The sequence below is a fragment of the Perca flavescens genome, chromosome 10 (genome assembly GCF_004354835.1).
Source record: "Perca flavescens isolate YP-PL-M2 chromosome 10, PFLA_1.0, whole genome shotgun sequence".
NCBI lineage: Eukaryota > Metazoa > Chordata > Actinopteri > Perciformes > Percidae > Perca > Perca flavescens.
In genome coordinates, this window is record NC_041340.1 from 24,365,549 (window position 1) to 24,429,433 (window position 63,885).

General features: G+C 39.8%; 3 protein-coding genes across 9 annotated transcripts; 2 read left to right on the forward strand and 1 right to left on the reverse strand.

Moving 5' to 3' along the window:
- Positions 1-4,806: 4,806 nt before the first annotated feature.
- sncb (synuclein, beta) lies at positions 4,807-21,344 on the forward strand. 3 transcript variants are annotated; one of them, XM_028589869.1, is made up of 6 exons: positions 4,807-4,990; positions 7,462-7,595; positions 13,777-13,806; positions 14,130-14,215; positions 18,866-18,952; positions 20,519-21,344. In XM_028589869.1, exons 1-6 carry the CDS (start codon positions 4,962-4,964, stop codon positions 20,546-20,548), a joined length of 396 nt encoding a protein of 131 aa, XP_028445670.1. In that variant the 5' UTR covers positions 4,807-4,961; the 3' UTR covers positions 20,549-21,344. The 3 variants fall into 3 exon arrangements, with proteins under 3 accessions (XP_028445670.1, XP_028445671.1, XP_028445673.1); XM_028589870.1 differs by lacking the exon at positions 4,807-4,990 and adding an exon at positions 6,287-6,405 and having other exon boundaries at positions 20,519-20,985; XM_028589872.1 differs by lacking the exon at positions 4,807-4,990 and adding an exon at positions 7,193-7,312 and having other exon boundaries at positions 20,519-20,985.
- A 7,403-nt stretch (positions 21,345-28,747) lies between these two features.
- cdhr2 (cadherin related family member 2) lies at positions 28,748-43,101 on the reverse strand. Its single transcript, XM_028588814.1, has 29 exons — positions 43,047-43,101; positions 42,901-42,960; positions 42,673-42,812; positions 42,328-42,417; positions 42,062-42,151; positions 41,846-41,968; positions 40,082-40,231; positions 39,668-39,743; positions 39,469-39,578; positions 38,293-38,499; positions 38,031-38,180; positions 37,730-37,891; positions 37,564-37,625; positions 37,233-37,476; positions 36,031-36,270; positions 35,855-35,924; positions 35,188-35,772; positions 34,973-35,044; positions 34,717-34,766; positions 34,459-34,610; positions 33,504-33,600; positions 33,312-33,400; positions 33,081-33,152; positions 32,606-32,741; positions 31,564-31,685; positions 30,949-31,062; positions 30,780-30,863; positions 29,694-29,751; positions 28,748-29,610 (listed from the first exon to the last, which is right to left on the reverse strand). Exons 1-29 carry the CDS (start codon positions 43,099-43,101, stop codon positions 29,455-29,457), a joined length of 3,816 nt encoding a protein of 1,271 aa, XP_028444615.1. The 3' UTR covers positions 28,748-29,454.
- Positions 43,102-48,713: 5,612 nt separating this feature from the next.
- On the forward strand, positions 48,714-60,800 carry rnf44 (ring finger protein 44). Of its 5 annotated transcripts, XR_003693551.1 has the most exons (12): positions 50,250-50,702; positions 52,384-52,576; positions 53,295-53,517; positions 53,729-53,896; positions 54,330-54,503; positions 54,649-54,810; positions 57,160-57,275; positions 58,255-58,342; positions 58,830-58,951; positions 59,052-59,151; positions 59,270-59,862; positions 60,002-60,800. XR_003693551.1 is itself a non-coding variant. In XM_028589562.1 (11 exons), the coding sequence occupies exons 2-11, from the start codon at positions 52,470-52,472 to the stop codon at positions 59,330-59,332; spliced, it is 1,323 nt and encodes a 440-aa protein (XP_028445363.1). In that variant the 5' UTR covers positions 48,714-49,010; positions 52,384-52,469; the 3' UTR covers positions 59,333-60,800. The 5 variants fall into 5 exon arrangements, 4 of the variants coding, with proteins under 4 accessions (XP_028445363.1, XP_028445364.1, XP_028445362.1 ...); XM_028589562.1 differs by lacking the exon at positions 50,250-50,702 and adding an exon at positions 48,714-49,010 and having other exon boundaries at positions 59,270-60,800; XM_028589563.1 differs by having other exon boundaries at positions 50,246-50,323; positions 59,270-60,800.
- The last annotated feature ends 3,085 nt before the right edge of the window (positions 60,801-63,885 follow it).

Sequence of the window (63,885 nt, forward strand, 5' to 3'; positions counted from 1 at the left end):
ATTGCTATGACATAATTGTAATATTGCTTCCAGTATGTCACATTGTTAATCTGTATAGCTTGGCTTACATTCAGGTGCTGTATATCGAGTTCAACCGTTGGTGAAAGTGCTCTCACACAGATTCATTGAATTAAGCCTGCATGCATAAAGAAGATGGAGAATAGCTTTGAGCACTTTGTATGTACAATTTACATAATGCCTTTAATTTTAGTACATCCGTTATTATACCCAAAGGATAGTTCGATCAGCAGACTATAGACAAGCCCACAGTGTGTATAATGTATACAGTGGATAAAGGAACACTTAAACAAATATGTTAACAACAAGTGTTACATAAATTAACAAACATTATGAAAAGCGTTGGTGTATTCTTAAGAGATATGTAAAGGTCACAATGACATTCTTTATGACAATACAGGCGTGTGTCATAAACTAACAGAGCGAAAACCCTCCGGCACATTATTACATCCCCACTGACAGTAGGCTACGCTATGTGTAATAAAAACACATACACATTTTGCTTTTCAATCAGGATCCTAAATGTGAGATGAAAATTAATCTTGAGCCATTTTGGATGTCGATGCTAAACTTGCTGGTCTCAGACGTGCACAGAGACAGAGAGAGCTCAGACTGCTTAAGGTGATGACAGCAGCATCCTGCTACGTCTAACTACAGCCTCACTCAACCTCCGGAGGAGCGTCATATACAAGTAAATATTTCATTCTGTGCGAGTGTGGGTATACATTAAACTGAATCGATTCATGTATGTCTTGGGTTGATATGTACCCTGGTTAGTGCTGTGAATAGTAATCACTCTCCTTGAGAGGATAAACAGTCTCTGCTGCCACCTAGAGGTGTTAAGGGGCTACTTCACTTTGCTGGTTTATTCATCATTCTTAAAAACGTCAAGAATGTTTTCTACTCAGAGACCTGCAGCAAGCACTCCCCCTCCTTTTTTTTCCTACAGTTTATGGCAGACTAAAGAATATTAATGCATCCTGATACGGTAAATGTATCCAATCACTCATGATTGCTTTAAAGAGGGAGTAAAACTCAGATTTGAAGTCCCTCTCAGGCAGGGTTTTATTTTCACTCGGCTCCGGAAGGCAGATGCAGTGTGTATGCACATGCCACGGGAAAATGACTTGCAATCCAAACAGCTGTAAATTTCTGCTGTTGCTAGGCCTGACCTATGTCAAGATTTTATAACTCAGATTGATTGGAATTATATAACGCTTGCTGTGACTGACTGACTCCACTCAATGGATCTGTAAAAGGAAAAGCATCGTGCAGGAGCTCGGGTCGTAAAGACGCCATGATGGTTAAAGGCGGGCTCACTGGGGGCTGAAAGGACCACTGCCGGCTGAGAAATCTGACTGTGCTAGCGGTTTTGGAACTGCACACAGGGAACATTTTATTTCACAATTTATTTCCCAGGATAAAACGCATGGTGAAGCACCTTTATTTTTGGCCTGATGCTGGGACTGTGGAGTTTACACAGTCTACTACCCCTCATTCACACTTTAACACCAACCTGTGCAACCACAGTCTTCTGCTGTGAACCGCTGAGCATATCTTCTGCAAAAACGTGGCCGTTAAGAAGCAGTTATTATTCAGTTGCCCTGATTTTGATTTTAGCTGTGCTTTAACTTGTTTTCTTTAAAGTGCTGTGCAAGTTAATGTAGTGTAGTAACAGGGTATTTGTTAAATGGATTGGAAAACCAAGTCCTCAAAGTCTTAACACCAGACTCTTATTTAGCAAACAGCAAGCTCCTCCTATTCACATAAGGTAAACCCGCTGAGAGGAGGCTATACAAGGTGCCGTTCATTAAGAAAGCTGTTAGCTTGAAAGATTTTTTTCACCAAGGGGAGCCAATCAGGACTAAGTCCAACTATTAAATGTTTTCTGGAATTAGGTTGAGTCCCATGAATCGGAATGTTTTTTAAAGCTGCAGAAACTTTCACCATTAGAACTAAGATAAAGTTGAATTGCCTATAATTATGTCTTGTGAATGATCTATAAACAAGATGGGCAATCTCACAACAAGTAGTCAAAGAGTAGACGAACACTGTAAATTCACATAATCAATATCATGAAATCAATTGATCCTTGATGGCTAACGTATTTCATTTTTATAGCCATTTCAGAACTCTGGCATTTATTCAAATCATTATTTCATTTACGAGATTTTAACCAATGATTAGAATTAGTTCAGAAATTGTTATGATTGTGTTGACGACAAATAGAACTTGAACATGACAGACTTATCCAAGTAGGTTAATGAATAAATTGATTGTGTAAACGATGGAGGATTAACATCACAAGAATGTAACTCATGACTACTGTTAGCTTATTAGCAAGCTTTGCATAACTTTAATTTGGCACTTCCTTTTGTCCAATATTCCTAGCATGCATTGTATTTGGGTTGAAGTAACGTGATGGAGACTTGTTGTGGGTCTTTTCATGTATGTGTCTTAGCTGAGTCATGGGTGTTAGATTGTATTATCCATTTCAATACTTACTCCCACAGTCATTAGTCACCTCGACCACAAAAGTGAAATCTATCTTAATACTGGTCTGAATGTGGCTGTTCTGATCGAGGTGTGGGTGACATGATGAACTAAATCTGAAAATCCTTCTTGAGAGAATTATTGTAACTGAAAAGCAATCTGACAGGTCAGTATTACATAACAGCAGTTGGCTGAATACCTTTTATGTGTATTGAGCCTGGCATGTTATCTCGATTAGTCATTTTTAAAGTGCAGGAGAGTGAATGCTAACTGACTGAAACCCTCCATATTACATCCCAGCATGTGTCACTAGATTTGGCAACTTCTCAGACCCCTTTAGGGACTTCAAAGAAGGAGCCTGGCAACATATCTAACAACTGTATGGCTATACATTAAGTACTTTACTTTGAAGAGAGTAGCCTACTGCTCGGTGAATCTGCTGACCTCCTGCTTGCTGTGGCTGTGATTCAAAGGCGTCCTCTGATTGGGAACGAGCATCACCTGAAGTAGGCTTGCCTAGTTTTGTTTTTAGCTGAAATAATGATTTGTTTTCGTTTGTATTTTTACAGTGAAAATGTATGTTATCCCAATTGTCACTGTTTTACAGTTTCATTTCTGTTAGGATAGTTATATTATCAAGAATAGACAGAGACACTGAAGATATCTTAAGGTTCGTTTTTTACTTACGAACTCAAGGAGCCAATTTCAGCACTACAGCATAGTACAGAAAATGTCTTAACTGGTAGCCCTCTACATCGGCTTATTTATGAGTGAAATACAATCATAATACAGAGTTTGATGTCGTTGTTATCTGGTCAGAGTCGATGTTGTCTCCTCTATCTGGTCAGAGAGTGCATGTTCTTTCCTCAGCATCACACTGTGCTCAGACAAGGACACACAGTGGCTCCATGTTATAATATGGTATTTCTAATGCAAACAGTTTAATAATAACAAGAGAAAAAGTATATAAATTATAATTTAACAATTTCATATTATCAGTGAATTTGAAGTAGGTCCTTTGGTAAAATTACAATCTACTGTATTATGTATGTTTGAATGTATTCATGTAATAATACATTATATGATTAATTCATGTTTTTGCTGATCTTATTTGACTTATTTTTATTTACTTATACTGTATGTGTGTGTTTTCTGGTTTTAAGAGCTGCACTGCAGCAAATTCCCATCAGCTGTGTTGACATGGCAATACAGTATTGAAATAGAAAATTGAAATGTTCCATCAGTTGCTGACATTATGTGTAATGTTAATGACAATTTAATTACAACTGTTGCTAAAAAGTATTTTCCATCCTCTGAGCCATAGAAAAATATTAGCTTTTCTTGATAAAAAAAAAAACATTCATGGGAGAGTGGGGACAAGGGTGTCATACTTCTGAGATGTTTCAAAAACAATCAAACCGTTCCTCAGGTCCAGGCAAGAACATTTTATTTATATTTAATTTATATAGCACTTTTCATTAAAAGTGAACTGAATGTGCTTTACATCCAAATGCATGTGGAAACATCATCATCTCACTTTGTCCAGGAACTCTACCTGAATTGGGTTTAATTGAAATTAATGTTGTTGTTGTTTTAATTAATTAATTAGATGAATTTGGTAATGCTGCTTTGGATATTTTAAACAAAATATGCTAATACATAGTGCTAGGCACTACATGTTTGCTATAACAACCAATTACAAAGGTGTCTCTGTTATTATAAGAACATAATGGTGTGGTCTCATAAAACAATCCCTGCATTTAATGTTCATGTGCAATTTCAGTAAAGGATGCTGTAAATGAAAAATAATTAGCATGCTGTTATCACAAAAGACCACAAGAGGGCAGATGCGGCTTACAAATACAAACAGTTAGTGAGGAAACCAAGATACTGAATTTATCTACTGCACCTCTAGGCTAAAAGCAGCTTTGAAATACAACTTGGTTAACTGTATGTTATTATGTATTAAGTTTTCTTATAGCATTTTTAACCCCTTATATCGTGCATCCTATCCTACAGGGCTGTGGGATTTTGGCTGAAGCTGTTCAGCACCATGGACAGAGACATAGATCCATTCAGGACCCTGGACAGCGCCTGTCTCAGTGGAGGAGGAAGCTTTTTGACTTACTGCAAGCTACTACTCACAAATCACACTAATATGTAATTGATAGGAGGATTGGAAATCAAGTCACGATTGTTTACTCTATGTTGTCCTACAAAGCCATATACCAAATATGTAAAATACACATCTTCAAAGTTCATTTCCTCTCCTGGTAAAACTATTACATGGGAGGTGAATGTTGTAGTTTGGGCTGGTACAGCACATAAGGCGCTATTTTCCCTTTGTAGGACAGTATGGTGGTAATACTTTACTAGGTTACCTCCTTGCAGGACATGGCACATAATGGCCGGATGTCCACAGCCTGTCCACTCATGCTCACCGAGACCAGATGAGACGACAGGACAATTTCAAGGAGATGTAGGTATCTGGGATTTCCTCAAACTGGAGGGGGGAGTTGGGGGGAAGAAGGAGGATTTTATAATCACTCACCCACTCCTAAAGAGGATGGCGTCACTGTATGTACGTCAGACAGGGGGTAAAAAAAGGAGGGGGTGGTTCGCCGAGGCTGTAAATCCAACACATCAATGAAACTTAGGGAAACGTGTAGTATCCAGCGACAGCATTATTAGCGCAATTAGTCTTCTCCTGTTCTATTTTGGTCCGCTAGAAAGCATCGTGACCTGATGGAATGTTCGACATTCTACCATGAGTCGATCTGAGGTCATCGTCTGCACTGATTGGCTGAGGCACGTTAAGCGTGCTCGTAAATTAAGACGCGATAAAATCACAGGCTTGTGACCGCAAGCTTTGAATTTCAATGAATATGCAAAGCAGAAATCACCTTGTGACTTTATAAGGACTAATAATCAGCGTGGAAAATATACTAGCATTAAATAACCCGTCTGTTGAATTATTTAAGGTTATGAAATAATTATATTGACTGGCTTCATACGTGTTTTTCTTTTCAAAGCACCCAATAACTTCCCTAGCGGCTCAAAAAAAAAAGTCAATATAAAAGCACAGCCTTAATGCTAAATCGATCCACCCCCATCTCTTTCACAACATGGTATCACCCTCAGATCACACTCCTGTTTCATGCATGTCAGTATTGGCACACTACACAGTGGGATTATTGGTGTCAAACATCTTCCACTTCATAAGAGCCTATTGTGTTATTTTTAAGACGACTGGTATATGGCTAATTCTGGCAGCTAAAAATAAATATGCAATAAACTATTTGACATTAGGCTATATTTCATAATGAAAGGCAATACAAATGGTACCAGTTTTTAGTGCAATGTGGGGTTGCAGTAGCAAAGTAAAATCCAAAATGGAGTCCATGAGAAACCATTAGTCAAGTAGGTCAGGTAATCTAAATAAAAAGCTTGTCCTAGCATCATTTCAGTTGTGATATGTTGACAACTGAGAGCTCATAATTGCACCCAGAGTCCACAGTAATGCACTTAATGAGATTGTAGTGTCGTAGTACTCATATTGGTACTTTACAGCCATATTACATGCGTTTTCGTTATGGACACTGGGTCGAGGTGTGTCTGAGGTCATATTCCTTGCTGTACCAGTAAGGGAAGCAGTGATGGTGGAGAGAGAGCGAGAGAGAGAGAGAGAGGGGCGGGGAGTAAAGGAGGAGGGGTCGGCGGGGGGGACGTGATAGTCTCAGCCGCACCGTGAAGGGGGCCGTCCCTGTTGGAGGAAATCAGCCCGCGGTAGGCCCACCTATTGATCATTTGAAAAATATCTCCCATTTAGAGATAGTGTGAGTCGACTGTGCGACGGAATCATAAGGGGACAAGTCGACGGCTATTTGTAAATAGGTAAGGACTCGGTTTTTTTCTTGGTATTTATTTATTAGTGTTCCTTTTTTAAGCATATAGATGTCACCATTTCAGGACCATGCATGTGAGCGTCGTCACTGGAAGACACTGGTTTGCACCGTGCCTGGAACAACTTAAAGCTCCTGACCAACATTACTGCATATACATAGCCTATGTGTTAATTTTCTTGCTTTTTGTATCAGGTTATCATCAAATCGTGTCTGGAAAATAATGCAATGGCAAATACATACAGTCAGGCACGGATGCAAACGTGAGAAATGGTCGACATCGTGAAATGATATGCATGTGGCAATTGAAGGCTTGACCTGCAACACCCAGGATGGGACTCTGAAGGGTTAATGTGTAATGCAAGAATATCATTCGAGCTGTTAGTCTGCAGCCTCGTCTTTGTTTTATTTAAATGTTCCCCTGGCTGCGTGTGATCGGACAAACTCAGATTACATCCACACGATTCCACGTTAAAACCGTGATGCGTGTAGATGTGATAGTGGAGATCGTGCTCCCCTTCCCCCAGCAACGATGTGTAGTTTGTGCAATACATGCCACCTTCTAGTATAATGTGATGTACAGTCACTTAAAAAGGCCCAGGCGCAGCCCTGCCATCGCTGCCACTGAGAGTAGCATTACAGGCGAGCTATAATTAATGAGCTCCTCCACAATTAACCATTTCATTGAAACCTTTTTTTTTTTTTTTTTTTTTTTTGCCTTTGAATATTTCATGCTTTGACGAGGATGTGAAAAGGGGATTGAATGCATGAGTGAACAGAGGGGTTTTACTACAGCCTGATGGCTGGACTGCAGCTGTCAGGATCCACCACAAGAGGCGGTGCTGCATTATTTTACTACATACAACATATGGTGCTATAATACACTGATAACCATACAGGTTTGTAGAAATAGATAGAAATAATATACCAAAAGCTGCTTATTAATATGAGCTATGCACACATGAATATAAATAAGATGGAATTCACATTTGTACCCAGTGACAGCAGTGATGGTGACTGACAGCAGGTATGGTCCATCTCTCCACAGTTATTCGGCCAAGATGGATGTCTTTATGAAGGGTTTGTCTAAAGCGAAAGAGGGGATGGCTGTGGCCGCGGAGAAGACCAAGGAAGGAGTTGCGGTTGCGGCTGAAAAGACTAGAGAAGGAGTTATGTTTGTAGGTAAGACAATCACAAATCTGTCTGCAGGTGAATTTACACGGAAATCATACACAGGCCCATCGAGACTGCTAATGTTCCTCCTATCTGCAGGAGCAGCAACAAATCAGCAGAGAGGATATTTGATCATTCAGCTCCTGCAGCATCCTCATATGTCCGGAAACAATTGGTTAGATTATACAATAACGCTCTTTATTTGAATAATACATAGCATGCTTCCCTCACGAAAGAAAGCAGCAGGCTGTATGGCATGGTTTCCTCACAGTTTACGCTAAAATACACTTGTTTTATTGGTGTAAGTTATGTTACAGTGTATAGCATGATAAGTACAACTGAATACACTCCTTGAAATTTGAAAAAATTATGGCAGCGGTAATTTAATAAATAAATCAGACTGACAGTTTGTCGATATCTTTGTTTTACTTATATAGGCTGATGCAGTATTTAAATAATCAGCAATTTTACCCTTTGTACACTATCCAGTATTTACTAGTAGTTTTTAAAAAGGATGCAGTGGTATAAGGAGTTATTTTGAGATGCATGATGTGATACGAGGATCTGAATGTCCTCGTGCCCTCTCGTCTGACTTGACTGGGCTCCAGGCAGGGGATGGGAACAGGGGTGGGGGTGGGGCAGCAGGATGGTGGGAGCAGCTCTTGCCACATGTCAGTGCATTGGACGGCAGCAGATTGCAAAACAGTCTCATCCCTGCGGTCACCTCCTGGAGACAAACAGACTAAAGGCCTCATTTTGTCCTTTACAGTGCAGCTTAATTTGTAATGGACACCATTGCAGATATCTGCACAGATCAGTTCCACCGTTGCCTGATTGTAAAGTGCAATTGCCAAAAAATGTGCCCTAGATTATTGGCCTAATCAGTTTCACTTGCTTTAGATCATTATTCAAATAAACACATGTGACATGGAGGTGCGTTGACACACGCAGATGGTCAAAGGTACAATAGAAACTGACAAAAAACATTGTCTCGATCTCTTCGATCATCTTGTGATCAAAATTACATTAACATTAAAAAAAGGCCAACTTTCACAGTTGTCATATTCCAGCTTTACACTTCACTTGCAAAGGCAGTGCTATGCATTATTTAATTATCTGTCTTGCTGGGCCATAATTCATAATTTAAATCATAATTCCAAGCTCAATGAATTCAAATGTTAAACAAAATGATACCAACTATATTTTCCAGAACCATATTGGAGTTGTATATTTTGGTTGTAACATGTCTAGGTCTGCAACTCAAAACTATTTTCATTAGCACTTAATCTGAATATTAGTTTCTTGATCATACAATTGGTCATGTAGTTTATCATTAGACCTCTTTTTTTGTCCAACCAACAGTCCAAAACCAAAGACTTACTGTCTACAACGATGATTGAGAGGCTGGATCTAGACATTTTGTTTGGCATTTTTGTTGGAAAAATTACTGTAATGTTCCACACACTTAAGTGTAATAAACATCACTTGTTTTATTATATTTTATGTGATTTCACCAACTGTATATCTGTACTGACAGACCCCATGTTGTTGTTGATGAATAATTTCTACCATATTGGCCAGCTTGCAGTTGGTCTGTTGTATGTGAATGGGGAGGGCCAGATCACTCAAGAGACTCAGAGCTGGACACGGGCCCTGGAACCCACCAGTCGGTACAGATATGTATTTGGTCAGTTGCTGAGCTGTTGTCAGAGGGCCCCAAATTTTCCGTGACACACCTGCTGGTAGTTCTACAATCTCCCAGCTCGTACCATTGATTCGGTGACAGTTTAGGGTGCATTCAAGAGACTTTGGGTATTCCAGGATAAGTTGTCAGATGTGTCTGGATTTAGATGGAATCCAATTACCCTACATTTAGCACTGTGTCCCTCTCACTCATCACCAGAACCAAGCATGTCAATCTGCAGTCAAAACACGTGTAGTCTCATTTCCGTCTTCTCCATGCTGTGTCCCTTCATGCCTTTTGCCTGTGGTACACAGAAAGGCATCTCCGTGCTTCTGCGTGCTGCTTGTTGAGCATAGCGGTGCCCTAGAAAGCTGCGTATGAGTTGCTTGAAGGCCCCTCTTGGAGGAGGGGTAAGAGCGATCCGATTGGCCTGTAGCCCACCTTTTGACAGCTGCTGCAGCACGCCCACCCAGCTGAGCTGAGCAGTCAGCCTGAGTAAGGCAAGAAGGGGAGGTGGAAATGAAAAAAACCCTGCTGTACTAGATGCCATTTAATGTCACAACTAACAGCCTCATTCATAGAGCATCGCTGTACCCTACTATGGCAGTCTCAGTATATGGCAGCTCCTTTCTACAGTTATTTCTGTAACCAGCATTTGCTAGCTACAGCCTGAAACTGCATTATAAAATATTATCACTCTTAGTAATCTGTTTAAATTATATCATTATCAAATTTTAGGTGGTAATAATTTTATATATTTAAGGGAGAGTTCACATGTGAAATTAACTTAACTTAATTTGTGTGTTGGTGTATCAAGTCTTTTTGTCCTTATGTACACATTTTTTTGTCCTCAAGACACATTTGCGACAAGATTTAGTCTGGTATTTTAGAACCACCAAGGTGACTGTAATCTTTTACATCCTTTTCATTTTCACTTCACGGGCTTGAAACACATTTCCCCAAAATGATAATCAAATCATATATATATATATATATATATATATATATATATATATATATATATATATTTGTGTTCATTAAAGGAAACTGTTACAGAAAACATTTTCTCATTTGACGCTAAGGTTTTTTTCCTGCAAAATAATAAGCTTCAAAATAGCACAAGTCATTTGTAATTATTAATATTTCTAAATTCTTACCCACGACTATCATCCATTCGTGTTACTGTAGACATAGTGCGGTAGCATGCACTTCACCAGAGCAGATTCTTAAATGGATGCCCATCTTAGATGTATGTTTTGCTTTGAGGCTCGCCTTTTGTAGTGACTGTTCTATACTCATACATCATCATTTCTTCTCTCCTCTGTTGGCTTTTAAAGGCCCTCAGGGACCAATAAGGCACAGGCCTACTGCTGCACAGTAGAGAGGTTGAAAAGGCTTGAGTGATCAGGACCTGTGGGCACACTGTAGATTGCCCAAATACCTTGATGGAGTACAGTGTAGATTACGGGTGTCACGATTCTCCAAATCCTCCAAATCCTCGATTCGATTACATTTTCGATTCTATGGTCACAGTTCGATTTTTACATTTATTTATTTTTAATGCACAGGTTGCTATGCCATTTTTAGACTTTTATGCAATATACTATCTGACCTTTGTTCACAATGTACCACACTACATTGTCAGATTTAAAACATTTATTAACAACATAATGTAACAATAACTTATATCTATAACCTGCCATCTAGTTTCTCTTTTGTAACTGCAGTCTTCTTCACAGAAGATGACATTTCACAACAAAAAACAATAAAACAGCCATGTCCATAGTCTTCTCTGAACAATTAAGTGTCTTAAAGGTCCCATGGCATGAAAATGTCACTTTATGACATTTTCTTAACATAAATATGAGTTCCCCCAGCCTGTCTATGCTCCCCCAGTGGCTAGAAATGGTGATAGGTGTAAACCGAGCTCTGGGTATCCTGCTCTGCCTTTGAGAAAATGGCGGTGTAACGAGAAGCTCAAGCACATGTTAGCCAATCAGAATACCGAAAATAGCAACAACAGCAACCAATCACTTCCTCTTTCTCTCTCTTGGCTGCGTAAACCTCCGTTTATCTCAGTTTACATGCAATCGTGCAAACGAAGGTTTCAGAAATATCCACTCTGGCTGGAGTTTTTAGAAAGACTCGATTTCAGAGGCGAATTCTCCATTTGCGTGTAAACGAAGGGTACACGCAAAAATAACCATGTACGTGTAAACAGGGTCTCTGATGGGTCGAAGGGGAGGTAACCTTGCTCCTTATGACCTCCCCTTTCTCTGCTTTGCCAGCCCAGAGAATTTGGCCCACCCATGACAAAGAGAGAGAGAGACATCATAGCTTTCAAACGAGCAAAGTGGTAGTTGGTCAAGGCCACACCTCCACCTTCCTCCTTGCCCCCTCCCCCACCCCCTCTTTCCTCCTCAATAGCATTTAAAGCTACAGACACAGAAATGGCACATACTAAGGAAAGCTCATTGTGGGACTGGCTCTAGTGGCTGTAATTCTGCACCAAGGCTGAATTTCAGGAAAGAGACTTCAGATACAGTATTAGGGGACCACTAAGGTTTATATAAAAGCATCCAAAATGCAGCATGCCATAGGACCTTTAACAAACTATTTCCGAACAGTTGAACATATACCTCACAGATTAACTGCCATGTTAGTTGTGCTGCCAGTGGAAGAATATGGTACACGCACATAGCAGAGCTTGCAAACTGTGGCTTTTTTGTCGACAACGCAAATGTTGTCAACATTACTCACTGAAAATACAAAATACTTTCCACTTCAGTGAAAGAAGTGTTGATGGGTCTCCTGCATCTGCAGTTGCCATGCTATCTTTTGACTGGCTGTAGCTCAGTTAGAGGAGGTTGACTGACTTGCAGCACTTCAACACTAGTGTTGACGAACTGACCGAAGAGCCGGTTTATTAACCCGAGTAGTGTCACTGAACCGGGAGAATGAACCGACTCTCTCCTGTTTTGTTTTTTACTTCATTCGTGCCGGCAGCGATATTACGAATCCCACTATGGCCACGCCAAGACCCGCCCTTCAATAGCGTTCACACACTACTATTGGCCAGGCGTCCATGCTTACATGTACAGGTCCTATCCCCTGACCAATCCCCTAACCCTAAACTTAACCACTCGAGGTGAAATGCCTAACCCCAACCAATCGAGCTGCTTCGTAGGGCGGGTCTTGGCGTGGCCATAGTGGGATTCGTAATTTTGCGTGCCGGCAGCGCTTCGCTCAATCTTAGTGCGACCGGTGTATGCTCCGTTGTGTGTAGCTGGTCTTCTTCTGCTACTGTGTGTGTAGTAATCTAGCTCATTACCGCCTCCACTGGAGTGGTGGTAGAATCAATCAGGATCAATGGATCAATGGACTACCTCGAGCAGGCTACACGGGTTTGTTTTTTTTCCGCTTGGCAAGCCGACCGAACGTGACATGGAGGCGTGGCAGCATCGATGATTCAATTTTTTTACTGGAAATTCAAGATTGTGACTTAATTTCGGTCGATTTCAATTTAAAATTGAAATCATGACCCCCTTAGTGTAGATGGATGAGGTCTGCCAAAGGTGAGAGAATGGATTGGTAGTTTTGATTTCAGCCGACCACAAAGTTTAATAACTCCTCACAATAAAAGAACCAAGCAACCCAAGTGCTGCAGCCATGATTTCTCTCTATTGCCTCTGGAGCTGTAAAAAACTGTGAATAAAAAAGAAACTGATATGGCATCACTCATGTGAAAACCAATTTTTTGTGAGTGACAGTGTGTCATCACGTAAGCAGTGATGAACAGGACGCTGCAGTGTCTTTGAATTAATACCACTTTTCGTCATGTCTGCAAATTCAGTGGGTCATGAATCATGCTGTCAGGTAGATGGTATATTTGACCTGTCAAGGTGGCAAAGAGCAAGTATCTTAGAAATTGTGCATTTTAACTAGTGATGTTCCCATACCGATACCAGTATCTGAAAAGCCTCCGATACTGCCTACAATGCTGGTATCAGGAAGTGCTGGAGTTTATGAAGAAAATCTACCTTTTTAAGTAGTTATTTTTCCGTTATGACTCCCTGTCAAACTGAATAGTAAAAGAAAGTTCTATTGCGCTCATTGTTTGTGCTTGTTCATGTTTCACAAACAGTTTAACCTGAGCCAGGCTGTACAACAAAGGTAGAAATCATAACACACTCACACACGGTGATCGGACTGTACAGCTGTTAAGACATAATAAAATATATGACACTCTGGTATTGGATTGGTACTCGGTATCGGCCGATACACAAGATCGGGAATCGTAATCGGGAAGCAAAAAATGGTATCGGACCATCTCTAATTTTAACAAAGTTAAAGGCAGGCTAGAAACGCTGAGTAAATAGCAGTAGTGCTTTAGTGGTTGGTTTCAGGCAAGTTTAAAGTTCCCATATCTACACACATAAGATCATTAATCATGAAATGGTAATTGAAGGAACTTTTCTAACAATTTTCTTGGTTTTGTTCATTCAGGTAACAAGGCCAAAGACAGCGTGGGCACAGGTGAGTTTTCCTTCTGTTAGTCAAACCTAAACATCATTACTGTAGCAATAACACGCTCAGTTTCATTACAGTGACCAGACACTCAATTCTAAATGGGAAATGGCAAATTCATTATGGTGATGGTGGGCGGGGTGTGCGTTGCAGGGGGAATGGGTAAGTGGTCACCGTGTACTGTACAATAATCAATTAGGAAACAAAAGAGGGCGGACATCATGTGCATGCTTTTAATCTGTCTGTTGAATCAGTTGAGATATTGTTACATTGTGTGTATTTGTGTGTGTGTGTGTTGTGTGTACATGATGTTTGTGTGTCTTTACCAACAGTGGCTGAGAAGACCACTGGAGCCTACGGGAACTTTGCCGCTGCCACTGGCCTCGGGAAAAAGGACGAGTTTCCTGCTGACATGAATGTATGTACGCCATTACAGTCACCATCAGCTCCCTGCTAGCACACATAGAGATGTGTAACACACTGTTGTAGTTTCTTTAGTGTGTTCTTGTTATCAGACAAAGCATTACAGTCAGTTGGCCCTTAACTGGGAAATGACATCAAAGCTGATTGGAAAAAAATACTGCAATGCACATTCAAAAGCTTATATGATGTATGATAAGAGTATCTATATTATACGTTTCCAGAGCTCAAAATGCCATCCTGAAAGTTTTGTCTGAAACCTTAAGATATGACATTTCCAATAATATTTAACACAGAAAAAGAGCAAATCCTCACATTTAAGGAGATGGAACCTGTGAATTCTTGATAAAAACTCTATCCTCTCAAATAGTTTTACATTTTTTGTTAATTAGCTATTCAATTTTTTGAGTAATTGTTTCATTAATAGTTTGATTATGATCAGAGGGTAGGATTAGGTAATGCCGTACAAAATCATTTTTACACCTTTACCAAAACCCCGGGCCCTTACACAAAATTAATTGAATGACACCCTTTATACTTCAAATTGAAAAATGTTTTTTAAAGAGATATTCCACCAATTTAATATTTCACTTCCACTATACAGATTTAAAAGAGAATGGCCAAAATTGAAGCAGTGGTGGCTGATATTTGTTTATCAGTGTTTTAAGCCCCCAACTCTAGGATTAGGCAATGGTTATGGTTATGGTTAAGGTTAGGATTAGGTGCCTTGAAGTCAACAGTCGCAGCACTGCCTTGAAGTTGATTAGGCAATGGTTAGGGTTATGGTTAGGTGCCTTGAAGTCAACGGTGGCAGCGCTGCCTGGAAGGACACGTTGGGGCTTAAAAGACCATCGAGGCTGATATATCCTGACTTTAATCCCTAAATCACTGAATCATGCTTTTCCCAAAATGCAACCCAATAGTGTCTTTGGGGTTATTTGCAAAACTTCCTTCAGAGCCAAAAAACATATTATACAAGTGTTTTCACAGGCTGAGTAGCACTCTTCCTGACAAAGAAATTAAATATGTAAAATCAATGGAGTGCCCATTTTTAAATGCATGCATATAATGAAATGACTACAAACTGCCTTGTATATGCATGGTAAACAAACAGTTTACTGTTATTCTTGATTGAGTCTACTTATGTTTGTTCACATGTGCATGAGAAAACGTGACAGAGAAAAAGGAACCTCCGTTCCAGATCCAAGCCTCACTTACAGTTGGCAACTTGCTAAAAGTTGTGTTCATTAAAGTCTGTACAGGATTGTGGTTGTAGCAGAGCCAGATTTAGACAGCAGGGATAAACACGGGCTGATGAAGTTGCGTGTCACTTCAATATAGAGTTACTGGTCGGCATCTGTTATATGCCTCTGCTGTGCGCACAGAACTTGGCTGTATTTGAATGTCTCAAACCAGAGGAAAAATGATAACATTTTTGAGAACGAGTGTTTCCTTGAGTATTTAAGTTATAAACATGTTTCTCAGCACTTGCAAGAATAAAACTCTCCACAGCATGATTCAGCTTTCCTCAACATTTACAATGTAAAATGTAAATGGGTAAACTGCTGATTGACAGCTTTACACTTGAGGGTTCCTGAGGATGAATTGTTGTTTCACACAGGCAGCTGCCTTCACTCTTTGACATAGCTTCAGTACTCAGTCTGTTTCACTGTTCAATCTCTCTGTGGGAATATCAGCTTTCTTCAACACAATCTGACCCCTGAAGACCTCTGCTAATGGCACCACTTACTGTCTCCTCTCATATCAGTTTATACACACTTCGATCTGAGGAGAGAGGTGGAACAGATTTGACTTTCACAAACACAGAACATGGAAAAATCTACATATAGCCAAGCTTGGACATTTGAGTGATACACATTTTATTCATTGTTTTTGGCTTGTTAAATGACCTGTCCATGCCCTGTCAGCATGTTAACATTTTGTCTTTCGCTGTCAGTGACACAGGGAGGTCCAAAGCCTTCATCCCTCAGGGTTGGACCCTCTCCAGTGACTCGCTAATCTCGTAAATCTGACAGCCTACTCTAATAGGCTTCTCGCAGCCACTATCGGAGTGATAAAACTACTCATTTCAACACCCTGAAAACAGATTGTTAAACTGTTGACATTTTTAACACATGTCCTTTTTGTTCAGTTGTAGCTCAGCTTCACTAGCATGTGCTGGATGGTACATCCACTCTGTTTAACTGTATCCTGCAGATATTTTCAAGAACAAAATTGCCACTATTCTGCACATTAAAATTGCATTTACATAATCCATTTATATAATACAATATTTCACTTAGAATACTTAAAATAATCGGTTACATTTTACTTGAAGGTATCTAAATAAGAGTGACATGACACTGTCATGAACGTGTCAAACATTATAAACAAGTCACAAACATTTATGACATAATGCTTCTTTTAGTCATAACTTGTCATGACAAGTTATGGTTAGGGTTAGGGTTCATGTGTCATGACTGTGTCATGACAGTGTCATGTGTTCATGACAGTGTCATGTCACTCTTATGCAAATACCTTCAAGTCAAGTGTTACCAAATAATCTTAAAGAGAGACCTAAACAGCTTCTGTTGTGCTTGACACTCAACTGAATTCACATGTGACCTTTTCCCTTCTCTTACAATCACTTTAAGAGCCTTTTCCATGTTCACTTTTTCCCAGGCAGTGATCCATCTGATAAGGTGTGTCTTTATGGTGGTTTCCCATTGTGCAGCGTTTAAGGCCATGCTAATCGTGTTGGCGGGCTTAAAGCAATAACACCAGCTTGATACAGTCCATAGGATTATAGCCTGTTCTTCGCTGACCTAATTAACTTGATTAGTGCTGGGTTTAAAAATAAATGTGTGGTGACCCACTAGCTTTGTTTTAAGAGCTCGTAGTAGCAGGTGCAGCAATGATGGAGCGCTGTCTGCTTCAACAAGCTCTCAAAAGGAGATGCAGTTTGTTTACACCTGCTGAGGTCAAGGCTGAGTGTCAATATATCAATCAATAAATATCAGTTTCACTTTAAATATTAACGGGGAACTATGCAGTTTGTTTAGCTTACTTTACCTTAACTGAACGTCTTCGGAGTCATTGGAATGGTTATATGACTTTTTTCGAGTTGAATGGTGGTCGTCTCGCTCCCCCTTAGCGCCTGTGAGCAGAAAAAACACCCTTGCAACTTTCGGCCGGCGGCGTGATATCAGGTCTCGCGATGTAACAAATTGCTTCACGGCACTGCACACATACCCCCATTCAGGAACCGGCTAACAAGGTAGCGATGGAGTTTTTCACACTATCGTCATGGCTGAGCCGGCAAAAAAGGAGCAGAAAGCTAGGAAAGCATTGTCGGAGGAACAGAGAAAGAGCTGCCAAATATCTATTCTGAAGCTGTAGGGGGAGCTCTATAGAGAAACCTGCGATCAAAAGAATGAGAAAACAACGAAGAAATGGCCAAAACTGGATAGCACCCCTTTAAAAGATAAGGCTGGTGGTATTCTATATTTCTCTCATTGTCAATGAAACCTATACTTCTCTGTGCCTCTATTGTTGTCCAAGTCCAAAAATGCTTCAAAACATGTCATTAAGCCACACTGTTGCATTTGGTGACATGTTCCTTTATTATAATTAACACAGGCCAATAAAGTCAGTTTCAATTTAACCTACATTTTTTGGCTGCTGTAAATACATACTCTCAGAGCACCAAATGTGTTTTAGTCCACAGCTGAAAATAGTCCCAGATAAATGCACAATTTCCTCCTGCTTGAGTAATGTTGGCCGAAAACCACAGTGCCCAGCTGTTTTAGGAAACTGTTTCTCCTTTTTGGGAAATGAAATGTTATATTTGTTAGCCATTTTTAAAGATTTATGTCTTCTGTTAAAAACACTGTGCTTTGGGCAGAGTGCCACAGACTGGACAGGTGAGAGAAATGCTGAGAGACAGACTAAGGCTTTGTTAGTTTTGGGCTCTAGCCCCAGTTTTGGTCTTTTTCTTTTATCGGTTGTTTTTGTCGGTGGATGGACTGACGTGCTGCTAGCATGACTAAAAACCCACAAGGTTTTTTATCAACACTTACTGTTGTTCTGAAGATATTTCCATAATCTTCTTCTAACCATCTAGATGAAAGAATATTCTGTCCCCTGCACAATAAAAAAAAAAAAAGTTGCAAATCTGTTACCTTCTCCAAACGCTCCACGCTTCATTTCTACGATGTGAACCAGACTTTAAGAACTCTATCACTTACATTTGTGGCTATTGATGTTCCCTTCTATTATTTAATATTTTCATACAAAATAAAGCATTCATAATTGTATTGTGTTGTACAAAAAGAGCAAGGACATATTGTATGACAGGCTGCCTGGATTTGGAACTGCCCCTGCAACTAAAGAAATGGGTTAAAAAAACTTGTTTTTGTTGTGCAACAGTCTCTGAGAGTCTTTAGGGAATCTAGGGTCCAAATAAGCGGTAACTGTGTTTTGTTTTTTGTTTTTTTTAAAGATCATCAGGTATTTATTTTTCATAAAAGCTGATGCTGAGCTCTGTGACTCAAATGTAATGATGATGTACTAAGAATATGTATAGTTGCTTCTGTTACTCTTTTTTTCTTTCTTCATCGTCTCCATCTCCCTTTCTCTGTCTCCGCAGCCTGAGGAGTACGGGCAGGAGGCCATGGAGGGCCAGGGAGATGCAATGCTGCAGCCAGAAGGGGAGACATATGATGAGTCCCAGCAGGTAATCAGCCTACACGACACAAACAGCATACATGTCTGGGCTCTACAATAATGTAGCTCACATCTCGGTGTTCAAATCAAACTATTTGATTATTTAGTGAATAGCTTTTTGTATGTTTTGGGAAAAGCCTGTAAAAAAAAAACCCGGTAAAGTCGGGGTCTGCAATCACAGTAGATGGAGGTTCATCAGTGTTCATCAGCATTGTATAGCTACACATTTGAGCTGTATTGCATTTCAATAGCACTCCACACTTACCCTCCACTTCTTTCCCACTCAAACACTACAGCATACGCTGAGGTAATCATTCTTTTCTCTGGGAATGAAAACAGAGCGCTTAACAAGCCAATTGCCACATAGCGAGTACAGTAAATATAGCACCAGCTACCTACACTGAGCGTTGGGTGTGTGTCGGTGTGTGTATGTGTATGTGCACGCGTGTGTGTTTGTGGAGGAAGGATGCGAGTCTGACACAGATGGTTATTTTTGGAATTTGGCCGTCAGGGGCGAGACAAAATGTGCAGAACCTATTGCTTTGTAACCAGTTTTTAAATAGCCAAGAGTGAATAAAAATATCCCACAATGCACATAATGTTAAAAAGATAATTTTACTAGTATATATGATTTAAATACTGCGTTAGATATGTTTTTAGCCAGAAAATTGTTACATTGTCAGAGAATTTTACAATATTCTGCTTCAGTTAGAAGATTTAATGAGAGATTTTGCATGATCTCTAATAATGTTTAATTTATTTTGTGCATTTAGTTGGATTTTCTTTCCATTTCCACTTGCAGCCTCAGTCAGTGGATTATTGCATTCATCAGTTTAAAGGAATACAACTAAGAAATTCCCTAAGATGCAAATTAAAAGTGAATTTCTCAGAGGCAGTATCGCTTGTGTCATCCATGTCCTCCTCCATCTCTCTCTCCTCCGCATCGCTTTCCCCTCCCCCCACCCTTTGCTACACCAGCGATGTGCAAGCTCTGTCGGAATGGGTGTGGTGATGACGCTATATGCCTCCGTGCATTGTGGGTAATGTCAGGGTCTTCCTGCATTGCTGTGAACATGGAGTCTGAGTGCTGCAGAGTGAACCAAGCCCTCTTAGGGAGGATTTGGAGATATAAATCCATCTCATCCAGTATCACTCTTGGTTTTGTGAACACATCAGATGACCTAAGCCTATTGCACATTCCTGGAGGCCGTTTCTTTTTTTTTTTTTATTATTATCATGTGCGTGGAGGAGGCGTGTGCAGGGTTACAAGGATGCTGGGAATGTGATCACGACACGTCCTTGAAGCTGGTGTAGGATTGTGCTGCCCTCTGCAGGCTGCAGAGAGGCACTGAAGCAGCAGAGGAGCTTACAGCGGTGATGGAGTGACATCATTACCTTCAGCAGAGCGAGATCATGTGTTACAATAAGCCCTCTGTCATGTATATTCTTCTTAACCCCATAGATTTTAATGCGATTAAGTCTAAATCAAAGTCTTTCTGTTGAATTTAACCTGGAGCTTCTCTGTGCTGCAGATTTGACCCGCCTGTCTCCTAAAACCGGTTCTTCTTTTCCCCAGGAGAGCCAGGACTACGAGCCAGAAGCATAAAAGCACCAGTCCAAGCCACCAACCAACCAGCAGCACAATAATATTTCTAACAATAAAAAGGACAAATGCTGAAACCATTACAATTATACCCTGTTGCAAAAAAACACAACAAAAAGACAAGCATTCCCACTGAAAAATGTTCTTCCTTCAAGACAAATCTTTTATTATTATATATTGTAAATGTCATGTTATTAATGTAATGTGTTGGGTGTAGGTATTTATTGAGATGTAGGAGTTGTCCTCTCTGTCTCATTTCCTTGACTCCCTCCCAATGAAATGAGACCAGAGCCAGGGCTTGTGACTTTGTGCTTGTGTGTATTGTATATTGTTTGTATTTAAACAAATGTGCAATAGATGTTCATCCTCTTCCAATGAGACATTGGGAGTGGGAAAAAATAAATATGTCCGGTTGCAAGCAGATATGAAAACAATAATATCCTCCTGAGTGTCGACAATGCCTGTTTGTGGATTCTTTCCTTTTTTTCTGCATTTCTCTGGAAATTTCTTTGAACTTTTTTCAATTAAGAGTTCTTTTTTTACATTGTATCTTTATAGTTGCTCATGAAATCATTCCAGTAAATCTGTTAGAAATTGACAGAGTATACATGTTTGTGTGTGTGTGTGTGTGCGTGTGTTTGTGTGTACTGAAGATTTTAACAAGTTAAAGTCAATATATTATGTCTTGAAATCATAATGGTTGTCATATCAATATGTGCTTTAAATTGCAGGACTTGTCAGTATAAAGGTTTATGTGTTAAGCCAAACATACATTCCTCTGTAAATAAAAAGTAAAAAAAAGAAAGCATTTGTTAGTGTTGTTTGATAATTTTAAACTCGCTTTTGGCATTGATCACTTATTAGATTTTAAACCTCTTGTAACCAATTCTGTTTTTTTTGTTTTTTTTCTGCCTGTTGATCTAAGTGAGGCTCTATTATGCATCGTCCTCACATGTTTTCCTTTATGCTCACTCTTGTCTGGGGGTTTGATTACAGGATGTGTAAAATCTGCTGAGCGGGCTCTGGCAATTGGCAGGACGCTGCCATAGTTGGGATGCCAGTCTGATCGGGCCCCTTTTGGGTGGGTTTTGTCTGGGTTAATCCGGCTGGAACGTGCAGGCTCGGTGGTGTTGGGCTCAAACGGAGAGTATTAAACAGCCTCTCCCACTGCTGCCGGCTCAGACGGATGTGTGGACGCTGCAGGGACAGAGACAGGAGCCATGGCCTCGTTCAAGAAATCCTTTGAGAGCCTGAAAGGCACGAGCCACTCGGCCGCGAAGGGAGTCACAGACACTGCAGGTACAAAACTACACCGCAGGGCCGGTGTAAGGTCTGGTAGACAGAAAGGGCTTTTTCTTTTTACAACTGTTTAAAATGATCTTTTACATGACTTTGAGATTGTAGAAGAGTAAATCATTTACTATAAATCTTCCTGCTGAGGTCAGTCACTGTAAGTCCCTGTCTGTGTGTTTTCCAGTGCAGGCAGCTCAGGAAGCTGTGCAGCAGGTGGCAGACTCCTCCAAAGAAACAGCCAACACAGGTACAGTGCACACTCCTCTGTCTTTGGAGCATTATAATCATACAGATATATTACTCTGAGCAAACAAGTGGGCAGGGAATGAAAAAACTTTGCTCCCAAATGAAATGTTCATTAATCGATGTAAGATAAGCTCCTACAATGACCTCATATTTCACTTAACGTAACACTGTGTGTTAAGACAGTGACTACAAATTCACTCACCACCTTAGCATGGTTGAGTTTGGTTTCATATGCTGAATCCTCAAATTGTTACAATAAATTACATATAACATGATAACAAAAGTTTAACCCTGCACAGCTTTCTTCAGTTTGATAGTTAAGATGACATCCTAAATATTTCTCCTCTGCTTCACTCTGACTCTGAAGCTGCTCAAGAAGCTGGCAGACAGACTCAGGCAGCCATAGGGAAAGCTGCGGACAAGGCCACGGACACCATCAAGGAGTTTGGACAGAAATTGGAGACCAAATGATCCCTAAAAAATGAACAATTCTAGCTAAAGCACTGGAGCCAACTTGTCTCATCCATATTAGACAAGTAATAATGTTGGGATGAAAGTATGGTGGCATCAGAAAACCTAAAAAAAAATATAGCCTATATATATATATATATATATATATATATATATATATATATATATATATATATATATATATATATACACACACAGCTAACATTCCAAAGGAAGTCTTTATAAATTGTCTTTTTATTTCTTATTCTCCTCTCACCTTTTTCCATTTGTGTTTCTTGCTTTAATATAGATTTCATTATATGTGACTATTTTGGGAAATAAAAATTGATACCAACTTGTTTGTCAGGTTTTTAAATCATTTGATATCCTGCTAGAGATAACACTGTCAGTAGCTGTGTGTGCTGCATCCTGTTGGTGCTCACTAACGAATCATCACGGTCATTATTAGCCAACACATTGCTGAGAAGATGGCATTTGGCAAGCTGATGGGTCCTGATGAGAATACGATCAAGGCTGTCTACCTTGGCCCTCAGCAGCATACCTCCCTGCTTCACACTAAGTGGTTGCTAGGCAACAGCACTCTGTGGCGGCCGGGGATTGGTGGAGGCCTTTGAATTAATGGTGAGACTACTACTGTCAGTACATATTGTCCTGGCTAAGCTGCAACACACCGTTACAGCAGAACTCAAGAAAGGGAAGATTCTTAAAAATGAGAGAAATTTAAACATCCTCGGTCCCACACCGAGGCTCCGGAGAAATATATGTTGCAAACTGGAGAGATTTGGAGGGAGGAACGGGAATGAAAGATGTGGGGGTTTTACAAGTGTGTGCTTGTGTGGGAGGCGCAGCTCTTCTTCCTCCAGGCTCCTTAAGCTGATATCCCCCGCTGTCTTTCAAGCGCTTTCACTGTTGCAGCAGAACGCTCACATCTACTTATATTTCACAAATCTTCTGCATATAACACCTGAGTTTGAATTGCCTTTCTGGTCCAATCATAAGCATGCGATGATCTGCCTTGACAAAACACAATTTGGTTAAGTGGAAGTGCCTTTTTGATCTTTTTCGTCTTGCCTAAAAGTAGCGATCCATTATAAAGAGAAATCCCTCTTCTGCAGACTTCACCCTCCCTCCAGAAGCCCTCACATTGATCATCTGTAGTAACATGAAAGCTTTTATCTCCAAATCTTGCCTCTTAAAAAAAAAAAAGAAGAAAAAAAAAATTCCACCCAAGCCAGGTCACTAATTTAAAGGTGTATTTGTCTGCACACAGTTTGGCATTGTTGTTGCTATGAGAAGCTGGAGTTAATTACTGTGATTTACTGATGATTGGAGAGCTGAACAGAGATTTTGCCATTAAATTACCACTCACTGCCAGAACCCGACCGTGGTTTCCAGGGAAACTGGAAATTGTGAAGCTTTTCTATAGACACAGCCACAGCTAAGAAAGCGAGGATTGCCTAACACAGATTCTTCTAGGGACAAACCTGCAGCCAGTGCAATCCCTATCAATCAACAGTGGGGCTGTACGGACAGATGTGGGTCTCTGTCAACAGTGAGATTTTGCGATGTTTGTCCCATATGTGAGAGAGAGAGTTGTGAAGTGACTTCAGTCTGACTTGGACTGCTGAGGTATGTACGTTACTCGTGATTCCCTGCGATGTGTTTTATCCTGTCTGTTTTCATACAATAGTTTAAATTTGAAGTGCTCTGGGTCGTGCGTGACTGTTTCCTATGTGATTATGGATTAAAACAGAATTTGAATATGAACTACGGGGATACATTTTTAGGGTCGAAAGGTGGAATTTTATATATAATCAATACAAACAGTCAAATGTTCAAAAAAATCCAACATTTGACATGCAATGTAATCATTTGTTTGATAATATTAAATATCCCTGATTTCAGTGTCCCATGAGACAAAATCGGCATGTTGATAGTTTCTATCAAATAGTAGAAATGATGTAACTTGGTTTCATGCCTGTGTTTGCATACTTGATATCGATATCGCATGACAGTCTTTTTTTTTTTATCAACAAAAGACGAAGACTTCATTTTATCCTCTTGCTGGGGCTTGTTGTTATAGTTACTGATTACGTTCGTACAATTTGCACTAAGCAGTCAGCGCTGTGTTTGTGCCCTGCAGTTGATTCCACCACTTTAAATGCAGAGACAAAATGGGAAGTCTGAAGGACAAGATGAGAGGTCTCAGAGAGGACCGCAAGTCCTGTGAGAAGACAGACGATGGAGAGCGTCCGGGCGGCTCCGACCGCAGCGCTGCGCCTGAGGGACCTCAGACAAACACGAGTCAAGAGTCAACAACTCGTCGGCCACAACTTCACATGAACGCCGGCTACGTTGAAGAGAGAGACAGGAGTGAAAAATCCAAAGATCGAGAGCTTTCAGGAGAGGGTTGCGTTAAAGAGTCTACGCAGACTGACACCGTCCCTCTTACACAACCCACTGAAGATGATGAAACAACAACAACCACAGCTACACATAACGATACGGCGGTCTCTAATAAGTTCCCGGGTGACGGAGTTGGAGTTGGTGAAATTCAGGGGGAGACGTCTAGGGATAAACACGTGGCTCATGAAATAGAAAAAAAGACAGCCATTGAAAATATATTGGTGCCTGTGCCAGCAAGTCCAGGCCCCTCAGACCCACGATCCCCAGCTCCTTGTGGCCAGCGCCACATGCCCACACAGGTCAGCCTGGAGGTGGTCCAGTGTCGCTCTGCGGCCACCAGCCCCATGACGCCTCCCGAGGGCGGCCACTCCTTCTTCTTCCCGAGCTCTTTTGGGAAGTCCGGAGCCGTGGGTGCCGTCACTAAAGACGCTGAGCTGCAGGTGGGTCACCAGGTGGAGTTCTGCTCCGTGGCCACGTCCCCCATGACCCCAAAGACGCCCTCGACCACAGCTTTCCCAGAGCTCAGCGACAGAGAGGCGGCACAGAAGCAGAAGAATGTGAAAAAGGGTGACGCGCAGAGTTTTCCCGTGACAAAAAGTCTAAAAGAGGCCGAGCCGGAGATAACTGGAGCCTTGGAAAGTATCACGTCAAAGGAGCCGAGTGAGGGCTTCAGCTCAGATGCATCTCCAGAGAGCTCCGCCAGCTGCGCTGCTGCCGGGTTGGTAGTTTCACCTGTAACCCCGCGGGATGGCAGTCAGCCGTGTAAACAGCAGAGGATGGGGAGTATGGACCAAGACATCACAATTCTGGTGACCCACTATGGCAACAATGAGGAGGAAGAGGGAGAGAAGTCGGAATCATCTTGTTTCACCATTGAGCCAGAGATGGTCAAAATAGACGAATATGAGGAACTGAGAGAGAACAGCGGTGATGTAAAGAGGGAGGACGGGATGGGAATGATCTCCGCAGGAACGGTTGCCTCTGATGAACAGGACGCCTCAAACTCCAACTCTGAAGAATCCTCTGTGTACGCTTGGGACAAACCAAAGACAAACGTGAACGCTGAAAGTCCAGAGGCGGAAGAAACCAAAGGTGCGTGTGGAGAGTTGAGAGACGCGACAAAGCCTCCCGTCCCTGAATCTCCAGCCCCCTTCGGCTGCCACAACATCCGCACTCAGGTGAGCCTGGAGGTGGTGCAGTGTCAGTCTGCGGCCACCAGCCCTATGACCCCTCCCGAGGGCGACCAAGCCTTCTACTTCCCCAGCTCTTTGGGGATGGGTGGAGGTGGAGGTGGAGGGGTCGGCACGGAGACCAAAGACGCCGAGCTGCAGGTGGGTCAGCAGGTGGAGTTTCGCTCTGTCGCAACAGCGCCCATGACCCCGAGGACGCCCACCGTCACGGCTTTTCCTGAGATCAGGAAGGACGCAAGCATAGAGGAGAAGATAGTGGAGGAGGAAGAAGAGGAGGACACACATGCGCAGGTGGCCGAGGACAAAGAGGAGGAGAAAGTAACCGGAGAGAAAAAAGAAGAAGACACAAAGGAGGCACCGGATTGCGAGGAGCCGGTGCAGGAAGTGAGCTGGGATGAAAAGGGGATGACGTGGGAGGTGTACGGGGCGGTGGTGGAAGTGGCAGTGTTGGGCTCGGCCATCCAGAAACACCTGGAGAAACAGGTGAAGAAGCAGAAGCCCTCCATGCCTCCCCCTCCTCCGCTCAACCCCTCCGCCATGCCCCTCACTCCCGAGTGCATCCAGGGCCGGGGTTCTGGTTTTGGTTCGGGTAAGGGCCGGGCGGGGGAAAAGGGAGGGCGGGACGGGGAGGTGAGCCGACGCAGAAGAAACCCCTTCCGTCAGCTGATGGAGAACATGCAGCAGCCTCACTGCTGCTCCAGAGCTCACACCGCCGAGTGACACGAGAATCCCGTCAAGGAAACTACAGCTGGTTGGAGGAACACCTGATCACATGATAGAGTGATTTACTTCAACGAGACTTCAAAAATTGTGAGAAGCAAATCACCTCACACAAGACAGACAAAAAAAAAAGCACAAAAGTATTTAATGTCCAACTTTTATCACGGAGCATTAAGAATCAACCAGCTCATAGAAGATGGGGTATCGTTTTTTCTCTTTTTCTTGGAGTTCCATGTTCAGAAAAACGATCAGTGCCATCGTTAGCTCTTCTCCTTTAATATTTTTCACCAAGACCATTCAATTGTCCACTGAGTCATTTTTAGCTGTTGATGTTTTTTTTTTTTTAAGGCACCTCAGACAATATGAAGCCATGGCAATCCTTCTCCTGGATGCTTACAAGCTTAACACAGCTTTAACTGTGGGAGAGGAGTGACAGTGACAGCTTTTGATTGTGATTTATAATGTGATTTTGTTTCAAATGTATATTAAGTTAAAATTGGCGTGTGTGTGCGTGCGTGTGTGTCTGCGTGTGCTTGCGTGTGTGTGTGTGTGTGTGTGTGTGTGTGTGTGTGTGTGTGTGTGTGTGTGTGTGCGTGTGCTTGCGTGTGTGTGTGTGTCTCCCTACCATTAGTGCAGGCTTTTGTATTGTATTCTGCTTTTAGATTTGGCACAATGCTTTGACTTGTTTGTATTGTGAAAGTATAAAAAAATGTACAAATGGCGAGCACAATCAACACCTGATATGAGGAGGATATTTTTAGTCATTACTACTTAATGTGTTTTAATGCCTTGATTAGTGATTCCGTTGTAAAAGATGTGATGAAACCTATTTTAACTGTGTTTTAATTCAAAGGTTGTTAAAGTGCCAGTGGTGTTGGTGTTCATACATTGAGTACATAAAAGCGGGTTTAAATCCACATTTGGAGAAATTGATTTTTATTCACGTTGCACTTGTGATACATTAATTTATATGTCAGTAAACAGTGAAATACAATTTTTAATCCGCTGCTTGTAGGAAGTCACACTGCATGAGTTTTTTTTTTAAATAAGTATCTCAAACTCAAAGCAATCAATGACAAATTAAACAAGCAAAAGGTTAACCCTTTTGGCTGACATGCGTTCATAAATAAGTAATTCATTCATACTTTGATATTATGCAATATTTTCTTCTTTTTGAATTTGTTATTTCTAATAGCATCAACAGCAACAAAATTAACATTGTATGTTGACATAATGTATAATACAGTTTGTTTCAAAGCAACAGTTTTTAAACCGCCGCTTAATATACAGTATTAACAAAAATAAAGTGATCAACATGTGCAACAAACACTTGTTTTTCCTGTGCTTCTGTCCAATTTCCCTTTGTCTAGATAAGGTTAATGTGAAGACAATTTTAAAGGTCCCATGACATGCTGCTTTTTGGATGCTTTTATATAGACCTTAGTGGTCCCCTAATACATTATCTGAAGTCTTTTTCCCGAAATTCAGCCTTGGTGCAGAACTACAGCCACTAGAGCCAGTCCCACAATGAGCTTTCCTTAGGATGTGCCATTTCTGTGTCTGTAGCTTTAAATGCTATTGAGGAGGAGAGAGGGGGGAAAAGGTGGAGGTGGGGGTGTGGCTTTGACCAACTGCCATGCTTCGCTTGTTTGCAAGCCATGATGTCTCTTCCATTCTCATGGGTGGGCCAAATTCTCTGGGTGGGCAAAGCAGAGAAAGGGGAGGTAACCTTGCTCCTCATAAGGAGGAGATTCCAGATCGGCCCATCTGAGCTTTCATTTTCTCAAAGGCAGAGCAGGATACCCAGGGCTCGGTTTACACCTATCGCCATTTCTAGCCACTGGGGGACCATAGGCAGGCTGGGGGAACTCATATTAATGGCAAAAGAAAACCTCATAAAGTGAAATTTTCATGTCATGGGACCTTTAAAAGGAAGAGGTCATTTGGGGAAATCCACTTATTTGCGAGAGATTTATTTATTTATTTATAGCACTCTCATGTCTTTGCACTAAATGTGAATCCACAGCCAGCAGGCAATTAGCCTCAGCATATAAAGACTGGAAACAGCTCGCTGAGCTTTCGGGGTGCTTTTAAACTTTGAACAGAGCAAAGCTGTTCAACCCGTTTCCTATCTTAATGCTAAGCTAAGGTAACCGTCTCCTGGCTGCAGCTTTATATGACAGTAATCTTCTCATCTGAATCTCTGCAAGAGAGCAAAATAAGCATATTTCCCAAAATGTCAAACTATTCCTATAACTGTTGGAAAAACAAAACAGTTGATTCAATAACCAATTTTACAAGATCAAGACACTATGTGGTATCACCATATTGTTAATGTTTGCCATTTGGGTTTTGAATTGAATGTTTAGACAAAGAAAAGTCATCCCTTTAGATGCCATGGATCTTGTGCATAAGGCATAATACATTATTATTGATCAGAACAGAAGGCTACTTGAAGACACAAGGACTACATCCAACACCATCAATGTGTTTGACTGGAAATTTTGGTCAGCCTGATTAGAGAGAAGCGACATAACTTCCATCTGAGACCTCTGGTAAGTGTCTCTCCCTTCATTATTTCCATCACAGGTCTGTAGTGTTGAACGCAGGGTTATTAAAACCCATGGGAGCATTGTCAGAGCCTTTCTTCTGTCCTCGCTGGGCCAGTGCTGCACCCAAAGGCTCAATGTACGCCGGTAGCCGGTTGTCATACTCCTCGTCCTCCTCCTGGATCATCTGCTAAGGGGGAGCAGACACGTTTTGAAATTAGACAGTATTCTATATAAGTACACAAGAAGATGGACTTTACATTGTATACTCACCATTGATCTATCATTTTCAGGCATGGTCATGTATTGACTGTCGTCCAACGAGTCAAGGCTGTTGTGATGAAAGAAAAACAGAGTGATCAAAGCAATCTCCGTATGCACAAATAAGAGAGACTACAGGCAAAACATTATTTTAAATTTTGAGGTTTTGGGCTATTAATTTATTCATTTTAACATGTCTTCTTTCAGACTAGTGGGAAAAAAAACACATCCAAAATACCTAATGTGCCTGTAGATTTCCCTAAATTCACCAAAAGTTTCGATAATGCCTCATTTGAATATTTAAACATACAACTTTTCAGAAAATGTCTAATACAAAAAAGAATTGTCTTAATGTAAGTAATCAACTGGATAATGTTCATTGTGAAATCTAAGTTTTTTCATTTTATTTAAAATGTTTTGCCCCATACACCTGTAGTTTCTTGCATAGTGTATGTATCTTTAAAGGCCGTTATCTCAAAATGTTTTTTTCCCATACTCTAAGCCAGAAATCTCCACTTCAGTAGCACTTTTCAAACTTTGCAGTTTCATTCCTATCTACTGTATATTTTGTAGGTGTTAACAGGGGGCTTGTTTACATATCATTTATAGCCTGATTTATGTAACATTTTCTATCTAAAAACATGGCAAAATGATGCCTCATATTTGCATATTTAAACATACAATTTCCAAAAACTTGTAACAAGAAAAATTTATTGTCTTAATGTAAGTAATCAACTGGGGAAGTTTCGTGGTGAAATTAACTATTAGTTAAAATAGTTTCCCTATTCATCTGTAGAGTCTCCCCTTAATCATTTCAGAAATATGGCTTTCTTTTTTCTTAAATCACTGTTCAGGTTTTTGATTTAAATAAAGGTCACATGCCAACGTTGGAAAGAAGGAAGCCAGCTCTCCATCACAACGTGCGCTCGAGAGCCCACTGTGACAAAATGTCCACCTGGAAACATTCCCAGTTTATCAACCAGCACTGCTGCAGAGTGGAGAGCGAGGTCATGCGTCACTGTGAGCCCCCACCTTGTGGCCCGAGCAAATCGCTGCTACCTACGATGGTGGAGATAGTCACGGAGAGGCTTTCTTTACCTGACTTTGTCCACATCTGAGCTCTCCTCGTCCATGTCCAGCACCATGGTTGTGTCGATGTTGAGGTTGAGAACAGGATTAGCCCTGTTAGAGAATAATGACATACATAGGATGACAAACACGTGTGTTATTTTCATGCAATTTATCTTGTTAATGCTTGTTTCCTCACCCCTCCATGGTGTACTTGTTGGTTCCAGGCACCACAGGGCCACTTTTCTGGTTGTCGGACGTCACCATGGATGCAGAGTTCATGGCTTTAGCTGCCTTCAGCTTCCTCCTGTAGCTGTAGTGTGAAGTGAGTTGATTAGCACAAACAGACACAGTAGCCTACCTTGCATGGATGTTTTTAGATCAATGGTAGGCTACTTAAAGGAATACGCCACCGTTTGTTGAAATAGGGCTTATCACGGTCTCCCCTAGCTGTAGATAGGTGGGCCAACGCATTTTTTTGTCTCAGTGCAAGTAATTAGGTTGTTTTTTTCTTGTCTTTTGTTGGGTCACTTTTACTCACAACATGCTAACCGGCAACATAGGATTCCATTCACTATGCTAAGCTAACTAGCGGTGGCGCTGCCGGTGTTGCACCAGACTAAAACAATGCGTGCACAAAAAATGCGTTAGCCCACCTATCTACAGGTAGGGGAGACCGTGATAAGCCCTATTTCAACAAGCGGTGGTGTATCCCTTTAAGAAACCTTTTCTGGGACAAACAGAACGGTGGTGTATAGTTAATTGTCCGGTCTTATCATGTCCCTAACTTTATTCCAAAATCCTCTTTTCTTACTTTCTGCGAGTGCACATCAGTGAAGTGGTGAGGATAGCCAGCACGACGACGAGGCCTGCCACCATCCCCAGCAGGATGTACCTCAATGGGTCAGTTTCAGGTTCGATCACAGGAGCTTTCCCCTGAAACACAAGTAAGATATATCAGTATATTATTGTGTCTGTGGACGTATGAGGTTCCATTTACACATGAATTGTCGGACACAATCCATTATAAATTACATTAAATTGTAAGTCAAATTAAAAACACTATAATGAAACAAACTGACAGTTCAGCGACATCTTGCTATTCTGCACTACACTCTTCTGTCATTAAATTCTGAAAATAAAGTCAATTATAGTAATGATTCATACAATTGTAATAATTATTTTGGGGTTCCAACCTGAAACCCGTTAACCCGGCTGCACTTATGTTCCAGATTAACAGTCGGTTCAGTAATAAATATCAGACGCAAAATACAATGATTACAGTATACTGTACTGTCATAATAAAACTAATCTTTATTTTAGTGTTCTTCTCAGATACAATTAATGCATAACTACACAGCAATACGTTTTAAGAAATTGTTATTAACCTACGCTTCCAATGAGGCTCAATATTTTTTAGTTTAGCTTAATACTGTATTTTACATATTTGCAACAACAACAAAAAAACAATTTCCTCATTAGTGTCCTGCAGCAAATTTTTCTAATAGGAAAATCTTTCTCTATTTCATCTGGATCAGGGATTTTGACATTTGGAATTTTTGTCTTCTCTGTGTTGTAAATCAGAGGCGAGGCAGCCAAACAGAACACAGACAGTAGTGCTGATGTGTTTCTTGCTATGATTTCTTTTTCAGGGACTCACTCAATGTCCCATATAAAAGAAAGTATCTCCCAGAACAGTGTAAAGTGATGCATCAACAGCAGTGGAAGAAAAAAAAAATGGAAACTTACGCCAAAAACGTACAAGGGTCATGTAATGCTGCTTTTGTTAAAGAAAGTATAACATGACAGAAAAGAGACTCTTTCAGAAAATAAACTCTAAAACTGCTCATACTCACAATATCCGCAAGGCCGAGCTCTATAAGTACAAGAGAGTGTTGAGGGTCAGAAATCATCCTTTCCACTTCATTAGAGGTAAGAGCTGTCCCGTTGGAGTAGACAAAATATGCTACTATGATCGTTTTTCCCGAAGCCCTGAAAAAAGAATACAACTTAACTTACAGACCTAAAATAATGAACCTAAATTAATGATTTCAGCTGTTTTACATTTAAAATCAATCACTTTTTTGTCGCTGCAATTATCATCTACAATTATCAGCAAAACACTCTCTCCTCATCAATATGGTTGTTTACAGAAACACTGGCACCACCTAGTGGACAACATTATGTGTACGCAAGTATGTAAACATATTTCGGAGTTCCTGTCGACACCAGGCAATGATTTATGATGTGTATCTGTATTCACACAACGCGTCATTTATTTTTTCATGTATGGAGATTCAAATTTAGAGGTGATGAGAAAAGGGAACTTGCCTGGATGCTTCAGGAGTGTCAGACCTGATTGCAGCAATTTCAACAGCAGCCTTGGTGGCAGTCATTAGTGCCCTGGATATGTAGGGATCAGAGAAAATAACAAGTCCGACAAGAAACATGATAGATATAAGCATTAACTAAATAAAACGTTAAGAAGTCTTCGATCAACTGATCAGATTCAAATATATATAAATTGTTTAATAAAACACAGTATAGCATGGAGAAATGTACCTGATGATGTCATTGAGGTTTTCTTCAACGAAGGCTTGGGATCTTGTAAATTCAAGTTCCACTTTATATGAGTCATCAACTGCGAAAATCTGCCAAATTAAAAGAAGAGAAGCGTTAACACTGGCTGCCGTCTTACTCTCTGCCTGGTGTTTTCATGAATGAAAATCCAGTTGGAAGATTTGAGTCGCCCACCTCCAGCACGGTGCTGGTGGAGATGTCGCCGGTGTCCTTTGCGGTTACTGTCACCAGATACTTCCCTTTCAGTGATGTATCAAGCGTCTCCGAAGTTCTGTGGAAAGTTTGGGAAGTCATTAATGTGCAGCCGTGGACAGATTATGAGACAACAGGCCCCTTGGCACAGACATATTGTGCTGCTGTTGTGGTCATTTTGCCTCTTTTTTTTGTCATTTTTTCCATCTCTTTGTAGTCGTCTTTCTAGTCATTTTGTGTTTCTTTGTATTTTTCATCTGTGGTTGGCTTGTGTGTGTCTTTGTGGCAATGTTGTGTCTTTTTGTAGTCGTTTTTTGCGTCTGTGTAAACGTGTATATATGTCTCTTTTTGGTTGTTTTGGTTCTCTGTTGTCATTTTGTGTCTCTTTTTGTTCAATTTGCATGTCTTTGTAGTTGTTTTGTGTCTCTTTGTGGTCATTGTATGAGTCCTTGTATATTTTTTTTGTTTCTGTTTGTGGTCATTTTGCGTCTCTTTGTAGTTGTTTTAAGTCTCTTTGTATTTGTTTTGAGTGTCTTTATAGTCATTTTGCATCTCTTTGTAGCTGTTTTAAGTCTGCAGTTATTTTGAACCTCTTTGCAGTTGTTTTGAGTGACTTTGTAGTCATTCTGCCTCTCTTTGTAGCCGTTTTGAGTTTCTTTGTCGTTGTTTTAAGTCTCTTTCTAGCCGTTTTAAGTCTGTTTGCGGTTGTTTTGTGTCTCTTTCTAGTCATTTTGCATCTCTTTGTAGTTATTTCTGAGCTGTTTAAATTTACTTTCCAACAAGAAATATTTAAAGAAAGGCTCTGGTCCAGGTTCTGTTCAAAAATCAAAAATGAGTTCAGCAGTAAAAAAACCAAAGCTTGTGAGAAAACCCCAACACATATGTAGAGCAGAATGAGCTATGGCAGTATGATGCTGAAGAATGATTTTGTACTCACTGAATAATTCCAACATAAATGTCCTTTTGCTGTGTGGTGACGGCATCAAACAGCATCTTCATGTCAGTTATTTGATTGTTGGTGTCTTTAAATTGGACTGCTGTTACTTTAAAATCAATCTGCCTATTTAGTCCAGAGTCACGGTCTGTGGCCTGAGAGCAGCGAGAGAGACACAAGCAAGAATGTCTCGACATCATGTCACATATCTTATTTCCAAGATGAAATCATGTCAGTTATTTGCTTTTCATTCATACTCACAGTGACTGCTGCTACCGATGTTCCCTTACTTGCACTTTCTGACACCACAACTAAATCCAAAAAAGGAAACCATTTTAAACTTCATAATGTTGACAACCAGACAAAAATGATTTAACAAATTGCTCAAAAGTAAAAAAAATTTAATTTAAATGACTTGTGTTTTTAGTTGAGTATGACAGCATGGAATTTAGTTTAAGGGGTCACATGGCAAAAAAACAACAACACAGATTTAGATCAAATTTGCTTCCACACTCACCGAATACAGAATCTGAGAAAATGAATTCGGGAGCGTTGTCGTTGATGTCTGCAATGTTGATCACCATTTGTCCTGAAATAATTAATAGACAAATTAAGTAAAGTGACGTGATATCTGGGTTTGTAAGTCTGTATTTGACCTATGTCTTCATGCATTTACTGCTTTTACTTGATGCTTTGATGCTTTTGCTATCTTTACAACACACCAGTGCTGACCTGTTGTGACACTGTTGTTCTCTCCTTTCTCTGTGTACTCGTCCACCACCTGAGCTTCTATCAGCACCTGGTCACATTGTTCGTAGTCTATTGTTTGCTCCGGGTTGACTCTGACGTCCCCCGTTGGATCCAGGATGAACCAGCTGCAGGGTGTCAGAGAGCCATTGCATCTGCATTTGATGGACTCCAGCTCGTATACTAGTGAGTGGTTTCCATCTTTGTCCTGTGCTGTAAAGTGCCCAACAGCCTCGCTGATGGTGGTGTTCTCCTTTACTGTCACAGGCGCTGTTGGCTTGAACTCGGGCCTCTCATCATTCACGTCCAACACGTCCACGTCCACCCACACTACAGCCATCTTCTGCTCCAGATCTGTTGCCTCTACCTGCAGGTGGAACTTATTGCGAGCGCTCTCGTAGTCCAGCTCAATGTCGGGGTCCACGGTGATGTTCCCCCTGTAACCTGGCTCCTCTGCAAAGGTGCGAATGATGAAGCTGCCAAAGCTTCCGTCAATGATTCTGAAAGAAATGCGGTTAAATTCTGCCGTTTGGTCCAAATCCTCAGCCTGAACAAAACCCACAAAGGCACCTGAATGGATTGAATGATATGATTAAACTTCATCCACATAGGTATGAACACTTGAAAGTGCTTTGACAAGTTAAATACTGACCTAATTCCCCTTCTTTGACAGAGAATTTGTATTCGGGGGCTTTGAACTGTGGTGTGTTGTCATTGATATCCTGGGATGCATCAAAAGAAAACGTTGACCGTTATCATCCTCACAGGAGTGGCAGCTTCTGTCGCAATACAGCTACGATACTTGGCTACAAACTGCTGAAGACTTACCTCTACAATGATGATAACTGTAACCATTGTGGACAACGGGGGAGAACCCTTGTCAGTAGCTGTTACATTGAGCTCGATCCTCCCTTTCAGCTTCGGGTCCAGGGCCTCACGATCAAGCTCACCCTTGTTTCTTAACACACCAGTGTTAGGGTCGATGGTGAAGTTATCACTGTACGTGCTCGGTTCAATTCCAAACACTATTTTACTGTTTTCCGTATCAGAGTCATCTGCATCAGTTGCCTGTCCAAATAAGAATCATTAGAAGAAATGGTTAATAAACTACATTTCTTTCTTAATATTACAAGTTTACTGCATTGCCAAAAATATGTGAACACCCGAATAAGATATGTTGACACCCATATGTGATTGTTTAATATCTCAGTCCAAAACTATGGTCATTATTATGCTGTTATAACAGCTTCCTCACTTCTGGAAAGGCTTTTGAAGATTTTGGAATCTGGTAAGGATTTGCTCCCAATTAGCAACAGGGGCATTAGAGAGGTAAATCACTGATGGGGGGTGATAAGGGCTGGCTCGCTGGTTTAGTTTATCCTAAAGGTGTAAGACAGGGTTGAGACTCTGTGCAGGCCGGTTAAGTTCTTGCACACCAAACTAGGAGTGTGGAGTTGGAAATAAGCGAGCTTCTGTAGCACACTCCTCATCTCTGTTTGAGGCTACAGGCTCAAGGCTAGCAACCTAATCTTCGACCAAACTACTGGCGGTCAAGTTGCATATTGGGTAATGTAGGCCCCAGCTTTTGACAAGGAGGAAGGCTTGCAATTAAAAAAGTCTATATCTCTGGTTCTGCTGCAAGAGATTTTTGATTTATTTTCTGTAAACTGTCCCCCATGTTATAGTGTAAAGTGCTTTTTTAAAAGGTTTCTTAATTAAAAATACTGTGAAATAAATCTGAAGTCTCAATAAAACAAAAATGTTTCCACATCCTCCATCCGTAAAAGTTTGGAAATTAGTCAACAGTTTTGGCTTTCAAATTGCTTTTTGCAACTTTCAGTATTTCTACCTCCCAAAGTAAAGACACAACCGAGTATTTTTTTTTAAATTTGCAATTAACAAAATATGTGGACTTAGGTTTATAACAACTTATTGATACTAGAATTAAAGAAATCAGAAATCTTGTTAAAAATAGCAGCAACACCTACAAAGATGGAAATATACTGTTCTCTTATTGTTCTCCCAGTTACCTCTATCTTAAGTTCAAGCTCTCCACCCTCTTTAACAAACTCCTGGTAATAGTCTCTGTTGATGACTGGGGCGCGGTCGTTGATGTCAGTCACAGTGATCTCCAGTACTGTGGTGCCTGGCTTGTCGTCTGTGTCTCTGGCCTGCAGCGTAGCCGAATACAGAGACCTGACCTCGCGATCCAACAGAGTTGTGTTTTTCACGTAAATTGTGCCCGTTTGTGGCTCCACGTCAAAATAGAGTAGTCTGAAACACAGATACAGGCTGTTAGCATGAGAGAAAAAGTTGCACAGTGGCTGCATTCAAATAAGCAGAATAGTTGGTTTGGCATACATGCTTTCTGGAAGAAGCTTATAGGTGATGTTGCCTTGATCCATCGTGTCAGGATCCTCTGCCTGGGGGGAGAAAAAACAATGTGTGCTCCGCCAGTGCTATTCAAGTGTTTCTTACATGCAAGCTCAAACTGTCTGAGTAACAATCAAGATAGTAAAGGACTTACAGTAATGTTGGCCAATATTGTTCCAACTGGAGAGTGCTCAGCCACCTCTAACTTATACGTGTCCTGTTGGAACTTGGGGCTGTTGTCATTGGCGTCCTTGATGTTAATAGTAACTGTAGCAGTGGAGTGGAATGTGGGGTTTTTATCATCTATGGCAATAACCTGCACCATAACACAAGCACAGGAAACACCTCAGACTGGTAGAGTGCTTTAAGAATCACAGATGACCAAAAGATGAAAGATTTCACTGATACACACACTTATTATCACAGACTCATGGGCTGGTTTTCATTTTTCTTACTTGTAGAATCATTTGCTGCTTTATTTCAAAATCCAGTTTTTGGGGCTGCTTGACCAGAAGCTGAACGATGCTGTCTGAAATGGTAAATGGAGGTTCCACAGAAAACACATCCTTGTCCTCTCCTTCCAGGGTTAGTTGAGTTTTGGAAGTCTGTGAAAAGCCAAGAAAGATGATTCATGCTTGATCATTAGTTCACTTACTATACAGCAAAACTGTATATTTTAGTTGAAGAATGTTCTCTTCTTTGGGGATTTCTTCTCACCTTATCCAGATCTCTGACTGTCATGTTGAAGGAAACAGAGCCGAGTGAGTGCTCCACGACTTCTCCTGTGAAGTGACTCTCCTTCACACAGGAGAGTCCACACTTGTAAAACTCCGGTTTGATGTCATTGATGTCGATGATGTTGATCTGTACATTTGCTTCGGTGCTGGCAGAGTCCCCGTGGATGTTTTGTTTAGACTCAGTAGCCTAAAATAGAATCAAATATAATAATTTCACTGTCAACATTTTCCAAAATAAAGGTTCTCAATTAAACAAGGTTCTCAAGACACAACCAATTGAATTTCTGTTATATTTCACAGACTGCAGCAGGCATTTTTCTTTGGTTTGGTGCTCATGGGCTGTGATTGGGAGAGGGCTGGTTCTAAGGTGAAGGAAGTTATTATAGCCTAAATTATGTTCAGGAATAAATGCCTAGTTTAATTTCCTGTGTACCTTTACAGGTGTGTCTAACCCTGTTCTCACAACCCTCACAAACCCTTTTCTACTTCCTCGCCCGCTTCTCTCTCGTTACCCACAGGAGGGAGGATGAAGCTACAGTATGAAGTCTCACTGAGACACTGCTGCCACGCTGAGCCTAAACCCTTGGTTCCTCACCAAGACACCTCCATTCAACCTGCACTCATCCCCTCGTTCTCAACCCCTTTTTTTCATTAGAGAAGAAGACAACCGATGATGTCGTGTTCTTTGAGGTGACCAAAAGACTCTTTTACTTTGCAGTCTAATTTTGATGCAAAACACAACTGTTGGTGTATTAGCTTGGGCTTTGTTCTCTGTGATGTGAATGATAATCAAAGAACAATGAGAGGATTGGCAAAATCAAAATTTTTGAAAATACATAATATAATTATATAATATAATAATAATATAGTTAGATGAGAAGATGTGTGGATTTTTTTTAAACCTTGAAACTGACCCAGGCTAGCCATACTATGCTCCAAGTATTTATGTGAGCTAAACTAATCCCACATTAGAGTGGTATCAATCTTCTTATCTCACTCTGCAAAATGTTAAAATATTCCTTTAAATCATGGTTGTATGTGTTAAAACTAAAATTATAGGGACCGAAAATCGCCATGGAAATGTATGTGTACAGTAAATGCATACAAGACAGGGTAAAATTATACTTGGAGGATGAAATTGATGTACTAACTGTACCTTTACAGTCAGGCTAACTGTGTCACCAATAAGTTCTCTGTCAATATTTGACGATACAGTTATGACGCCATCATTTGTTGAGATTTCAAACAGGCCATTCACTGTGGAATCTGTCAAACAATATGGAAAGAAACAAAATAATTTCTTACTTATTCACTTAGTGCAAACTACAAACTGTTATTTAGTTGATTAGGCTCACTTTCAATGCTATAGATCATAGCATCGTTGATTCCTGTGTCCGGGTCTATGGCGGTCACTTTGAACACAGACGTGCCCTGGCAAAAAAGAAAAAAAGAAAAACAGAAGTAGTTGAAAGTCTCCTCATATACACACAACTCAAAGCACGCTCATTGTCTGTAGATTTGTGTCATTTACAGCATGATTTTCAGCAGCTTTGTCAGGAAAATGACCTAAAATATACAGCCTGGACTCACACAAGGACATGTGTACATCAGAGTTAAATGCAGATGTCATAACTGTGCAACACGTGTGTAATAACTGAATGGTGGAATAAACTGAATGATATTTTGACAGTAAAACTTTCCGTAACGCAAAACCTTCCGTTGAGCAAATGTTTTGATGCGGCACTCATATAAAATGCATCAGCACTTACCTTAGGAGAATTCTCTTCAACTCTTCCTACGTAAGGAATACCAATAAATATTGGGTCGAGATCTGGGACATCCACAACCGTAACGAAGGAAAAAACAACGCTCGAGAAGTAGTTGGTGGTTTCAGTAAAATGGCACTTGCCTCCGCCATCCTGTCACGGGACACACAAGGATGATGAAATACAAAAATGTTAGGTCTCTTGTCTTTTTTTTACATAAAAATTATATAATAAATAAAGTGCTATTTGAAAATCAAATAACATTTAAAAATCATCAGGGGAATCTATCTAAACATTTAGTGGTATAACCACTGATTATGACACAAAATGAATATATTTGGCTTGTTAAAATACCATATTTTTTACTGTATCAATTGCATAATTAATCAAATTAATCACGTCAGGGAACCCTTTTTTAAAGCCACTTAATTTTTTTTTATGTTATGGTTAACATAAAAACAACTGAATTTAATACCTAACAGACCAAGAACCAACTGTAAATGTTACAGTGCTTCTCAGTCTGCAATCTATTATGATAAGATAAAATAAGATACTACTCCCACAATGGGGCCGTTTGCAGTGTTACAGAAGCAAAGGGGATAGTGCAGAAACAACAGGCATCAGTGAATAATGCATGTGCAAGATATAATATCAAATTCGTAAACAGGAAAAAGAAAAGCAGTAGAAAAACAGTAAACAGTCAAAAAAAGAAGCAGTTAACAGATGCAAAAGTAAACGGACTAAAAGTTTGAATATGTTGTGGTTGTGGATATTTCTGTTGGGATTGTTGTTGCCTGTTTGTATATTTCTGTTGCTCTTTCCTTTTTTGTATATATTGATTATTTATGGTTCTGTACTGTGGTTTTTTTAGGCCTATGTTTCTTTGATCATTGTGTAGGTTTCTGTTTCCTGTTATATTTTGGTAACAAAAATCACAGTACAGAACCATAAACGATCAATATACATTTTTGATTTGATTTGATTTATTTAATTGTATCAAAAAATGCCTTACACATGAACAAAAGACATCAAATACAATCGAGGATAAAAACACAATAAAGTCCAGGACTTATTTCCATAGTGGTCCTCAATATTTCCATTGTGGTCCTCAAAACAAAACAGGAAAGAGCAACAGAAATATAAACAACCCCAACAGAAATATCCACAACCACAACAGAATATGTAGTATTCACAGTATACACATAAAATAAATAATGCACAAATAAAATATTGATAATGGTATTGCATACATGAATGCATTATTAAGTGAACTGTCCCATATAAAGGACAATTAAAACATTTTGGGAAATATGCTAATTACATATTTTGCAAAGAGATAAATGAGAAGATTGACACCACTCTCATATTTGTCTAGTATGAAGCTGGAGCCAAGAGACGGTTAGCTTAGCTTAGCATAAAGACTGAAAGCAGAGAGAAACAGCTAGCCTGGCTCTGTCTAAAGGTAGGCTAACAAAATCGGCCAAACAGAAACCTCTAAAGCTCACAACTTAAAACAGTATATCTAATTTGTCTACGTCATGCAAATCCAAGATCTAAAAAAACAGATATGTTATGTGCGGGATTATTTTTTGGACAGAAGCAGTGATTTCCTGGAATCTGGAGGTTGCCTGGCAACCTCCTGGTTATGACTGGTTTTATGACTTAAAACAGCTTTTATGACTCCAAAAAAGTCAAACTATAGACCCAATCACAATGTCTGTTTACAATAACTTCTGGGTAGTAATATATATATTGCATAATACTTACCGTTGCGTTGATCTTCAACCGATAGAAAGTGCTTAATCCAGTAAAATTCAGACGTCCATTTAATCTGACTTCACCAGTTGTGGGCACAATGCTAAAAAGACTGAATCCATCATTTGGGGTTACCTACACAACACGGTGCATATTATGCTTTAATGAGGTTTATGGAACATTAGAATATGATATTAATCAATGACATGGTTTACAAAGGAAGCTTACTTCATCAATGCTGTATCGAACAATACCAGCATTTGAAGTGTCCGCATCAGTGGCCACCGCCCTAAACAGAGACGTACCTACAATGGTATTCTGATGAATTGGATGAGGATAAAAACAAAGACAGAAAAATTAAACACAAAAATGTTTCTCAGTGTTAACAACTGTTTAAGTAAATTTGGACATAATGATGATGGATTACAAAAATGTATGCTGGAGTAGAGAAACTGATGAACAAAATGTTAAAAATAATTATATGTTTGACTTACTTCGGGGATCTCAATATCATATGAAGAACGCTGGAATATGGGTCGGTTGTCATTGGCATCTTTTAATATGATAGTTAATTCGCTGTCTACCTGTAAGACATTGCATGGTGTACGTTTTGAACATCATGAACAAACTGATATGAAATGGATGATTAACACTAACTTAAAGGTAACTTACAAAATTGGGACCATCAGAGACACTAACTCCAAGAGGCAATATATTACAATCATCACAAGCCTAGAATAAAAACATTAAAAAAGAAAATATTCAATTAAAAAAATAACATACAGAATCAAAATGATACTGTTAAATACTGAAGAGTCTCTACTTTCACCACACCATACCTCTCTATCTAGTTTCCTACTGACTGATACTCTCCCAGTGCTTCTTTCAACAGTGAAGTATTGGGCATTGGGCTCATGGAGTGAATAAGTCAATGGGTCATTTTCTGCATCTGTTGCTTCTATAGTAAAGGCGTAGGCCCCTATGAAAATAACATCAGAGGAACATACATAAATGTGTGCAGTATTTGTTGAGTTATAATGTCACAGTACAAAAGTGCACATATATACCTATGGGGGTGTCTTCACACACTTCCTCAACACGAGTGTTGATTGAAGGACTGGTATTTGCTGTAGAAACACAGTATGAGTAGAATGTTAGGTAGTGAGGTAAAGTCATAATGACAAAATTACAATATAATGAAGTGAATACTCACCATTAGCGAAGCCAATAAGGCACAACAGTAATATACTTCCTGTGATCCCCTCCATGTCTGCAAATAAAAAGAAAGCGCAATCTATTAAGTAGAGCTGGTACAATTAGTCTATTAATTAATAAGACAATCAACAGAAAATAAGTGGGCAACTATGGACAAACGATTAATTGTCAATTATAGAGCAACAAGATAATAAGAGTCTACAGCTATGCTAGTGGTTTTGTAAAAGTTATACTTTGGCACAGTGGTGCTTTGAGCTAAATCCTAAGGTCAGCATAATGTTTACCTTGTTCACCATCTTAGTTTAGTGTGCATGGTTAGGGCTGTTGACATTTGCTAAGTAGCATTAAACACAAAGTACAGCTGACGGTGATGGGAATGTCATTAGTTTTACAAGTATTTGGTCATAACAAATTAGAAATTTGACCTGAAGCACTAAATGAAAGATAAAGGGATCTGTGATTGTTGGTACCACATTTTGCAACAATCCATTTAATGGTTGTCAAGACAGTTCACTAAAAACCAGAAATGTTAACTCCATGTCGGCGATAGAGGAAAAGTCAAGGGTTTACCAATGTATGTATTATTCTGGAAAACTATTATTGTCTAAGCAAATTTTTAAGGCTAATATAACAACTATTGATGTTGATGAATCCATTCAATAGTTGAATAATATGAGACAAAATATATTTTGTTTTGGCCCAAAGTGGTGGACCAGCCTATTGACCGACAGACCAACATCGATCCATAGAGCCGTGCTGCCAGCATGGCTAAAAATCATGGTCAACTCAGGTTCCAACTTTTCAAATGTATTTTTTTTTCTTTGCTGCTTTTCTCTAAATGATTTAACAATGTAAATTGAATTATATTGGGGAAAAAGGTTGCACTTCAACAATGGGATTCTCAGTGGAGTGCTAATCCCAAAATGAAGACATTTCATTTATTCATCTGTGTCATTTATATAGACACTTAGTGGAGAACAATATAGCCATTGATATTTATTATTAATATTAATTCATATTTTCCTCTTGGTAAAAGACCAACATCATTTAATTTAATTAATGTGATGTAACCAGATATATTCAAAAGGGCAGAAAACTGCTCTTGCCCTAATTTATATGGGTTTACAATGTAATAGCATATTGCATATGGCCACACCTGAGTTAGTAATGGTGAAAACACCTGTCGTGACATCACTAAGCGCAGTGTCGTAACATGTAGGAAAGTTTCATTACAGAGAGAGCCGAGCAGCATCATCTTTCTGCCCTGTGTGATTTCCTCTTTAATATTTGTAAAGTTATAGGTAATTAGACAATAACTGCTTCATGTGAAATTATATTAAATCCCAAAACTTTGGTTACATCATGTTTTCCAATTCAAACAAGAACTTGTACAGTAGAATATAAATCATTTTAATAAAACATGAGCAACATTAGGGAACAGAACTTGTCATCATGATCTTGAAAATAATCTTCAAGAGACCCAACAAGTACATTTACAACAAGGACATATTACAGTATGTCCCTCAGTCTGATTTTACATTAATGATAGCTGTAAATTTGTTAACCCTCATGAAGGAATAATCCACTTTAAGGATTTAACAAGTTTATGTTAATTAGTCTCTCTATGGCGTTTTGCCACTGTTTCTACTTTGTGTAAAGACAGAAAAGAATTTGAATCTGCATTTTTGGATGTTATTAACAATCAATCTTTAATAAAATGAGAATAAACAGATTTTAATGCTGGGACTTCGGAGAATGAATCACTTTAATATCTCCATGCTTCTAAAAATTGTTTAATTTGAATATGTATCTATCAAAAGACAAGTATAGGTTATAAATGTACCCTACGGTTACAGTTCAAGATATTTAACTATGTCAGATTAAAGAGAGCAGCCCAGATTTCCTCTTTACTTATCTATTCATTATGAGCAGAACACATTTGACCACTATTAACCAACAATGTGGTAACTAAAAACATCGCACTAACACTTTAAAAATGTAAATTGAATGTAAAACGCCGCAGTCCGACTTACCGGATGACATTTGCAGAGGAGCTTCTCCTTTAATGATGTCTATGAGACCTTTGACTCTGGTTCCTCCTAGTGATTATCTTCTTGTAGTTGTAAAAATAAATGATTAACATGAAAAAGAAACGCACAGCCAATAACACAGCACTAAATCTCCCTGTGTGTGTTAGTTAGAAAAAAAACAGACACCCAAAAGCATTTCACTGGAGAGAAATTAATATAAATATCCACCTGTTGCTTGCTCTCACACATGGCTATATTATGGCTGTGTAAGCCTGGGTAGTCCTCACCTCATCATTGGCTGGCCAGCCCTGTCACCGATAATACATGGCATCATGCCATACTGGGTCACCAGTGCCCATACCCCAACCCAGGAGCTATTTTGTTTGAATGGGTGCTTCTGTTATCATGGCAACAACAGCAGTCTCTTTGCTTCCATTGAGAAAACCCAATGTGACCAGGGGCCTTTCTAAAACGTGGCTCATGAGAACCAATCAGTGGACCAATGCCTTTTACAGAAAACACAGATCCATGTTCCTCACTAATGAGCTCTTTCCAGTAATCCCACCCTTTTGGCCTGTCCTAATTAAAAGCCATCACACAAAAGGATTATCTTCTCTTCTACCCACTGGATTCATTGAAGTATTTAGAATGGAGGTACATGAAAAAACGTTTTGAAAGCATGTATACAATAAATGTTGTGCACATTCCAAACAAAAGGGTTGTTATGTAGTCAGACAGGATTGTTTGGTTTTAAAAAGATTCCCTTTTGACGCCACAAAAGTAATTATTTCTGTTATAAATCATATTCAAAGCATAGCCTAAAGGTACTTGCTACTAATTCTAAAATATTGAGCTGTTACACTAACTGCTCTGAAAAGAGAGAATTGCCTTTTTAATAGGGATACACATGTTTTAGCAATTGAGAGTCTACAGTCACGTTTGCATTTCTGTCAGGCTTAGAAACAGAGCTAAATGCTAATGTCAGCCTGCTAACATGGTGAGAATGGTGATGCTTAGCAGGTATAGTGTTCACCATGTTCACCGTCTTAGTTTACTTTGTTAGCATACTAGCATTAGCAGTTAACACAAAGTAGCTTACTGCTGGGAATGTCTTAAATATTTGGTATTTGGTCATAAACCAAAGTATTGGACAAAATGAAATTCTGACCTGCCTGCTAGAGGTAAAAGATGTGAATGGATAATCAAAGTTATTACATTTCATTTTTAGGGTGACATGAGTGCCTGCAGTGCCTGTACCAATACTGCTAGCATATCTAAAAACAGGATTATGATGCTAATTTGTTTTAATGACTTTTTGTGTTTCAAATGTCAGAAAAAGTATCAAAGTGGGTCAGATTATTGAATAGGCTTTAATTAGTACCTCGTGAGATGAAGATCAGTGTGCATAATGAAATCACTCTGTCAGTTGGCCAGAATATGTGACATTTTCTAAAGAGGTAAACAACCAAAGGCATGTGCTAATAAACCACAGGACATCATCATTTACATGTTCATAAGGAAAATCAACTTGGTTTGATGACAGACATCCCAGAAATCTGTTCCTACAATCTAATCCAATTAGACTTTGGTTTATGATTTACAGTATTGAACACAACACTTCCACCCTTGACCAAGCAATAAAGACATAGAAATGGGTGGGAACGTCACCAAAGCAATTCCAGTAAACAGAAACCACTTTACAAGAGACCAGCTTGCAAAGGGGTCACACCCATCTTTGAATTTGGCCTTCATTTTAATCTCGCTCGGTTGTGATGCTATCGCAGTGACAAAATCTGACAGACATGTAAACGCCTGGCAAAGTACTCAACAACTCGCTACAGGTGTCTCCAGGACCACATTTTGCCATGATGACACACACACACACACACACGCTGACAAAGTGAAAACAGTGTCGCTGTGTCATTTGTCGCTGTCACATCTGGTAAAAAACTAAATTGAATAATAATTATAAAAATGTATACTTTATTAATCTCGCAAGGGGAAATTACAATGTTTTCACTCTGTTGTTATTACACACAGGCCTAAATTACACACATGCTCAGTACCTACATGCACTAATGGAGAGATGTCAGAGTGAGGGAGCTGCCCATGGAAAGGCGCCCCGAGCAGTTGGAGGTTCGGTGCCTGGCTCAAGAGCACCTTGGCAGTGGCCAGGAGGTGAACTGGCACCTCTCCAGCTACCAGTCCACCACCATACTTTGGTCCGTATGGGGACTTGACCCAACAACCTTCCGACTCTGAGCTACTGCCACCACCCATGAATGAATGACTGAATGATCCAAGGGTTATTCAGGGTGTTGTCTTAGATGATAAAATAAATCCTGGCGCACACCAGTTCATTAATTAAGAAACTTTTTTGAAGAGAATGACATGAGACTAATTAAAATGCAAGCAAACAATAATACCAGTTTACTTGTGCCAATACATAAGCATGCTGTATAGTCACTGTGTCTGATATCATTTATAAAATCTAGCATACCCTTCCTTCTTCCTCTCCTTTTTCTCTTTTAGGGTTAGAATTGGTTGGAGTCCCTGTATTTTCTATATTTTAGTGTCTTTCTATTTCTATTTACATTATCCTTGTTTTCCCGGTAAAGAAACTTTATCAGGCTACTGAATTATGACTGTTTTCTATATTAACCACTTTCTTATGATTGAGGACATTTGTCTCTCTGGGTTTTGAGGGAAATAATTGTGTCTGTGTACATCTTTTTGTTTTACTTGGTTGTGTTAATACCAAAAATGTGATGAGTAACTGCTCACAAAAATGTAGTCCAGTGCACTGCATCAAGATCTAACATGGGTTAAATCAGTGTGTTAACGGATTCCTTGTAAAGACATTTCTCACCACACAGTCAAAAGAAGAGAATACACAATGACAATCTATTTTAATGGCTCCATGTTTTTTGAGGGTGTGTGAAAATAAAGGAGAATGTCCTGTGTATAAAAAAAGCTATAGATATACAATCATATTAATCCTGCATGGTGTCTAAAGTCAACTAGCATTGGCTTCCACACAGACATAACTGAGAAGCAGTGGTGAAAGTAACTGTGTATGTATACTCAAGACTGTAGGTACAATTTTGAAGTACTTTATTTCCTTAATTTCCTGCTACTTTATACTTCCCCTACAACTCTGGGGGAAATATTGTGCTTTTGACCCCACTACATTTATCTGACAGCTATACTTAATAGTTTGCATATTAAGATTTCAAATAGGTAACCTTTACTTGTAACAGTATTTATATTTTAGTATTACAACTTTTACTTCAATAGCAATGCTGCCAAAGCATCAAATTTAAATTTCTCCAAATATTCGGACAGAACACAAAAAACAATATTATGAAAATATGTAACCTTATAATTAAGCCTATATTCTCTCTCTCTCTCTCTCTCTCTCTCTCTCTCTCTCTCTCTCTCTCTCTCTCTCTCTCTCTCTCTCTCTCTCTCTCTCTCTCTCTATTTCACTCCCAGAATACAAATGAACGCTTTTCATAGGCGACCCTGAACTTTCGAGTCAGACTGACACACTTTATTCTGTTCATTACGGTAAAAATGGCAGCATGGCGTGTGCTCTCTGCTCTGGAAATGCGCAGAAATGGGGGTGTAACAGGGAACTGCACAAATTCAAAGCAACCGTGGGGCTGGATTCCATTTTCCAAAACCCAAAAGTGGCGATTACGGAAAAAAATATCCGCGGTTAGAAAACCAGAAACCCGCACAACATACAGACAAAATGCGGTGATAAAATGACCGTCTAATGTTTAGCACCTTTTTTTTATAGCAGTGGTGAAATCCACGGAATGTTCCACACGGGAACAGCTGACCGTAGGATGCCGCACTTAGCCTAACGAGATGTGAACATTACAAGGGAGATATCAGTGATCACAAGTTTGCATATTAACAATCAGGTAACTACACTGCTGCTCTTGTTATTGCTTTGTCTCGGTTGTATTTTGGAGATTTACGGTGCGTGTTTACGGGAGATTGTTAAACGGGTTATTAGGGTTGTCATCCTGCTCAACCTCCAGCCCCTCCTTGTTTTGCTGCTACCGAGTGCGATGTTGTAATGTTTACATTTAGTCTATGTTGCATACCACTGCTGCCCTCCTTAGTCTCTCTCTTCATTAGGTGCATACTTTTGGATGCATTCAAAAGAGTAGATACGCTTCAATGATTTGCAGTGGAGCATTCAAAACAGACCAAGAGATTAAGCCTGGACAAAGTGGGCCTGATAGGTAGTTTATTAGGCCCAATAAAGCTTAATAATCTTTAAGTGCAGCATCACATAAAGTATTTTGCAGCTCCATTTGCTGACCTACAAAATCTGAGAAATTTCGTACAAAAAGCTGATAAAGGGGGGTTTCTCACTTGATCATGCAAGTGCAATATTACATAACAGGCTATGTAGTGTAGTAGGACACTGTGGCCTCCAGTGAGAGTTAAAACAGACTGTGGGCCATTAGTTTTAGACCCAAAGGCAATGTCTCCTCCAAAGCTATTTAATTAAAATGCAATTTTACTTTTGGTCGACAGTGATTATCACTTATGTTTTAAAGTGAGACAGGTTGCCACAAGAGAGATGCTATATTTGGGAAATTCCTAAACTTTTATGGTCAGCAATGCTCAATTGAGTAAATAGACCAGGTTCTTCATTTGGAAAGAGTTTAACCTGTGGGAAGAAAATGAAATGATTGTACTCATTATGCAGAATGAAAAATATTACTGGATCATTATTACTAATGCATGTAATTAATATGTTGGGTAGAGATACAATATTATTAAATACTGTTGGGTAGTTTTATCTATAAAATGCATCTATATATCAAAGAAAATAAAGTACAAGTACCTCAAAATTAACTAAAGTGCAATGCTTGGGTACATGTACCTTGCTACTTTACACCACTATTATTTCAAAAAGCACTGCATAGCTGGCTGTGCTGTAGATGGCAAAATACAGTAAGGAAAGGGGATGAAAGAAGGTCAGAGTATGTATTCGGTCTGTCATTGGGCATACTATTAGGGTTAGGGATATTTAGTTAAATCATATTTTTCACAAGTGGTGACCTTGGTGACCCTGCAACCTCTCAAGGCTCAGCTACAATTAACAGGAACTGCTTGTTTTGATACATTGTAGCAAAGCTGTCTGTTGTCTGTATTTGCTGCGCGCTGATTGGTTACTCAGAACAGGAGGCGTGGTTTCGTCATAACAATGCATTTCAAGGTACATACACGCGCCAAGGAATGTTTCCTGTCGTAGCTAACGTTACTTTTTCACACGTTTAACGGTATTTCCTGCTCAAGTAAACGCTGCCGTTAACGGACAGACCATTTTGTTGTTTCTGGAGAAAACGGATTCCCTATGCAGCAGTTAGAAGCTTGTGTTAGCTGACAAGCGTTAGCAAGCTAACAGCTCCGTCCGACATTGTCAGAAATCGGTCGGAGAAAACAACAGTCTGTAACGTTAGTTTCTATCGGGTGGTGGTAACGTTATTCCGTTAGAGGCGGTTACGTGCCAGGATAACTTGATGGGACACGACATTTCGGAGGCTGAAACACCTGCCATCTCCCCTTCTCACCGAGCAAGCAAACTAGCTAATAAAGTAAGATGTGGTCTATGTTGTTGGCCAACTCACATAGCTAGCTATCTAGCTAAACCTGTCCATACAATGCTGGTCTATGGTGTAACATGTTACATGGATAGAATATACACTGATAAATGAGCAGATGTCCGAAAGATGTAGCTAGTAGCATGATGGCTAAATCTCGTTAACAGCTGTTAAACGCAGCTGGTGAGTCTGGACAAAGCGTTAGCTTAGCTAGCTAGCTTGGCTAAAGTTAGCTACTCTCCTTCAACAGGGGACGTCGAATTTTCCCTGACCGACAGTTGCTACGACGATAATGTTTGTAATTTTCGCAGTGACATGTGTGGGGCTTTGCGTTATACTTGTAAGAAACTGTGTAACAGCACAGTTGCCTTCTAAAGTGTATAGCAGCGAGCTGTCCTGTTTGCCTTCCACATCTTTTGTTGTTGCTTTGTCTTTTGAGCACATGGCTTTCCGTGTTTTTGTTCAGGCAGGCTACAGCGACCCCTATTTATTCTGTCCTTGATTATACTGCATTAATTCCACAGCCACTTTAACACTAGCTTATGCATTTACTCTATTTTGGTAAATACACATGTAAAAGAAATACCCTACAATTGACAACTTAACTATGGAATGTGTATAACCTAAACTGACGTACGCTTGTGACTTTATTTCTTTATTCGAAATTACATGAACTTGGTTACAAATAGCATACATCTTGATAAGTCTAGTTAATTAGGCACCTGTAGCGGACATCATAATGTTATTTGTCTTCTAATTTGTTATAATTATGTGTTTTAAACATGAACTTTTTTAAGTGTATTTTATAAAGCCGTAATTGAAAGTGCTACCTAGATATTGGAGCAAGTGAATATGAAATATAGTACAAATATACGTTTGATATTTAAAACAACCAACAGTCATGATGACTTTAGTCATGATGAAAGGCAAATGCCATCTCACAAGAGATAAAATGCAATGTGGAATTAAATATGATCCAGATAAATAACCAGAAGATTTAAGTGTGCCTAACTACAGTGATTGTAATCTAGCTAGACCATTCCAATATATATAAAATATAAGAGAGGCTTGAACAAGGTCAGAGAAACCAAATGTAGCAGTGAACTTCCTGAGCAAAAACACGTGCCCATATGCTTTAAATGTGCCTCAGTAAAATAAAGAAGCCATACATTTTCTCAAATGATTCATACCAACTTCTCACATTCCTAATATAAGAGATTTACAGCACAGTCAATTTAAAGCTGGGTCTTCTTATTATTTAACCTAAACTGCAAAGTAGAGAAGTTGCCACCAACTTGGGGTCCCGAATACCTTGAGTGGTCCTCAGAGAAATGACCAATTTAAATTTACGATTATTTAAACCCCTATTTTGTGAACATATAATTGTATATTTTGGTTTTACAACTTCATATCTAATCCCACTTGGGTGTGTGGTGTAACACATATCTGAAAGTCTTTGTGATTTTTTTTTTTATTATTTTTTTTATAAATTGACTGGAATTGTACACATTTCACTTGATAGCTGGTATATTTCTGTTGTAAAAAGTAAAACTAGCTATCATTATATTTTACCTCATTTTGTTATTGTATTGATCAGACTGTGATAGCCAAAGGATATAAATAAGCTCTGTAGCATAATAGGGTTGTGATTTTGTCAATGGGTGTGTTTTTGCAGGGTTAGGACAATCAGAGGCAACATAGAAGTGCCTCTACTGTACAGTTTCCTTTCCCAGAGCGTGACTCGTCTGCACGACGTCACCAATGCGACCATGGGAAATAGCAGTAAATAGGCTGCCACCAACAGCCCCCTTAAACCCGAGGAGGTTCCTTGGAGAGCCCTGCAACGCCCCAGTGTATCTCAGGAGAAGGTAAAATTCTGCCTGGTCTTTCCTTAAGACAATTTTCCTATAAAGTACGTTGTATTTATTTACTAACAAGTATTAAGATTAAGATATTTTCAACATCAACGAAATGTCACCTTTGTGTGTGACTCATGTTGCCGTACCCGCAAGCGGAAAAAAAGTCAAATGCACCTTTTGTTTCTTCCTCAATGTAATTTTAAAATGAAAACACACTTGTTAGAACTGAAGACAGAGAGTCATCAGATGTTATCATTACAACAAAAATATTATTGCATGCAAATGTGTCATATAATGTTATATTTTGACAGAATAATAGACCGCCACATATTGTATATAAACACAAAAGTAGAAGAAAAGAAACCCAGGGGTTTACATACCCTTTCAAATTTGCCTCGACTAAATTATCCAGATGGTTAGGGTCATGCAATTACTTTTTTTTGTCTCTTGATTTTAAAGCGCTGGAGTGCATGTCAACATACACTAAACAAAACCTCAAAAGTATGACATGCTTGTTTCACCCACCCCCCAAGATATTTAAAATGTAAAAGGGAAAAAATATTGCTACATTGTCTGTATCAAGTGTATGCTTGTAATTACTGACATATGCTCCATTTACCTAACATCAGTGCCAGTAATATAAGAAATATGCAACTTCTTTTATTTGGATGTACAATATATTGTACTATCTGTGGCATTTCTTCTTTTTTTCTGTGTGATGTTACAGCCCACCAGTGAGACACCAGTGGGGGAGACGAGACAGACCTGTACTGCACACTTCCCTGATCCAAGATGAGAACTTCCATCATCTGCTTTTCTCCCAACATCACCAACAGGTTCCTTTAGATGAGTCCAGACAATACAGCCACACCAGCACACCACCACGCATGCTTCACCCTGCTGCTCACCTGCCCCAGCAGAGCCCCATCATGGTGGATCTACATGACCAGGTAACCGAACAAGAACAAGCTGATGGGTAAAGAAGTTAGAACATTTATTAAACTAGTCTGACCAAAAATATTCCATGGTAATGTGCAGATTTAATGTGAAACATGTTGGTTGTTACGTAGCGGTATATAATGAGTTCCTTTTTGCAGAATGGCTTCTGTTTCAGGCAGATTGTGGAGTCATCCCATGTCTTCCCCCTTATTTTCTTAAAAGATGCACCAGGGATCCGTTCCAATATCATACACTGTTACGACGGTGACGACCCATGGATTTCCCATCCACGCCGGGCAGCCCCTTCCAGGGTGCAACACTCAGCAGCTCCCAGCATGCTCGGTAATGTTCAGCGGACAGCTCTCTCTGCTCTGCTGCCTTCCTCCTCCTGTGAGTTTGAAAAGGAAGAGCCCAAATGTCAGTGGCATCCATGTAGCACACCATACCAGCCATGCAATCTGTCACTGTTCATGATTATCAAATAAGCTGTTACTGTGCAGGATATTTGGTTTAGTTCTGACAAACCGTTAAGCAACATAAAATATGATTCTGTTGTATATTTGGTTTGTGTGGAAACAGACTTTAAAATGATAATTAGTGTGTTGTCAGTGACTTTATGTAATGCATCGCTTCTGTTCACTACGCGCTTACAACATGCTTTCATTATAACTGCCTTACTGCGACTATAAGGAGCAAATTTGCTTTGGTTAGGTGGTGGCTGCTTCAAAGTGTTAAGTTTTATTGTTGACATAAATAAAGTTAAAAAATAAAACTGACACACTTAAATTAATGTCTGCTCTTATGTGTTTTTATCTCTCCTCAGCTCATACAGGCATGTACCATGCAGCATATGCCAGTATCTTATCAAGCCTTTCCACCCCTGATCTCCAGCGAACATTTTGTATTGCACCCAACCCCATCTGTACCCCCCCACCAGCCGCCGCACCTTACTCCTTTGAGCCAATTTGTCCCTTTACAGCCTCAGCACCCACGCATGGTGAGTATTCCATGACATACACATGTTCATTAATGAACGCACAGCACAGTGAACGTAGAATTTAACCACTAGTTGTTGATTTGCATATATTCTGTATGTCTAGTCAAACCGTAACCCTTTTCTGTACATCTCTCTCTCCTCTCAGCCTCTACAGAGGGTAGACAATGAAGTTGACCTAAGAGGGGACCAGCACCCATTAGGCACCTTCTCCTACCCTCCCTCTCATCACCCACCAGCGCTGCCTCCTTCTCTGCCCCTACAGTATCTTCCTCAAGAGCCTTTGCACCAGGAGCTTCCCTTTGGAGTGGTAAGACAGCCTCTGAGACATTTTCAGTCCTTTTATTTTCCTGGGAAATGGACCGTGCACTTATGACTTATTTTTAGCATGACCTGCTTCACACCGGTTACATATTCACAGCTGGTGGCCGTCCAGCACACAGGGCATCTGCAGGTCTTGAAAAGTCTTCAAAAGTATTAAACTTTGCTTCCTTAAAGAATGCCTTAGAGGTATTAAAAGGTTTAAAAAAAAAAAAAGTCTTAAATATTTTTTCTTGCCTTCAGCAGTAATGTTAGTTATAACATGTTTATGTGTCCGATTGAGGGTTGGTGGGAGACGTTTAAAAAATTTAGCTGCAAGCAGCAATGATGGGGCCAAGCAGTACACTAGCAGGAATGGCGTTGCCATGGCATAAGCAAGCACTCACAGCAACTTTGATGGCAATTGGATAAAGAATGGCTGAGATATCAGCTCATTTACTTTGTTACAGTGCCCTTAGAGGCCAAAATACACCAATGTCCTTGTGCATTCTCACAATCAAGTGCCAAGTCCCTGTACCAAGTTTGGCTTTAGTACATCAAAGTGTTTGTGAGATATGAGCTCACTTTCTTTATTACAGCGCTCCCCTAGTGGTTGAAGGTCACCAAATTATTGTGTGTCCTTAGAATGGGCTCCCAAGTCTACTAAGTCATACTAAGTTTGGTTTCTATACGTAAAAGCATTGCTGAGATATGAGCCTACTTCCTGTGATTATAGTGCTCCCCCAGTGGTCAAAAGACTCCAAATGTATTGTGCGTCCTCCTCACCAACCTATGTTGGTGATAGACGGGCCAAATCAACCAATCAGATCAAACTCTTGCCGAAACCAGTCAACCTCCTGAGAAAAGCCTCCAGTGCCGTTTTTTTGCTCTTCTTTCAATGAAGGAATACTTTCTAATTCGGATAAAACTTGCGCGATAGCTACGCTCAGCTCATCCGTGGAAGCTGCCAAGTTGTTTAGACTGAACAGTCGCTTCTCGTTGCGTCACACCTAAACCCGCCTCAAAACAAATGCTGATTGGCGAACGGTTCCAAATTTTCTCTAACTCAAGATGCCAGACTGATCTGCGGAAAACTGGAGCTCGCGAGATCAGGACGGTCTCACGAGGCTAGAGTTTTCCTAGTAACCTTCCCGAAAAGGCTCAGGATGCTGCAAATGTTGGTATAATATGAAAATGGCTGGTGGATTTAAGGAAAAAATTATAATTTATTGAATGAATCAAATTTGAACATATGTGTCAGTGGCTTGTTGATCTTTACATTGTTAGTTAATTTCCTATCCTGGCCTGGGACACACATTCATACAGTTTGATAAAGTACTTATTGGACTTTAGCTATCGATTCTTTTAGTAATTGAGTATTCTACCGATTATTCCATTGATTAATCGAGTAATCTGATAAGAAATACTTAAAAACAGCAATAGTAAATATACAAAAGGTTTCCTTTTTTAGAAAAAGTAAAAAAAAATGTATTGCCAAATTGCATACAATAACAGGGATAGATGCACATATTTTTAAGCACTGCCGCATGGGCCACCAAAAAAAAAAAAAGAGTACATTTTTGGTGGCCCAAATGTAAATCTTTTTCGCCCCATTCCCCTTCTTGCCTCTGGCTCTTTGCACTGGATATGCAAAAGAGTTGTTCACTGACCAGAGGGTAAATGTGACCCTGTGCTTACACCAGGTCCGTTCAACTGTACTGTTCAGGGGGACAGATTTTAAGAAGCCCAATACTGAGTGAGGAGAAAGAATAAAGAATGCAGACATCACCTGGTCCGATGACGTCATTCACGTGCATATTACACATGAGGAGGTTAACCGCTCCAGGGGGGAGGAGCTGGTTTGTCTCCGGCAGCAGCTAAGTTTACAAAAAATTGTCCAAATTTTAACATTAGTAGTAAACTAATAAACAGTTAGACTACAAACCGACAGCTTTCGTTTTAAATTGTTTGTAAAACAGAGTAGCATGCTGTAGTTGTGTAAAACAGCGCGGTGGACGAGAGCAGCAGACGTCTATGTCCCCTTGTGTCGGGTTTGTTCCGTGGAATGGATTAGTACACTGGACAGTCCCTCCAGTAAATTGTTGTTTGATCGCGACATCGCAAAATCCTGGAGGGACTGAGAATTGTCACATTACTGTAAAACTGTTCTTGCATGGGCTGCTCTTAAGATTTTTTTGACTCACCAAGAAGCTTGTCCTTATTTTCTAAAACAATTTACTTCTAATGCTGTTATCTTACACTTTCTGTCATTTATAAAGTGTTTATTACTTTTAAGTTCACTTTAATCACAGACTTCTGTTTTACGTAATTCCCTAAATCTCTGTGTGTTTCTCCTCAGCCATATCCCCACATGCTGCCCCGGCGAGTGAGTGGACAAAGATACCGTTTGCAGCAACCTCTCCCCCCTCCTCCTCCCCCTCCATCTTACTACCCAGGCTTCCTTCCTTACTTCCTGTGAGTACCTGCTTTAAAGTTTATGAAGTGTAGCGGTTTTAATCATGTGGTTAATTACTAGAATGTAAAATAGATTCTGCTTAGTTACTGGCCTTAGCGATCAACTTTTACTATCACTATCACTGCAGCTGAGTTAGGGTTAATAATATGCTGCATCCTGGTTGTGCATCTCTGCTTTTCAGAAACAAATGGAGTGAAGTAGAAACAATGGTTAACACTAGTTAATACTAGACTACTACTACTACACTGTCTCAGTGCTGGTGTTTGCAGAGCAGGTGCTGCTTAAAAAAAGTTCCTACTACAGAACTTTAGCTCTCATTTTCCGCTCGCCGGCAGTTTTTTTTTTTTGAGCTCACAGACAATCCAGAGGCAAATCGGCATTGGCTTGATGCCCGTGTGTACACGCTTGAGTGTGAACCAGGAGACGAGAGGTTCACTGGTGCCTCGCAGACACATTCCAGATATCTAGCGGGCTAAATATCTGGACCTGTCGTAGACACTGCCGTGGAAAGCCAATGAGAGCGCAAGACACAGCCTCCAACTTGCTTCTTACTTTACTGTAACAAGACCGGTTAATAAGGCCTTTTCTGTAGCGGCTCCTCTGCTCTGGAGTAATGCAACACGGTCTAAAGTTGTTACACCTAGAAAAAAAAAACAGGCTATAAATAGTGAACAGGTGTGCAACGGCAACACCCCCTAAACCATTACTTTTTGTTTTATCGCTGCAAATCAGCCACTAATGACTTGGAGTGCTTGTGACATCCCAAAAGCCTGTCTCGTGTATGGTATTGCATCATGTCCCGTGTAATTTCTCGTTTGTGTTTTCTTCGGAGTGTGAAGGCAAGTCGAGTAGTGTGTGGACAACACAGCGAACGGACTACTTTGAACGTCTTGTGGTGGGAACTTGGCTTTACAGTCACAGTGAAGTTGCAGTGATTGTCTGAACGCTCAACAAGTGAATGTTCCTCTCTCTGCTCAGGTCGATGCTTCCTGTGCCTCCAACAGCAGTGGGCCCAGCCATCAGTCTAGACCTAGATGTGGATGATGTGGAGATGGAGAACTATGAGGTTAGTGCGATGGTTAATGGAAAAGCAAATCTTTTTTTTTTTTCTTCTTCTTCTTTACACTTTGAATACACCGTATATATGGGTTGGAGCTTTTTTCATTTCCATTAGTGTTTAATCCATTTTAATTGACTGGGAAATGACTATTTCATATAAATATACTGATGTTTTACCATCATTTGAAATATTTAAGTATTTAGAACAGTACAAGAAGTACTACAATTACTTGTATATGAATTCTGACATTGCTGAATTCATGTAAAAGTGTAGAGATTAATTTACAGTACACTTATACGTGGCCATGAATTCTAAAAGCTAGGGAAAGGTTAACTCCTTTTTTCACTATATTATATCTCCAAGGTTATAGGTGTGATTAAAATTGTTTGGTGGCTGTATAGTATTTTACTTTCAATGTGATCTCTCTCTCTCTCTCTCTCTCTCTCTCTCTCTCTCTCTCTCTCTCTCTCTCTCTGTGTATTTGTCTGTGTAGGCTTTACTGAATCTGGCGGAGAGGTTGGGTGAAGCGAAACCACGTGGACTCACTAAAGCTGATATAGAGCAACTTCCGTCCTACAGATTCAACTCAGAGAATCATCTATCTGAACAAACGCTGTAAGCCTTTTCCTCACCCTTTTTTAATAAACAAGCCGCTTATATTCCGTCAATATAGATGTATGTATATCTTGGTAACTCAATCCTTTCTTCTCCTTAGGTGTGTTGTTTGCTTTAGCGACTTTGAGTGTAGGCAGCTACTTCGGGTATTACCTTGTAACCACGAATTCCACGCAAAGTGTGTGGACAAATGGTTAAAAGTAAGTTGATGCCAGTTTGAACACAACATGATGTCATAGTGTCCTCATAGTTTGTGTGAATGTTTTTGAAATGTTGTGCTTAACGTCTTTACGCTTCACGTTTCCGCTTGACTTCCAGACAAATCGCACTTGTCCCATCTGCCGAGCCGATGCCTCGGACGTACACCGGGAGGTGGAGTGAGAACTGTCTCTGAGTGCTGAACTGGAAAGCTTGCACATGCCAGACAGAGTCTGTCCCAAAACTGGGGACATCTGCCACCTAACCTGCGTCCTCCAGTAGATATAGCTTACCAACCCACCACTCCTGCCCCTTCCTAAATAATAAGCAATCCAGGATTGTTTACTGGAGCCTGTTGTACCTCTGCTGTGCTTCATTGTCCGAGTCTCATGAAACCCACTGCCTATCGCAGCCTATAGCCAGAGTTCTGGGATCGCCAGCCAGTTCTTTCTCTGCCCCCTCGTTGCAGATTCCAAAGATTTCCCCAACAATGCATTATTTGCTGCTTTTGTTTACAGGGTTTCATTTTTACTTAGTGGATTTGGTTGTGGTGTTCATGACTAGTGGGAGTCCTGCATCGGAAGAGTTGAGTCGGGAGTCTGGAGGATGATAGGCTGGACGCCTTGTGCAATTAGCAGAAAAATAATAGGAATACTTCGACATGTGCATCTGTGTTTGGAGGCGACGCCTGGCCATCATAGATGCATGCTTGTGTAGGTGTTGGGCAAAGTGACTTGTTAATAATGTATGTTCTGCAATAATGTATTGATCATTTCAACAGTTTTACCCCGTAGTTTGTTTTAGATTTGCCAATTCTGTTGTGAACGTGTGACTTGCTATGGTTAAATGCAGATTCTGTTGAGCCTGAGGTTATGGACTGCAAGCGATGGGACATGCAACTGTGGAGTTTCTTCTGCCCCAGATTATCCACTCTGCAACACAGATCTGTACAAAAGCGGTCATGGATTAATGGACTGCGTCTTTTTTGAGGTCATCTGGCATAACTGCACAAGTGCTACATCCACCCTCCACGTCCGCGTTGTTCCTCTGGCAAGTGTGTATGCATGTGTACATAGTGTGTGTGTGTGTGTGTGTGTGTGCGTGTGTGTGTATGTTTGTCCTGTTCACAGAGCCAATGCATTGTGTAACCACTGGATACAGGGCAGCATGCTAGGATTTGCATGAACTGTTGATTCAGACGAGCAATATTTTAATCAAGCATTGCCACCAAAATTGTCGAATGTTAAGAAAAAGAGTAGACTAAGAGGCCTACTAATAGAGAACTGCTTGCTTATTCAGAGAGCGCCATGAGGGAAGACTAGCATGTGGTTCCAACCTGACTGCGTTTAAGGATGGGGGTCCTCATCTGAAGGCTGTGCTAATGCCATAAAGCTCTGGAGGCCTGTGCAGAAAGCAATATGTGCAGTGAGTGGCGAGTTTTAAATGAAATTTCTTCCACTTTTAGGAAGACTGGGCTTTTTATTTCATTGTTTGTGAGCCAAATCCAATATACACACACAGCCCACTGTTCAACATTTCAGATCTGCCTTCTTATGACCTTGACAAGCACAAACCTATTACTAATCCTGAAAATACCTTCATCATTTCCACTTATTTTAAAAGTATGGCGTTTTAAAAAAAAAAAAAAAAAAAAAAAAAAAAAAAAAAAAAGTTTATTTATTGGTTTTATCTTCTTGAAAAAATACATTGAAGGAAACAGTTGGAGCACTAACATCTTTGTGTAATGTATGTTTTAATCTGGTAACTTGGTCAGGTCATGGTAATGGTGTTGTAAAAGAGCAACTGTATGTATAGCTTCAGTGTGAATGCTTTTAGATAAATGTTTGAAGACAGACGAATGTTGAAAACCCTTGTAGAAGTCACTGGTGACACTCACGTTTAGGCTAAATGTGTCCCACGGTGGTCCGGACGGAGTGTTCAGGAGTGTAGAAACACTGTTAAGACTTCTAGGTCCCTGCTTGTATTCACAAAAAAAAAAAAAAAGGATACATTTTGGGATGGGAGGGAGAAAAGCAACAAATGGATTTTTGCTTTGTCCCTAAACTGCCCAGTAAGCACTAACAGGCAACCTTGTAAGCTTTTGCTTTGATGTGTAAAGGGTTCTTGCCTTTTTCTTTACTTCTGTTTCTTAAGTAAATGTGAGTCTTTGATGTGTGTGCCACCTTCAAAAGAAAAAAAGAAGCCATTTAATGAGTTAAACCCATAGCTTTGAGAATTAACCTATGTGTACATATCTATTCGCTGGCATATATTGTAAGTTTAAAAAAAAAAAAAAAAAAAAAAAAAAAAAAAAAAAAAAATTCACTCAGGGCCTCTTGGTATATAAAAATAAAGGAGAACAGTCCATTTCAAATGGAAAGGATGCCATCAAAAGGGTATATCTGAATTTAGCGATTGTTTTCCTCAGACCGCCAATGATTTAATGTAATCAATTATAATATTCTGTTTTGTCGGAAATAGTAGATAATACATCATTTAAAGACAGGCATGCAAGAAAAAAAGATCAGTAAATACGTTATTAATATTCACTGAAACGAGGCAATGTACACTGCAACTCATTACAAGTGTATTATTCAAACCTGTTTGACTTTTGTTATATTACTCAAACCATATGTTTCACATAGCGGTTGTGATCCCATTTCTAAATGTGCCATGAGGCACACTATCCTACCTAATTCACTCCCAAATCTACTTCAGAGGTGTTTTGCATGACTTTAAAAAGAAAAAAAAGAAAAAAAAAAAAAAGGGTAAAACAAGTGTGTTGTAGTGGAGGATATCTCAAAATCTGGTGGGGACCTATTTAATGGTGCACAATATGCATGCTTGTCAACCAGATCCCAACTGATTTTTAGCTCTAGTTGGCTTTGGGTTCTGAGGGTCTGGATCGTAACGCTCAGCTGATAACTGCCATGCATTGTACTGCACACATTTGTAATAGAACTGAATGACTACAAGATTTTATTGCGCTAACTTCATTTTATAGAGGGAAAAAAAAACTGGTCTTGAATCCAGAAATTCTTACATACATTGTGTTACTGTTCTTGCCCTAACAACTGAAAATGACATGCTCTGAAACTACTGTAGTTTATCAAAAGCCATAGTGAAAAGGTGCTAGATGTTCTGCTTTTAGGTATGAAAACTCACTTGCGTGAATGCAATAGTTTGTCATGGATCCCATGTATTCTTAAAGCATGTTATATTAATACCCCTAAAACAATGTCCGTGAAAATCAATATAGTTTAAGGGATTTAAAAAAAAAATAAATGAAAAAAGACTAAAGTGTTGTCATACTTATTTCAGTGTAGTATTGTACCTGCATATCAGGCTCTTGCTCTCAGTGTATCAATATCTTAAAATATATTGTTCACATATAGATACCTTCATGTTAATGTTAGCACTCTTATTTTGGAGTTAATATTTAACAATATCCAGCTACCCTATTAAATAAAAAAGAACCTCCCATTAAGGCCTAGGTAATGAGGTAACTTTTAATGACAACTGAGAATAGAGTCTTGTAGTCTTTCTGTTAAGAGTTATTGAATAATCTCACAGCTTGTGTGGTGCAAAAATGTGTTCCGATAAGCAGCTAAAATTTATTTAGGATTTGTGATTGATTGCTCCGTAGATGCCATTTATTGTTTACCAATGACTTTTGCTGTGGTGGGATAGTGGTTTACTGTTCTTACTCTCCCTGGCCTCTAGGGGTCCTTGCCTGAACACCAGACTACCCACCCGCCAACAGAGCCTGGGGCATGTGTTCTGTGTTAGGCAGATATTTTGCTTTGGTACTTGCACATTTACAGTTACCTCATTTTTTCCATGTTTGTATTTGGGGGTGGGGGTGGGGGGAGAAAACAACTAATATATATTATATATAGGAAATGGTTCTTATTAATGTTATAATTTTTCATTCCATTGGAATCATATTGTTTGTAGCATTTAACATAACTAGTTACTGTATTATATATACATCTGTATACTGTTTGAAATTTTTAAGATTTGTACTTTTTTTAAATGAAAGTTGCTAGTTATGCTTTACCAAGTAGTGCAATCATATTTTTTTTTAACTGTTGTGGCTGATTTGAAAGGGTTGTTCACTAATAAATGTATGACGTATACCAATATCACATTTGACACATTTTTTCAATACTTAGAATCCTAGATAACATAATCTGTGACCTTATTTTTGTATAATAATGTATGAGCTGAACAGTGAAGTGAAGCTGGGTCCGAGGGGGGGGTCTATGCTCTGCGAATAGAAGTTAACTGCTGACGCAAGCTTCCACCCGTATCTCGTATGTAATCAACAGTCATAAAAAGTCATGCTATAATGTTTTTATGGCATTGTTGATCACCTACTATGCTACGACTTATGACATTGCTATGCTTTTTTTTTATAACATACTATGCTATTCTAGACTCTTTTTATAGTCTATATCCATGACTTCCGGGATTGGTCCGTTGCCGCCGGAAATTCCGCCGGATGTCACTCTTTACGGCCGGATGTATGTTACCTTCCGCTTTCTTTGTGTTGGAATTTGACATTTTTGTCAATTTATGAAGACTGGTTAACTGCTCCTCAGATCTCTGCTGGGTAAATCCAGACAGCTAGCTAGACTTTCTGTTGAATCTGAGTTTTCTGTTGCACGACTAAAACAACTTTTGAACGTACGCGTGTCCACCAAGACAAGTTCCTTCCCGAGGCTATTTTGCAG

Excerpts from the sequence above, each read along its gene's own strand:
- sncb (XM_028589869.1), top strand. The coding sequence starts at position 4,962 with ATGAGACGACAGGACAATTTCAAGGAGAT. Across the intron at positions 7,596-13,776 it reads AGAAGGAGTTATGTTTGTAG|GTAACAAGGCCAAAGACAGC; the intron begins GTAAGACAATCA and ends TTGTTCATTCAG. Across the intron at positions 13,807-14,129 it reads CAAAGACAGCGTGGGCACAG|TGGCTGAGAAGACCACTGGA; the intron begins GTGAGTTTTCCT and ends CTTTACCAACAG.
- cdhr2 (XM_028588814.1), bottom strand. The coding sequence starts at position 43,101 with ATGGAGGGGATCACAGGAAGTATATTACTGTTGTGCCTTATTGGCTTC. Across the intron at positions 39,579-39,667 it reads TATGATCTATAGCATTGAAA|ATTCCACAGTGAATGGCCTG; the intron begins GTGAGCCTAATC and ends ATTGTTTGACAG. Across the intron at positions 34,767-34,972 it reads TTTCTCAGATTCTGTATTCG|TTGTGGTGTCAGAAAGTGCA; the intron begins GTGAGTGTGGAA and ends TTTTGGATTTAG.
- rnf44 (XM_028589562.1), top strand. The coding sequence starts at position 52,470 with ATGCGACCATGGGAAATAGCAGTAAATAGGCTGCCACCAACAGCCCCC. Across the intron at positions 58,952-59,051 it reads CATCTATCTGAACAAACGCT|GTGTGTTGTTTGCTTTAGCG; the intron begins GTAAGCCTTTTC and ends TCTTCTCCTTAG. Across the intron at positions 59,152-59,269 it reads GTGTGGACAAATGGTTAAAA|ACAAATCGCACTTGTCCCAT; the intron begins GTAAGTTGATGC and ends CTTGACTTCCAG.